The sequence below is a fragment of the Oryx dammah genome, unplaced genomic scaffold (assembly GCF_014754425.2).
Source record: "Oryx dammah isolate SB20612 unplaced genomic scaffold, SCBI_Odam_1.1 HiC_scaffold_21, whole genome shotgun sequence".
In the NCBI taxonomy this organism is placed as follows: domain Eukaryota; kingdom Metazoa; phylum Chordata; class Mammalia; order Artiodactyla; family Bovidae; genus Oryx; species Oryx dammah.
In genome coordinates, this window is record NW_024070205.1 from 7,429,017 (window position 1) to 7,500,690 (window position 71,674).

Consider the following 71,674-nt stretch of genomic DNA (forward strand, 5'->3'; position numbering starts at 1 on the left):
TAGAGGTCATGCCCAGAGTCTGTTCTCTTAATTATTTATTTCTAGAAGTGCACCCTTCTGCTTTCCCCAAGGAGGTGATCTTGCACAGGAAGAACCAGAGCGTTTCATTCTCTAAAGGTGTAGCATGGAGGAGAGACTCAGCATTACAAATTGGGTTGTGCCAAATGAAGGTTTGTGATAAACCAAAGAAGGATGTCTGCCTTGCTCTGAATTCCCAGGGCTCTTAGCAGCTAGCTCTGGGTTTGCTGGCATACCTACCGTATGATTTTTACCTGGCCTGTTATATGACTGTAAAGACTTACAGAAATGTTTTCTGCTGTTACTGTTGACAGTGCAACCCTCTGCCCAAACTGGCTGAGGCTTCAAGAATTCAGATAGTTGACTCTGATGATGGGAAATTAGTGAGAAGTTATAAAATTACCCTATGGCCTCAAACCTGACTTCAGTAGTTTTGTATTTGTCCTACCCCAGACTCTCTTAGGAGATCACAAGAAAGAAAACTAGAGTCCTAGACCTCAGAAGAATAAGGTGTCAGTGCCTGGCCTTTACAGCCTGTTCCTCTCCCATACGTGTACATACAGACAGACACACATGTACACACAGAGACACATGTACACACACAGAGAGACTCACACACACACACACACACACACACACACACATATATATACACTCACCTGGGAGCAGCAGAGTCAACTCCTCCCTAGCCTTCCTATTTCATTCAGTTTAACAGGGACTTGTGCTTAGACAGTACGCAGTGCTCAACAACAGTGGCGGCTCACCCTGAGCTTTGCAGATCTAGTCTCTTTGAGATTCAGCGTCACAGGAGCATGTCAGATGAATAAAGGGAGCCTGGCAGAGGCTCAGTGACAGACAGCTGTGACAAGGCCGCTGCAATGACCTTCACCATAAGACAGTGGCGACCTAGGGCCTGGAGCCCCTCAGAGGGAAGAGCTGGCTCTGGGAATAGCTTGAGGCTGAATCTGAAGCCTCCTTCCAACCCACCCACCTTGGCTTATGGGCATGCCGAGGGAAATGACTATGCTCTTGTCAAGTGAAGAATCTGGACCCTAAAGAGCTCCACTTGGGAGCTAGTTGCATGCCCGAGAATGAGTATAAACAATTGAGGGGAGCCGTGGGGAGGGCACAGGGAAGGCCAAGGAGAATGCCTGCTCTTGTCTCCTGGAGCACAGCCAGGCTTTAGCAGTGACCGCTAATGAGTGTGACTAGGAGTGTCTCTTCGGGCTGGGTCAGCATCATTGAGAGACTTGGCCATAACCAGGGGGAAGACTGGATTTCCTGTTAATCTACTCATGGAGAAGCTTGGTCTCTTAGTCCGTCTGGGCTGCTGTAACAGAATACCACAGACTGGCCAGCTTATAAAAAACAGACATTTATTCCTCATGATTATGGAATCTGGGAAGTCCAGGAAGATTTGGTGTCTCCTGAAGACTCACTTCTAAGCTCTTTAGAAGGCCATCTTCTTGCTGTGTCCTCCCACGGTGGAAGAAGTGAGGTCGCTCTCTGAAGTTCATTTTAAAATGGTGCCAATCCCATTCATGAAGGCTGCACTATAAGGATCAAGTCATTTGCCAGGGGCCCCAGTGCCTGCTAACATCACACTGGGGGTCAGGATTTCAGTGTGTGAAGGTGCTGTTGTGGCTTCCCTGGCGGCTCAGCTGCTAAAGAACCTGCCTGCAATGTGGGAGACCTAGGTTCCATCCCTGGGTTGGGAAGATCCCCTGGAGAAGGGATTGGGTACCCACTCCAGTATTCTGGCCTGGAGAATTCCATGGACTGTATAGTCCCATGGGGTCCCAAAGAGTTGTGTACAACTGAGCAACTTTCACTGTCACTTTAGGTACGGGAGTGGGGGATGGGGGATAGGGACACAAGCATTCAGTCCATTGTACTCACTGACTACGCTAAAGCCCTTGACTATGTGGATCACAACAAACTGTGGGAGATTCTTAAAGAGATGGGAATAACAGACCACCTTATCTGCCTCCTGATGAAATTAAAAGATGCTTGCTCCTTGGAAGAAAGCTATGACCAACCTAGACAGCATGTTAAAAAGCAAAGACATTACTTTGCCGACAAAGGTCCATCTAGTCAAGGCTATGGTTTTTCCATTAGTCATGTATGGATGTGAGAGTTGGACTATAAAGAAAGCTGAGCGCTGAAGAATTGATGCTTTTGAAGTGTGGTGTTGGAGGAGACTCTTGAGAGTCCCTTGGACTGCAAGGAGATCCAACCAGTCCATCCTAAAGGAAATCAGTCCTGAATATCCATTGAAAGGACAAATGTTGAAGCTGAAGCTCCAGTACTTTGGCCACCTTATGAGAACTGACTCATTTAGAAAAGACCCTGATGCTAGGCAAGATTGAAGGTGAGAGAAGAAGGGGATGAAAGAGGATAAGATGGTTGGATGTCATCACTGACTCAAAGGACATGAGTTTGAGTATGCTCTGGGAATTGGTGATGGACAGGGAGGCCTGGCGTGCTGCAGTCTATGGGGTCGCAAAGAGTCAGACACTACTGAGCGACTCTCCTGAAATGACTCAGTGTCATTGGATACCTACTTTAAAAGAGACTCAGTCCCTTTAGTTAAAAGACAGAATCGCAGGGACAACTTTGAAGAACAATTTCTTCAGATTAACATGTACCCTTTGTAGAAAATAAACCTTAGCTATCTTTTCTAAAAGAAAGGCTAGTATTTTCTTCATCTTTGAATAGGGCTACAAAATTCTCTAACTTTCTTTTCTTTTAATGAGCCTTCGTGGTCTTTTTGCTTTCAGAACAAACACCGATTCCTGGGTGTATTCCTGGGAGAATGTCTTCTGTGGATCCTACCTGACAATGCTCAACACTCCCCCATGTTGCCCTCATCTCCTTGCCTTATCCCAAATACAGTCAGGTCATCCACCCCGTCATCAAAGAGGCTGCAGTTACAGTCACTTTAGGATTAGAGGACACAATGGTCCGAGCATGCATCTGACTCAAAAAAACCCCCTGTCCAGGCTGGAGGAGCTCTAAGTTTGCAGAATGGGGGTAGTCCCCAACTGTACTCGGTATTAACTTACAAGCAGCTTTGCAATCTGCCTTTGTGGAATTTTCAATGCAAAAATATATGGTAAACTCACGAAGGACATCTTTAGTTGCAAATCTTACTTCTTAAATTTTTTAGTTCTAGCCAGAATAAATGCACAGAGAGGAAAACAAGGACAAATAGAAAGCACAAGAAGATGCTAGAAAATCTTCTTCATGAGAAATGTATGGTAGTTAAATATGGGAAAGACTGACATTCGTGAGGCTTCACCATGTGAAGAAGAAAAGCCGCCCCTCAAATGAAAGGCAAATCATTGCCCAAGGAAAAAGATTAAGATCACTGAAGCCTCCCACACCAGATGTAATAGACTCCGCCGTTAAGCCTGTGATGGGAGGACCACACGATGTTTTGCTAACAGTCAAAAGTGGGACAACATAACAGCTGCTGTTGGTTTGGGTTAATAGGCAATTATAAGTTCAATTTAATTCAAGATGGTAATTCTTAACTTCGTTTTTTAAATTTTTTTAAAGTAGGACCATAGTCTATATCCCGAGGATTTTTCCCCACTTCTTTCCTTCTAAAGAAAAACATTCTCAAATTGTCCCATAGGTTAATTACCGGTGCTCAGCAGAGTTGTGAATTTCATGGGCAAAATGGCACATAAAAGGTGAGCAAGAAAAAAAAATGCATCACATTTAAGTCAGGCCATTGCCTGCTGGATTAATCACTCCTCCTCTGTTCTCTCAATGCATGGCTCATACTTTCATTCAAGAATTTACCATGTTGTGATGTCACGGAGACTCACTGGCTTCCAAGCCTTCGCCTTCCCTATGGATTCCGAGCGCCCTGAGGCCAGGGCCTTTGTTTCATTCTTTCTCATCAATTTCTTTGGGCCAGTGTGCCCAGTGTGCAGGAGGGCTCAGTCAATGGTTACTCAACAAATAAATACCCTCCAGGTCCGACACTAGCCCGAGTGGCACATATGAAGCGTAACCTCATTTTGTTCTTACTAGGTTACTGAGATCCGAATCCTGACACAGCTGAGTCCAGTATCTTCGTGCTTAACCCCTTTGCAAAGCTACCTTTCCTGAAAGGGATTGATCAGTAAGTGGGAGACAATACCAGCTTTTCTGTTTCCCACATGGCTGCCCCCTCTTCATCACTTGCTGGTTCTTCCTCATCTACCCCCACCCTGAAATTTACAAGGCCCAAGGGCTCAGTTCTCAGGCTGTATTTGCACAATGAGATCTCACTGGGTCTCATTTCCTTGCTGACCACCCCCGTTTGGATATCCCAGCATCCTGGACTACCCCGACCCCGAGCCCCACGTGTGCATGTATCCACCTCCTGGACTCTCCACTTGGACATCTAATAGAAACCTCAAGCTTAATGTGTGACTTGAATGATCTTGACATTTATTTTATTGTCAACTGAGGTCATAGACGTTGTTTATGATTTTAGTTTACATACTGCTCCAGCATTATGTTAACACCCTACGAGCTTCAAAAGACCAAATACGTTTACAGTAGGATTATCGGTCACTAAAATGATGGGAAAGGAAACTTTACAGTTGTGAGAATGCAAAAACAACAACAAAAAAATGTTCTCATCAAGGCAATATTAACCCAGACAGTCATTTAGAATCTGTCAGCATGGACACAGGGATCTCTGAGCCACAGGAACAAGCAGAGGGAAAACAGAAACAGCTAAACAGTGATGGGGAGCAGGGCCCATTAGCTTGCACCGTAAGATTCCTTCATGTTGTATCCACACCCTGCAAGGAACTAGCATGGATAGCATGGATTCATAGACTGAATTCACTACAGTCTCAACTTAGGAGAGACGATCAGGAGAGACTAGAAGTACTAGCTTCGAGAAACATTGACAAGTGCGAGGAAGCATTTTGGAGGTGGGCAGCATGAAGAGTGAACTAACTGGGACTTCCCCGGTGATCCAGTGGTTAAGAATCCATCCTGCCAATGCAGGGGCCCCGGGTTGGATCCCTGGTCCGGGAAGATCCCACATGTTGCAGAGAGACTAAGCCTGTGAGCCACAGCGACTGAAGCGCCCCCACCTAGAGCCCGTGCTGTGCAACAAGAGAAGGCACTACAATGAGAAGCCTGCTCACACAGCAGAGAGCAGCCCCTGCTCACCACAACTAAAGAGAGCCTGCACGCAGCATCAAAGACCCAGTGCAGCCAAAAACAAATTAATAAAATGTTGAAAAAAGAGCACTAACTGCTCCAGGAAGGCGTTGGAAAGGAAGATTTAACATCCTCGCCACCCATACAGACATCATTGCGATTTCTCTAAAGTCCGCATCTGATCACATAACCCCCTTGCTTGAAATCCTTTAACAGCCCCTCACCTCTGCATGGAATTGGGCCTCAACTCCCCAGCAAGCGGTTTAGAAGACTGACTTCTCACCTGCCCATCTCTCCAACCCCTCCCCTCCCACGAACTCACCTCAGCACCGTGAACCACGAGCAGTTCTCCAAACACATCTTTCCCACCTTGTTCATGCTGTCCCCTCTCCCTGGAACGTCCTTTCTCAGGAAATTCTGACTCACTGCATCCTCTGTGCAACTTCCCATCACCTTTCCTCTCTCCTCCACGGCAGGATGAACTTCTTTGTCTTCCGGGTTCCTAAAACCCTTTGCACAAGGGCATGGCAACCCACTCCAGTACTCTTGCTTGGAGAATCCCATGCACAGAGGAGCCTGGCAGGCCACAGTCCATGGGGTCACAAAGAGTCGGACACCACTGAGCGACTAACAAAATCCTTTGTGCATCTTTCTCATCCAGCTTTTAGCCCATGGCTAACTGCTTTCTCTCCCCAACTAGACGGTGAGGTCTTCAAGGGGAAAGTCTGAGATCTGAGTTTTTTAAATCCTCAGTGCCTAATGCTGTAACAGGAACATGGTAACTGCTTAGAAAATGTTTGATTAATGTTTGCCAGAAAATGTGAAAAACAAAAGTGTAGTTATACCAACGTTCCACTAGAGGGAGGGATTAAAATTTTATCCCCTCGAAGGATGCGAGCTCAGTCTGTCCAACTCTTTGCAACCCCCTGGACTATTGCCCTCCAGGCTCCTCTGTCCATGGAATTTTCAAGGCAGGAATACTGGAGTGGGTTGCCATTTTCTACTCAAGGGATCTTCTTGACCCAGGGATTGAACCCACATCTCTTGCGTCTCCTGCATTGGCAGGCAGGTTCTTTACCGCTTAGCCACCTGGGAAGTCCCTCCATTCCCTCAAGAGGAGCATTTTCCCTTGTTCTCAATAAATGAATGTAATCTGATAAAACATTTCCGTTTTAGGCCAGGTCTAATATAAATCAACCTCCAATAAGCTTGAGGAAGCATATTTAAAGGTCATTCCGGGCCAGGCTCTGGGTTTGATAACGGGTAGTTCTTATGGGTACAGATGAATAGAAAGGGTAGACACTATGTACAGTAGTATTTTACATTTTCAAGTTATGTGGAGTGCACCGAAATCCATCACAAAGCTTTCTCTTTTTTCAGACATCGTCTCATTTTCTAAACTATGCTCCACCTAGAGAGCTCATTGCTCTTACACAATAAACGCTGAGGAATCCGATGACTACATAGCTTTCTAATTTCCTGTTGCCCTATATCCCTCATACCCTGTCTTGAATACACACACACATGTTGTTCATGAAGTCAGCAGAAACAACTCCTACAGCCTAAGGTCTAGAATCGAGAGTCCTCTCAAGTTCAATACTGATGTTCGGTGAATGTGACAGACGGAGAAATGCTCAACAGCAGCAAGTGACCCTCCGCCCTTGGCCCCCGACCCCCACGGGCCCCCAAACACCGACCTACCTGCTTCCTTAGCACCTAGCCTCTATCAGTTCAGCATTAATCATGGTGTATCGCGATGGTCTTCCTACTTATCCATGCCTGGCTGAGGCTGAGAACTCCTTGAAGAGGCTGGCACGCACCCTCTTCTTTCTCCCAGCCTCAGCTGCTAGCCCAGCACCTGGCCCATGGTGTTCTGTACACTTTTAAAAGTGAATAAACAAGCTCATTTCATTAGAAGGGTAGCGAGAGACCGATTCCTGCCGGCACTCTCAGGGAGAGGCTAGATTGCTTTAAGCTGTAAATAGACATGTGTGTGGACACGTGGTGGAGAAGCCAGTCTTGTATGTAGAAAACCGTCTGGTTTGAGGCCTCCGGGAGGAGACACACTCCCCTTCTCCAGAATCCTCCCAAATCAGTAGCTGAGGCGTAGGAGCTTTCATCGTTAGAGTCATACCTTTGGTATGGCTCCCTGTCAACACATCTTGAAGCCATGTGCCCTTCTTATCACTGTATTATCACATAAATTTCAAACCCCAGATATCACCAGTATCTGATCTGTGTCCTCAAATTATGCTTCCCCAGCAGCCTCCCCTTCCTGCTCTGCTGGGAATCTCGGGCAGACTCCTGCTCACTTTGTGTGGTTTGCGTTACAACGTAGTTTGCCTTTTCAAACACATCACTATATATCAAACAAGCTCTTGCCAACCGTATACACCACAATCTTTACAAGGGATTGAAACACATCGATTTGTGTAATTCCATGAGTTCACAATGATACGTAAATTAAAAAACAACAACAACGACAACTTGGTCAGCATTAGAAGATCTACTGAATTGATTCCTTGGGTTTAAAATTAGTAAAAGAAGGGAGGGAATCAAGCACTTTCCCTGCCTTTCCTATACTAACAGTTGTTGTTGTTCAGTCGCCCAGTCACGTCCGACTATTTGCGACCCCATGCACTGCAGCGCGCCAGGCTTCCCTCTCCCTCACCATCTCCTGAAGTTTCCCCAAGTTCATGTCCATTCCATTGGTCATGCCATCCAGCCATCTCATTCTCTGATGCCCTCTTCTCCTTCTTCCCTCAATCTTTCCCAGCATCAGGGACCATAAAGAAGGCAGAGTGCCAAAGAATTGATGGCTTGGGACCGGGGTGCTGGAGAAGACTCCCGAGAGTCCCTTGGACAACAAGGAAATCAAACCAGTCAATCTTAAAGAAAATCCACTCTGAATATTCGTTGGTAGTACTGATGCTAAAGCTGAAGCTCCAGTCTGCTGGTCATCTGATGCACATAGTTGGCTCACTGGAGAAGTCCCTGTTACAAGCAGCACCATTGGGTAAACAAAATTTAGAAGGAAAAGCCTGTTTTCAGAGAAATGGTCCAACAAGGAAGTGAAGAAGAAACGATAGAATTAGGATATCACCCCCTATGATAGAATACAACCTCTACTTCCCTTGTGGCTCAGACGGTAAAGTGTCTGCCTACAATGCAGGAAACCTGGGATCAATCCCTGGGTTGGGAAGATCCCCTGGAGAAGGAAATGGCACCCGACCCCAGGACTCTTGCCTGGAGAATCCCACGGATGGAGGTGCCTGGTAGGCTACAGTGCATGTGGTCTCGAAGAGTCAGACACGACTCTTTCACTTTCACTTTTCTAATGAATTAACAAATTTAGACACTGATTACCTATGACTGACACTATCACAAAATGAAAGGCAACCAGACGTTGTATGCCTCCTGACGGAAGTATAAAATACCAACTACAGTGACGTGTGATCCAAGTTCTAGATCCAACAGTGTATTCATGAGTGAGAGAACATCAGAATACATTAAATTAAGTGTGTAAAAAAAAAGACATTTATGAGAAATTTGAACACTGACTGGATATATGATGATACTAAATAATTTATTAGGTAAAATGGTGCCATTGTGGCTGTATTAAAGAAATAACCCTTATCTTTTAGATATTTTAAAATATATGTTTACAGATGAAATAATATGATGTCAGAGACTGACTTCAAAAATAATACGGGGTGGGGGTTGGAGGGGTCAGGGGTAGCAGGTTGGTGATTGTATAAAACAAGATGGCTCTTGAAGCTGAGAGAAGGAAGCACAGGAGTGTCTTATACAGTCTTGACTACTTTAGCATTTGGCCACCTCATGCGAAGAGTTGACTCATTGGAAAAGACTTTGATGCTGGGAGGGATTGGGGACAGGAGGAGAAGGGGATGACAGAGGATGAGATGGCTGGATGGCATCACTGACTCGATGGACACGAGTCTGAGTGAACTCCGGGAGTTGGTGATGGACAGGGAGGCCTGGCGTGCTGCGATTCATGGGGTCGCAAAGAGTCAGACACAACTGAGCGACTGAACTGAAATTTTCCAAAGAAAAGGTTTCAAAGAAAGAAAAATGAACACTTTTCTGAATATTCTAACAATCTTGTCCTTAGGGGCAGGCATCCTTGTCTACCCCCAAGGATCAATATCCCAGGGAGTCTCCTCAGATGGAAAACACCCAGGGAAAAGTAACACTGATTCATCAAGCTCTCTTTACAAACTAGTATAAAAGATTACTTCCTGCACTGTTTTCACCACTGAAAATACTGAGTGCCTGAGGGGAAAGGGGAAAGAAACCCTTGAAGGAGGGGGAAGAAGAGTCAGGTGTGGGAAGATGAAGGGGAAGAACACGCTCTGCCTTCGTTACACTTTTCCCAGGGCCCTCACTAGCTGGCACGTGCATGTTCTTTGTGTGGGTTTTACTAAGAGAACTTTCACAGGGGGCAGGAAGAAAGTGTTTCAGTTCTGAACTCTTGGGTTAAAACTGCACAAAGCACCCACTTTTATGTTATCAAAGGCTAATATAAATAAATATTTTCAGAAGCAGGCTCACTGAGCCAATGATGAGACCGCTTGGGTGGAGCTAGGACACAGTTTTTTTTCTGGACCTGGGAACAGTCTGGACCTGTCCATAGGACTACAATGACGTGGAAACCAGGAGAGAGTAACAAGTCACCTGAAGTGCTCAAGAGTATACCTTTTTATAGCAGATCTCTGGAAGAACACCAAGAAACTGGTTGCCTCTGGGGAGGGAAGTTGGGGCACTTGGCATAGGGTGGGAGGAGAAAAAAACAGTATGACTTTATTGTTATAGCCAGGTTATACTGTGGTTAGTGCCTCAAACTATATGATGACATTTTGCAAACAGCCTTTTGTTGACATAAGTGACTGTACTTTTTATCTTGGAATTAGACAGAAGACAGACGTCTGTTTGTTTATGGCTTCCTTGGCTGGGTCAGCTGCTGGCTCTACCTGCTCTTTGCATATTTTCTTGATTCTCCCTCCTATCCCCACCCCTCTCACCCCAGCCTCCCGGAATTTAATTAGAAGTAGTAGATGGTCCCTAGAACCACAAGACTAGGATTCTAATAGTTCTGGTGCAACTTCGGTAGGTGTGACATGGAACTGTACAAAGTTCAAATGCTCCCACTGAAGCGTTGGTAATAACAGAGCAAGTGAACACTGTTTTTAACGGCTCCTGTTTTATCTTAAATATTCAGGCAAATGCTGTGGTTTATAATTGACATTTTAACTTACTATTAGGAAAAAAGCATCTCTTTGTGTTTATTGAGTGGTTTTTAAGTAGCTCTGCATATATGCTGCATGTCTCTTGAGTTTTAAGTCCAGTTGCATTGTTTTTTCCTCTGTTTATTGAGATTATTACTTACATTAAAATGGGCCCATTTTAAATGTACAGTTTGATAAATTTTGGTAATTGTATACAAGGTGTAACCAACCCCATGATCCAGGTGGAGAAAAGTTACTTCACCTTTAAAAGTGTTCCATCCTGCTTTGCCCCAATTCGGTTTTGAGGCTCTTGATTTTTACTCCTTTCGCTATTATGACTCTCTGGGTGATTTAGGAAAGTCACTTTACCTCTCTGGATGTGTTTCTGCTCTTGGAACATGAAAAAATGTCGGAACAGATTTGTTACCAGGGCCCCTTGCAATACTTTCAGAAAATGAGCGGGTAGGGTAAGGGCAAGGATCTCAGCCTTGTGTCTCTTCTGTCCCCGTGTCAAGACATGCCACAGGCATGTCACAGGTCCCGGTGGGAAAAGCCTGTGGTCGCATCCGACAGACTTGGGCTTCCATCTCCTCGCTTGTCAGTGTGCATGTAACCTTTTGAAAGCGTCAGCTGTCTCATCTCCAATATCAGGTTTATTAACAAGTCGCATTTGTGTACTGTTATGAGGATGAATCGAGACGAGCCAGCACCCTTAAATGTTGGTTAGTACTCTTGCCTGGAAAATCCCATGGACCGAAGAGCCTGGTAGGCTGCAGTCCATGAGGTCGCTAAGAGTCGGACACGACTGAGCGACTTCACTTCCACTTTTCACTTTCATGCATTGGAGAAGGAAATGGCAACCCACTCCCGTATTCTTGCCTGGAGAATCCCAGGGACAGGGGAGCCTAGGTGGGCTGCCCTCTATGGGGTCGCACGGAGTCGGACACGACTGAAGCGACTTAGCAGCAGCAGCAGCAATATAAAGCACTGCATTCACCCATCTCCGCTACTACATGTTCACGCAGGCTGATTCTCACAACCACAAGAGATGCACAAAATACATCCATCCATTGACCTATCTGGGGAAGCCGGAGGCCCGCCTGCCTACTTTTGGCCTGTCTTCCTTTTACAGCCCAGAAGAGACGGGCATGCGAGCACGTGCTTCCAAAGAACGCCGCTAGAGGGCGAAACTGGAAACAGGAAGTTCCAACCCCTGTCGCACAAGCGCGACGTAAAGCGGGTCTGCTTTATGGTACGGCCCTGCCGCCGTAAAGCGCTGCCTGCGGTCGCGCGTGAATGGCTCGACAGGTCTACTTCCAGGCGTGAAGCTAGTGGAGGTGGGCGGACTTGCAGTGCTCGCCATGGGCAAACGTGGGAGCCGGAGCCAGAGCCAGCTGCTCGGCTCCCTGACTAAAAAGCAGAAGAAGCATCTTCGGGATTTCGGCGAGGAGCACCCCTTCTATGACAGGTGTGGAGGGGCGCGGCGGGACCCGCGCTGCCGGCCCCCTCTCCCAGAGGGAGCCCGCGTGTCCCGGCGTTGGGCCCGCGCGCGCCCCGGGGCCGTGACAGGGCGCCCCCGCCGCCCCGGCTGGGCGTCCTGGCGACTTCCCGCCCCAGACGGGGTGTTCTCCCGTCTGCCCGCCTTTCGTTGGGCCGGTCGCTTTCTGCCAGACTCCACACACCTTAAGTGGGGGCGTGTGTCGGGGGTTGGTTTTTGTATGGTCAGAGATTTTTCTGAGATCGTTTTGTTTTTTATGTTTTTAAAGATTTGCTTGGGGGCTACCCTGGTGGCTCAGACGGTAAAGAACCGCCGGCAATGCGCGAGACCCGGGTTCCATCCCTGGATCGGGAAGATTCCCTGGAGTAGGAAATGGCAACCCACTCTAGTACTCTTGCCTCAAAAATCCCGTGGACAGAGGAGCCTGGGGGCCTACAGTCCATGGGGTCGCAGAGTCGGACGCGACTGAGCGACTTCACGTTGGGGCCTTCAGCATCACCGGTCTATTCCGTGACCGTGAGGAAACTGATGTGTGGGTGGATGTGGGTTTCCTCTGTAAGTGTCCAGACTCTCAGTTATGGTCATAGCTCTTACCGGACACTTTGGGCCGCTTTATCAAAAAGTTAGCGGGACGGCCTAATTAAGAAACTTCCTAGAAAAGGGTAAACCCCAAGAGCTTTTATTTGCCAAACTTTCCTATCTTTCGGATAAGAGCTAGTTACTGGGTGGCTCTGGTATTTGTCCTGAGATCTTGTTAAACTTTTACATTTGTCGATTATCATCTGTTTGGCATTTTCTTGCAATCCTTGCCCAAGTGCATATGGAGTTTTTACATGACTATGGTTATAATGTATTTATAATGTATAGTTATACTGTATTTATGTTACAATATATTGCTAGTCTGCCATGCTTATTTAAAGTTGTATCATTAGACTTTTTCCTAATTGTTACATACCAGTAGTTAGAGTTTAACACTACCTGTTTCTTCTCAGGGTTTCCAGAAAGGAAGCAAAACCACAGACTTGTCAACTGGTAATGCTTTATACCTTCCTTATGATAGTTGATTCTGGGCTGTTACTTCTCTGAGATTATATATAATAATAAAGTTTGACTACATTTCCGCTCCTTCATTTTAGATGTAAGCTATTATTTTCATAATATTGCTTAGTTCTGAATGTGGATGTGTGTTTAAATTCCACTGTGATAACTAATACAGTACAGAGTTTGAAACTGTCCTGAGAGATTAGCATTTTAGAACTTGTTAAGGAGGCATCCCAGAGGGCTCTTAGTAAATCCTAAGAGGAAATATCTTGTATACTTAACATAAAATAGAGTGGGAAATCATCAAAGGTCTTAACTCATTAAAACAAACTTAGAAAAATTGCTACATTTTATTTTGTTGTTGTTGTTGCATTGTAGTTTTTTCTGTTGCTCCTTTAAAAGTGCCAAATGTCTGACACAGGTGAGATTGCCTTATAACCTAATGCTCAGTGTCTTTAGTCGGCTTTCTTCCCATATAGAAGATTAGCAGTTCAAAGAAGAGGAAGAGCTTTTAGAGGCATAGCTAGGCTCAGTTCAGTTCAGTTCAGTCGCTCAGTCGTGTCTGACTCTTTGTGACCCCATGAATCGCAGCGCGCCAGGCCTCCCTGTCCATCACCAACTCCCGGAGTTCACTCAGACTCATGTCCATCGAGTCAGTGATGCCATCCAGCCATCTCATCCTCTGTTGTCCCCTTCTCCTCCTGCCCCCGATCCCTGCCAGCGTCAGGGTCTTTTCCAATGAGTCAACTCTTCACATGAGGTGGCCAAAGTACTGGAGTTTCAGGTTTAGCATCATTCCTTCCAAAGAAATCCCAGGGCTGATCTCCTTTAGAATGGACTGGTTGGATCTCCTTGCAGTCCAAGGGACTCTCAAGAGTCTTCTCCAACACCACAGTTCAAAAGCATCAATTCTTTGGCGCTCAGCTTTCTTTACAGTCCAACTCTCACACCCATACATGACCACTGGAAAAATCATAGCCTTGACTAGACGGACCTTTGTTGGCAAAGTAATGTCTCTGCTTTTGAATATGCTATCTAGGTTGGTCATAACTTTTCTTCCAAGGAGTAAGCGTCTTTTAATTTCATGGCTGCAGTCACCATCTGCGGTGATTTTGGAGCCTAAAAAAATAAAGTCTGACACTGTTTCCACTGTTTCCCCATCTATTAAATAAATTTGGTGCAAGGTTTGGTTGAATAGATATTGCATATTTACAGAAAAGCTAATTTTAATTTAGAAAAACCTGATCTTGTTCCCCTGTGGACCTGATGATAGTGATGGGGTAGCCATGAGAACAGTATACTTCTTGTTTTTAAAATCCTTATTTTCCTTCCAGTCAGAGTCAGATACTTCAAGTTCTGAAAGTGAAGCAGAGAGTGAACCAGAACAAGTGTCTGGTTACCATCGATTACTTGCCACATTAAAGAATGTTTCCAAGGAAGAGGAGGAGGAGGAGGAAGAGGAAGAAGAAGACAGTGTTATGGATGAGACAGAAATGAATCTTGAAGATGGTGATAGTGACATCAGCGAGGAGGAAGCGATGGCAGCAGAGTCTACTGACATGCAGAGCAGTAAGTGTCTCTGGTGTGGGTCTAAGATCTTTGCTGGGACAACAGACAGATTGCCCCAGGGGTACGGTGCCTTGTGCTATATGAGCTGGGTGAAAGTACATGGATTCAAAGCAGAGATTCTTAACTTTGCTGGGCTTGGTGATAACTCTGAGGTCTGACAGAAAACACAGGACCCTCTGGCCATAAACATGGAGAAAAGACATTTTTGCTTATGATTTCGAGGACTTCAATCCTAGTCAAAGTTCCCCTGATTGGGAGGAAAGGGAGCATAATTCTGTTTTTGTAACAGTCTCAACTTACTAAAGAGATTACTGTCCCTCCCTTAGAGGAACTGTGTGTAATGGAAGGTAGACATGAAATATACAAAACATTTCAAGCAGCACATCTGGATGGAACAGATAGATATAAGGTGGTGAAGAGATGCAAAGTGGTCACATGCTGCCAGGGTAAGTGAGGGAAGGCTTCAGAGAAGAGCTGGGATTGAAAACCTAAAGGGACTCTGCCTCACTGAGACGTCTAGGTGACTTTTTCATTTAACTTTAAAATCAACTTTATTGAGGCCTGATTTACATACAGAAAAGTATACCCATTTCAAGTATGTAATTCAGTAAGTTTTAACAAATGTGTATGTCTGTATTACCACCACCAAAGTCGAGATACAGAATGTTTCCAATACCTACAAAAAGTTTTCCGGTCCTTCTGCAGTCAGCTTCCCAGGCTGGCATCAGGCAACCACGGACCAGCTTTCTTTCACTATGTATTAGTTTTGTCTTTTTTAGAAATTCTTACGAATGCGAGCATACCAGAAGTAGCCTTTTGTGTCTGGCTTCTTTGGCTTCTCATGTTTTTGTGACCATCCGTGCAGTTCATATTAGTAATTCACTTCTTTTTGTTGCTAGAGTAGTAGTCCATTGTCTGAATATGTCTGTGTAGCCTTTTATACCCTACTATCTTAATACCTATTTGCCTGACTATTGTTTTCTATACTTTAAGGTGTCACACACCAGTCTTAGTGTTTTAATTCATCATTTGTACTGGTATAAATAAATCATTGTCTTAGACTTAGGGATTTCTTCTTTAATTTTGTTGCTTTTTCAGCTTGCTTTCATGTTTTGGGTTTTTACAGATGAAAAGTTTTTCGTTTTTTTTTTTAATTGTAAAAGTAATATATATTTACTGTAAAAGTTTAAGAGGATAATATAATGTAGTTCACCTGTATTTGCACCACCTTGAGATGAACACCTTTACCATTGTATATAACCTTCCAGATTACTTTTTTATGAATATATGAGTGAATACAAGTCTATACATATATTTGTGAGTATGGTCTCATACATTCCTGTAACTTCCTTTTCTTTGTTAATAATATAATGTTTGTAACTGTGGATTCACATTAGCTTAATCACAGAGTATTCCATTGTGAATACTGTGAGATAATTAGTACACCATCAATAGAAATGATGAAATAATTTTTCCAGTTATTTGTTATGATTATTGCTGCTTTGAACATCCTTACGTGTACTGGGTCAACAGTCCAGCGTAATCTTGAAACTTCTGTCTTCAAACCTGAGTTGGCTTAATGATGGCAGTGAGCGTCAGTGTCAATATAGGCTGAGGAATTCGATTTCATTTGTCAACAGAAGTGTAATTGTATTCAAAAGCGTAGTAAATAATTTTATAAAATGTTTCCCAAAATTGCAGGTGTGGCCTCACCTGCTGACCCTGAGGGAAAAGACGGGCATGGGCCACCCGGCACATCAGAGGAGTCCCCCGAGGAGTTTACAGACGCAAAACATGAGTCACTCTTCAGCCTAGAAACCAATTTTCTCGAAGAGGAAAGTGGCGGTGACCCTTCTCCGAAAGCATCACAAGGTCAGAGACTGGTGTACATTGTTTGAATTCACCTGGTGCTAGGTAGGGGCTGCTGCTGCTGCTGCTGCTAAGTCGCTTTAGTCGTGTCCAACTCTGTGCGACCCTGTAGATGGCAGTCCACCAGGCTCCCCTGTCCCTGGGATTCTCTAGGCAAGAACACTGGAGTGAGTTGCCATTTCTCCAGTGCATGAAAGTGAAAAGTGAAAGTGAATTCGCTTAGTTGTGTCTGACTCTTAGTGACCCCTGGACTGCAGCCTACTAGTCTCCTCCGTCCGTGGGGTTTTCCAGGCAAGAGTACTGGAGTGGGGTGCCATCGCCTTCTCCAGGTAGGGGCTAATGCATGTTAAATCTCCTGATACTGGAATGGACAGTGATAAAAACAGATAATTTAGCAGCTAGATGTAGAGCTGGGAGGAAATGTTTCTCCAAGGTATTTTCTGTTTTTTGGGGCTTAGGCCTTGTTGGGAGTGGGAGGGTGTTCAGGAGAACAGACAGTTGAAGAATGATAGCAGGGAAGACCAGTTCCCCAGACCTGACATTCCCACAGCTGGGGTCAGGGGAAGATCTCTGATTTCTTTTCCTCAAGCAGAGAAGGAGGAGAATAGTACTTTGCATTTGTCTCTCTACCCATCACTTCTCAATTCCTGTAAGCAGCAATTTTACAGGTTTGTGAGTCCTGAAAGTGGCTGATCTAGTTGGTCCTTATTACCAGGGAGCACCTGGGAAGCCAGCACGCTCCACCTCATCCGCTTAGTCTCTCTCCGCCTCTTGACTGCCCTATGGTTGTGGCAGTCTCTTGGACAAGGCCTGCCTGTGCAAGGCTGAGGTGGGTCTCTGCCATCTCTCGGGGTCTGTATCTCTGCGTGTGCCTGGATGGGCAAGTCAGCTTGGTCTCAGTCCCGCGTCCTGACTGCCCTTTTTGGTCCCAGTGCCATTCTTCAACCAGGTCTGCCACTGAAGTTGAAATTTTAGTCCTCATTTGGCTGTTAGCTCTTCTGGAGAAGAGGGAGAAATAGCAGGTAGAATTTGGACACGAATCCCATTCTGAACTTAAAAAAACCCTTATGTTTCATAAGGAGGCTTATCGTAAAGTTTCTCTGGTGGTTTTGCCTGTATAGATATATTAGCACCTTGAATTCTTGTTTCCTGTCGTTCACCCTTGTCTTAGGTTTTGTTGTTAGGGGCATTGCATTTGAGGCTTTACTGCCTGGGTCCTGAATAGGTCGTTGAACTTTGCTTCTGAAATGGGTGGGACTGGAGGAGAAGACTGGTGCCAGCATGGAGCACTGAGGACGACCCTGAGTGCAGGTGGGGCTGTTTGAGCCTTTGTTCACCTCGGTTGAGTGTTGGGCATGTATGGATGTCTTCAGTGCAAGTTAAATCAGACATGAAACCTGCCCTCAGGGATCTTGAGGTCTAATTAGATGAGGTAGGACATACACTTCTGTGTTGGGGTGGATGGTGGGGGTCTTGAGAGTGATGACTGTCTGTAGGGGACCAGAGATGGCCTCTTCGTGGAGCCAGCCCTGTGCCTGACACAGGAACCTCTTGGGAAATAGTTGTTTACTATGAGTCAGGGATAACACTGAACTAATCCTGTTTGGATATATGAAAATGAGGTGAAGGAGAGGATAGAATTTTCAGTTAAAGGAAGGAAAAACACAGTGGCAGAAGAATTTGAGAGCCATGTCATTCAAAAATTACATTGGAGAAGTAGGTTAGAGGTGTATGTTGATTTTCAGACTGAGAATTTTCTTCAAAGGTTTTTGAGCTCGGAAATAACGTGATTAAAGAAATGCTTTAGGGAAATGAACGTGTCAGAAACTTTTACGCCCTGGCCTGGGATAAATGATGGGGGAAGTAGATGGGGAAGAAAGTTGAGTTAATGTCATGAAGAACAGCATGTCATTAAAAGGGGAGACTGAGAAATCGCTGTCCTTTGCTCTAACTGTTCTCATCTTTATTTCTGGATTAGATCCATTTGTACAGCATGTGAACACAAAACTGAAAGAAAAAGAAATCCAGGCTGTTGCCACAAACCCCAGAACTACCCACCAGCTAAAAGTAAGCATCGTTCCATCATCACAGTCACAAACGGGGAGAAGCAGCGATCTTGGGTTCTAGTGATCTCCCTAAATGTGTGATCCACACCAGTGGCAGATGACTTGGGGAGCAGGACATAGGAAGGCTGGAAGAGCCTGTGTGTGCGCTCACTCGCTCAGTCACGTCCGACTCTACGACCCTGTGGACTGTAGCCCGCCAGGCTCCGTGTTCGTTGGAATTTTTGTTGAGATCGTTCTTACAGGTGTGGTTGTAGGAAATAATGCAAAGATACCCATGTTCTCTATGCCTGGCTCACCCCCGTGGGACGTCCTGCAGAACTATAGTTCAGTATCACAGTTAGGAAATTTCCATTGATCCAATCTCCTCGTCTTGTTCAGGTTTCCTTGCTTTTGCTCCTGTTTTATGTGTGTTACTTAGTTCTGCACTGATTTATCACATGTGTAGGTTCCCATTTCCACCACTACAGCCAACGGACAGAGCATTTCCAGCTCTGTAAAGATCCCTCCTCTTCTCTGGAGCTGTTTTATGACCGTACCTACCTCCCTTCCCCTTGGTAATAACCACTAATGTGTTCTCCATTTCTGTCATCTTGTTATCTCAAACGTGTTCTAGAAATACAGTGATAAAAATTGGCTTTTTTCACTCAGCACAGTTCCCTGGAAATTCATCCTACTTGTTGGCATATCTTTAGTAGTTAATTCTTTTTTATTGCAGAGGTCATCCTTTATTGCTAAGATCAGCAGTTTCGTTAGAGTGCAAACATCCCTGCCCTCCCCACCCCCCAGAAAAAAAATCTCAAACAAAAACAAAAACTTTGTTCAAAAAAAAAAAACCTTGCTCCATGCCCAGGTAAATTTGGAAAACTCTGGGTTAAACAAAGTGGAAGAGTCCTTGTTACAGGACTCAGCAGAACCTTCATATCTATTCTGCTGTGAGTCTCCCTGAGGGGGATTAGGTTTTGTAGTGTTTTCAAAGTTACTTGACCATTGGGTACCTGTACCTTTTTTTTTGTCTAGAATAAATTTTTACTTCCTACAGTGTGGTCCACAGCACAGTCTGTGACCCACTGATTGAGTGAAGAGCTCACAAGTTTTCTAAAGTCATAAACCTTGGGCTCTAACCCTTAGCTCTGTTCTCTCCTGTTTGTTTGAATCCTGTAACCTCTGAATCTCAGCATTTCCTAAACAGTAAGAAGAGCATTATAGCGTTTACCTTGCACAGTTGTTGTGAGGGTTAAGTGAGAGAATCTGTAAGTCATCAAAGGCCGTTGTAAGTTATGAAGTTCTGTATGAATGTAAGGTACTGTCATTCATTTCTAACTTCTTGATTCTTTCTCCCTCAGTGGCCCATCCTGGGCCAGGTTGTCTTTTCATCCAAGTTTCAGAAGTTGGAAACCTTTAAACCCCCAAAGGACATTGACTTAAAGTCAGTTCATCTTCAAAAGCCCCTGGAATCCACCTGGATCAAGACCAACAGCCAATTCCTCTCTGGTCCCCAGAAATCAAGTAGCCCCTTCACACCCCTCCAGAAAGAGCTCTTCTTAATTATGAATTCTTACCGGGACCTGTTCTACCCAGAAAGGACCGCCCTGAAGAACGGGGAAGAGATCCGCCACGTGTACTGCCTACATGTAATAAATCACGTCCTCAAAGCCAATGCCCAGGTGCTTGCCAACAACAGCAGACGCCGAAGCCAGAAACTTGGGGTGGGTGACGATGACGACTTCAGGGACCAAGGGCTGACAAGGCCCAAGGTGAGTGGCCCCAGAACTTTGCCCTTAAGGAGGCTGTAAGGCACCACCATAGAGGCCCTGGCACTTCGCAGGCTCAGGTCCTTTAATGCTTGGAGCAAAGAACAAGTCCAGGACTGTGCGTATTAGCCGGCTGATACTAGAGTAGTGCTGCAGACAGCTCAGTGGGCTGGCTCTAACAGTGGCTCCCCCTGGAAACTTGAGTAGGAGGCTCCTCCATGATAATTCTCCTGCAAGATAAACCCTGATCCTCTGTGGAAGTAGCTCTCCACTGTAAATCTCTTCTTTGTGACTGTCAGAGCTGAATGCGTCCTTAAAGAACTCTTTATTCGATCCCTACATGTTACATCTGTGGACACAGACCTAGATTCATAAAGTGAAGTGAAGTGAAGCCGCTCAGTCGTGTCCAACCCTTTGCGACCCCATGGACTGCAGCCTACCAGGCTCCTCCGTCCATGGGATTTTCCAGGCAAGAGTACTGGAGTGGGGTGCCATTGCCTTCTCCAGGGGATCTTCCCGACCCAGGGATCAAACCCTGGTCTCCCACATTGTAGGCAGACACTTTACCATCTGAGCCACCAGGGAAGTTACCAAGGGCCTTGCTAAAGAGAACCAGGGAGAGTAGGACGGACAGGACTAAACCAAGGATTCTCTTCACTAAGCCACGTAAATATGTAAACCTTCGAAAACAAAACCCCTATTTTCCCACTGTATCATTATTGCAACTTAGAGTGATGATTACATTTATGGGGGCTCATAGGCTTAAGCACCAGTGGATTGAGGGCTTACACGGAAACTGTCTTCTGACTTGCTACATTTCTCATGATGTCAAGTAGCTAGATACTGTACCTCCCACCCCCACCCCCCTTCACCCATGTCTCTGTATTGAAGAAGCCTCCTCTTCTTAGATACTTCTCATTGAGTTTAGTAGGATTCTCGGCTATTAAGATGACGTGGCTCTTAAGAGATTTCTTAGTGCAGCCCTCTTGTTCGACAGCTGGGGAAAACCACTAGACTCTTACTTAGTGTCCCAGCAGGACAGGAACTTGGCCCTCTTCAAGAGTGACCGGTCATTCCCGTGTTGTACCAGACTGAGTCCCTGTACCCCTCTGGCTGTGCCGGTTGCCCTTCTGGGAAACGACCTCAGGATCTTGAACATCAGGATAAAAAGGTTATCTGTTTAGAACTGCAGAACAGAGTATGAGATAGAGCACCCGAATGAAGCAATTTAGAATTTGGTGAATTGCCAGAGCTGACTGGGGTTATTTCCATTGGTTGTGTGGTTTACACAAGAGTTGAGTTGTTTAGTCAGTAAGCCATGTCTAACTCTTTTGTGTCCCCTTGGACTGTAGTCCGCCAGGCTCCTCTGTCCATGGGATTCCCCAGGCAAGAATATTGTGGTGGGTTGCCATTTCCTCCTCCAAGGGACCTTCCCAAGTCAGGGATTGAACCCATGACCCCTGTATTGCAGGCAGATTCTTTACCATTGAGTCACCAGGGAAGCCTTAGCCAAGTGTAGTTAGGAAAAAAACCCAGGTACACAAGGGTAGTTAGAAATTATTTGTTAAGCATCTTCTGTTTTTGTTTTTGTTTTTTTTTTTCTCAACAATTAATACTAAGCATCTTTGGAAATGTTTGGAAAACTGAACCCTCTATTTCCCATTGAAATATGATCTTACTTTAGAAATACTTTATCATTATTTCTGAAAAGTACCAGGAAATGTACTAGAGAAGTAATGATAGATTATTTGTTCTCTACCAATACATCTAATTCATTTATTCAGCATATTCCTTGGCTCTTATGAATATCAATGCTGAACTAGTTCTGTAGGAGACAGAAATGAGTAACATTTCTTGTCCTCAGAGAGCTTTGTCTGTTTATGTCCTTGGGCTTTTGCTGGTGGATACCTCTGTTAAAGGCATTGAGTTACCCTAAAAGGTATTTCCACATTCTGCTTGAGAATGTCCCCCAGGGCCCATGAGATTGAAGTCCATAGGACACTGCTGTGGGTCTGAAAGATACTCAGCCTGCAGTACTGAGCCAGGCCCTGTATAACGGATGTGACCCCTGGCCCGGGGCTGCGGAACAGGGGACTCGTCAGCTCCAGGTCCCCAGCGGGCTCTCCTGGAGCTGCCCTCCCTCCCGCACGCCCCTCCAAGGCTGCCCACCTCTCCCTTGACAGGTGCTGATTGTGGTGCCATTCCGGGAAGCTGCTTTGCGGGTGGTGCAGCTCTTCATCAGCCTCCTGGAGGGCGACACCAAGAAGAAAATCATTGTCAGCAACAAAAAGAGGTTTAATGGAGAGTACGGTTCCGATCCCGAGGAGAGACCACCCAACCTGAAGAGGCCTGAGGACTATGAAGCTGTGTTTGTCGGAAACATCGATGACCACTTCAGGATCGGTAATTCCTCCTTGTCCAGACTGAGACCCCGAGAGACCTGGGGTGTGAGGTGCACATACCTGGGAGCTAGAAGCCTGGAATTAGACATTCTCTCGGAGGGTCACTGGTAGACTCCTGGCAGAACCAGTGCATTTGAGACATCTCTTCTGCTAGGGGAGAGCCTTGTCTTGGCTAATTGGGTGGACGCTTGGCTAATGAAATGGAGCGTCTCCAAAGGCATATGTGAAGAGCATATGTACATGTATAATAGATGTCCCCGCTCACCCATAGCTCGTCAGTGCTGCAGGAGTCCTGAGGGAGTGGGAGGTGAAGGGGCAGAGTGCGGCAGTCCGGGGAGGATGAGTACCTGAAGGGCCTGTGCCTAGTGGACTCCCTGCCGGCCTGCCTTAGGGAGCTGTCTCTACTCCGGACTTCCTGACCCCCACCCAGCTTTTCACGTGTGTGCTTGTCGCATCCAGCTCCCATGTATTTGGTTGGTTGTACATTGAAAAAGTTCTTGAAGACTATTTACTGTCACATATGCTCATTTATTAATTATTTAGCGTCTACTATGTTAAGCACTGTAAAGTAGCTGGGGATATAGGATTAGAAGGATTAAAAGTTACTGTTAAGGAATTCCAGCCTAAAGGCAAATCGGACAGTATGAGATAGAAGATGTGTTATGGTTAGAGGATGCAGTGGCTGTTTTAAACATTTAAAGCAAACATCCCTACTCAAAGTGGACACAGGACTGTTTGGGAAGATCTGCTGATGGATGTACTGTCTGTACTAAGTTGAAACCCAAATAGGATTTAGCCAGTTACGAAGTAGGGAGATCTGAGTGGAGGAAAAAGTTTCAGACAGGAAACTGCAGAGGCATCAGGATGAATAAGCAGCATGACCTTGGACACAGAGGCTTCAGCACAGCTGGAGCGTGAGGTTGCAGGGGCTGAGAGTTGATGTTAAGTGTTAAACATGTGCAGGTGGCCAGCAAGCAGCTGATGAATCACTTTTTTTAATTGATGTATAACTGACGTGCTAGTTTCAGATGTACAACATAGTGGTTCAGTGTCTATGTACCTTACAAACTGATCACAACAATAAGTATAGTTACCATTTGTTGCCATACAGAGTTAATACAGTATTACTGACTATATTCTCCTTTGGCATACGTTGGATCCTTTTCATATGTTGGATACGTTGGTGGCCGGTTCACTTGATAACTGAATGTGTTGTACCTCTTGATCACCCCCCATGCATGTTGCCCACCCTCCAACCCCCGCCCCCATTTTCTGGCAGCCACTGGTCTGTTCTCTGTATCTGTCAGTCTAGTTTTTTGTTTTGTTTCTTAGATCCACATCTAAGAGATATCATATGGTATTGATACTTGTCTTTATCTGACTTATTTCACTTATGGTGATACCTTCAAGGTCCATCCTTGTTACAGATGGCAAGATTTCATTCATTTATGGCTGAGTAATATTCCTCTGTGTGTGTGTGTGTTTGTGTGTATCTGTATACCACAGCTTTATCTATTCATCTACCTACGGACTCTTAGGCTGCGTCCATACCTTGGCTACTATAAATATTGCAGTGAGCAGAGGAGTGCATGTATCTTTTGGAATCAGTGGTTTTGTTTCCTTTGCATCAGTACCCAGAAGTGGGATTGCTCAGTTGTGCCATGGTTCTGTTTTTTTTCTTTCTTGGTGATGGTCCTATTTTCCATTTTTGAGGAACCTCTGTACTGTCCTCCATAGTGGCTGCACCAGTTTACATTCTCATTAACCATGCAAGGGTTCCCTTTTCTCCACATCCTTGCCAGCACTTGTTATTTCTTGTCTTTTTGATAAAACCTATTCTGACAGGTGTGAGGTAATATTTCATTGTGTTTCTCTGTGCTTTGGTTTATTCAAATGTAAAATGAGGATAATACCAACTTACATGATGGCTATAAGAATTCTGTAACTCCAGTGTCACAGTTTATTAGATTATTTCATTTTGGTCATCGCACTTACTAGCCAGCTGATACATTATTTGTTGTTTTTTTTTTTTTTAATTGAAGTATGGTTGATCTACAGTGTTGTGCTGATTTCTGCTGTACAGGAAAAGTGACTCAGTTATATATACATTCTTTTCAATATTCTTTTCCTTTATGGCTTATCCCAGGAGATTGGATTATAGTTCCTTGGGCTATGCCTGAGGACCTTGTTGTCCATCCACTTTAAATGTAACGGTTGGCATCGGCTAACTGCAGACCTCCAGTCCTTCCCTCCCCCTTCCCCCTCAGCAGCCGCAAGTCCGTTCTCTGTGCCTGTGAGTCTCTTTCTGTTTGGTAAACAGCTTCATTTGTGCCTTATTTTAGTCTGCACATATAAGTGAGACCATATGGTATTTGCCTTTCTCTTTCTGACTTTCTTCATTCTTCACTTAGTGTGATAATCTCCGGTTGTATTCATGTTGCTGCAAATGGCATTCGTTTGTTCTGTTCATGACTGAGTAGTATTCCATCACACACACACACACACACACACTCACACACACACACACACTCACACACACTCACACACACACACTCACACACACACACCCCCCCCCGCATCTTCATTATTTATTCTTCTGTTGATGGATATTTAGCTTGTTTCCATGTCTTGGCTGTTGTGAATATAGGGGTATGTGTGTCTTTTTGAATTATAGTTTTGGCCAGGTATATCCCCAGGAGTAAGATTACTGGATCATGTGGTAATTCTGAGGTTTTCTGAGGAACCTCCATTCTGTTCTTCATGGTGGCTGTACCAGCTTACATTCCCACCAACAGTGTAAGAGAGTTCCCCTTTCTCCACCCCTTTCCAGCACTTGTTGTTTGTAGACTTTTTAATGATGGCCATTCTGACTGGAGTGGAAAAGTACCTCATTGCAGTGTTGATTTTTTTTCCTGGTGGTTTTTGGTTTGCATTTCCCTGACCATTAGTGATGTTGAGCATCTCTATGTATGCCTGTTGGTCATCCCTATGACTTTGAGAAAATGTCTATTCAGATCCTCAGCCCATTTTTATTGTTTTGCTGATAATGAGTTACATGCATTCTTTGTATATTTTGGGGTCACAATAAACTGTGGAAAATTCTGAAAGAGATGGGAATACCAGACCACCTAACCTGCCTCTTGAGAAATCTGTTTGCAGGTCAGGAAGCAACAGTTAGAACTGGACATGGAACAACAGACTGGTTCCAAATAGGGAAAGGAGTATGTCAAGGCTGTATATTGTCACCCTGCTTATTTAACTTCTGTGCAGAGTACATCATGAGAAACGCTGGACTGGAAGAAACACAAGCTGGAATCAAGATTGCCAGGAGAAATATCAATAACCTCAGATATGCAGATGACAGCACCCTTATGGCAGAAAGTGAAGAGGAGCTAAAAAGCCTCATGATGAAAGTAAAAGAGGAGAATGAAAAACTTGGCTTAAAGCTCAACATTCAGAAAACGAAGATCATGGCATCTGGTCCCATCACTTCATGGGAAATAGATGGGGAAACAGTAGAAACAGTGTCAGACTTCATTTTTTTAGGCTCCAAAATCACTGCAGATGGTGACTGCAGCCATGAAATTAAAAGACGCTTACTCCTTGGAAGAAAAGTTATGACCAACCTAGATAGTATATTCAAAAGCAGAGACATTACTTTGCCAACTAAGGTCTGTCTAGTCAAGGCTATAGTTTTTCCTGTGGTCATGTATGGATGTGAGAGTTGGACTGTGAAGAAAGCTGACTGCCGAAGAATTTATGTGTTTGAACTGTGATGTTGGAGAAGACTCTTGAGGGTCCCTTGGACTGCAAGGAGATCCAACCAGTCCATTCTGAAGGAGATCAACCCTGGGATTTCTTTGGAAGGAATGATGCTAAAGCTGAAGCTCTAGTACTTTGGCCACCTCATGCGAAGAGTTGACTCATTGTAAAAGACTCTGATGCTGGGAGAGATTGGGGGCAGGAGGAGAAGGGGATGACCCAGGATGAGATGGCTGGATGGCATCACAGACTCGATGGACATTAGTCTGAGTGAACTCCACGAGATGGTGATGGACAGGGAGGCCTGGCGTGCTGCGATTCATGGGGTCGCGAAGAGTCAGACACAACTGAGCGACTGAACTGAACTGAACTGAACCCCTTACCGCATATGCAAATATCTTCTGTTCAGTAGATCTCCTTTTTGTTTTGTTGTTGGTTTCCATCACTGTGTATAATCTTTTTAGCTTGAAGTAGTCCCAGTACTCTTGCCTGGAAACTCCCATGGACAGAGGAGCCTGGTGGGCTGCAGTCCATGGGCTCACTTAAAGTTGGACACGACTGAGCGACTTCACTTTCATGCATTGGAGAAGGAGATGGTAACCCACTCCGATATTCTTGCCTGGAGAATCCCAGGGACAGAGGAGCCTAATGGGCTGCCGTCTGTGGGATCGCACAGAGTTGGACATGACTGAAGCGACTTAGCAGCAGCAGCCGTCCCATTTAATTTTGCTTTCATTGCCCTTGCTTGTGGAACAGATCCAAAAAAAAAATCACTAAGACTGATGTCAAGAAAGTTGCTGCCTATGTTTTCTTCTAGGGGTTTTGTGGTTTTTCCGGTCTTATGTTCAAGTCTTTAATCCATGTTGAGCTGATTTTTGTAGTTGGTGTAAGCTCGTGGTCCAGTTTCATTCTTTTGCATGCAGCTCTCCAGGTTCCCCAGCACCATCTGTTCATGAGACCGTCTTTTCCACATTGTTTATTCTTGCCTCCTTTTCACAGATTAATTAGCTATACAAATATGGGTTTATTTCTGGGCCCTCTATGTTTGTTCTGTTTGTGCTAGTACCATACCGTTTTGAATACTGTAGACTTGCAGTGTAGTTTAAAATCAGGGAGCAGGATACCTCCAGCTTTGTTCTTCTTTCTTATGATCAGTTTGGATATTCAAGGTGTTTTGTAGCTCTAAACATACTTTACGATTATTCTAGTTCTGTAAAATATGTCATGGGTATTTTGACAGTAATTGCATTGAGTCTGTAGTTTTCTTGGGTACTGTGGACATTTTGACAGTACTAATTTTTCCAGTCTATGAGCATGGTATATTTTTGCATTTGTTTGTGTCTTCAGTTTCTTTTAAGACCTTATAATGTCCAACTACAAGTCTTTTACCTTTTTGGCTAGATTTATTCTTAGGTATTTTATTCTTTTTGATGCAGTTGTAAATGGGATTGTTTTCTTAATTTCTCTTTCTAGTAGTTCATTGTGAATGTGTAGAAATGCACCAGATTCCTGTATGTTAATTTTGTATCTAGTAGCTTTAATAAATTCATTTATTCTGATAGTTTTTTGGTGGAGTCTTGAGGGTTTTCTCCATAAAATACCATGTCTTTGTGCTTCCTGGACCTGAATGTCTGTTTCCTTCACTGAGTTAGGGAAATTTTCAGCCATTGTTTCTTCAAATAAGTTTTCTGCCCCTTTCTCTCTTCTCCTCCCTCTGCTGGGTCCCCTATAATGTGGATGTTAGTGACTCTCTCTTCTCCTTCTGGGACTTGTTAATGCTGATGATAGACCCCTAGATGCTGTCCTGTAAACTGTCCTCATTTAAAGAAGAGTTTTTTATTTTCCCTTTGCCGTTCTCTTGGGGTGATAAGGACCAGGTCAGTGATAAAAAAAAGTAAGTGTTGAAGTCATGGAAACCACCAGTAAGGAAAAAGCATTTCAAGGAAGATGTGCTTATGCATTAATGACAAGAAACACCAAAGAGCCATTGCACTGGTAACCGAGAGCTTTTGGTGACCTTAGCAAGGGTCATGTCACTGGCGTCCTGAGAATCAGAGGCAGGCTGCAGTGCGTTGAGGAGTGAAGAGGAGATTTTAAAGTAGAAACGATTTTCTGGGAAGATTTGCCAGTGAGGAAAAGGAAGAGAGTGGGGGCTAGAAGGGACCATCAAAGCAAGGAGGGGTGATGATGATTTAATAATGAAAGCAGTTTGAGTTCAGTTATATGCTAAGAGGGAAGCTGGAAGGTACAAGGGCAGGCGGCACTTTGAGAAGGTGGAAGCTGGTGGCTTGGTGGTGATTAAAGAACTGACGTGTCCTTGGCTGTTTCGTGTGTAGGGGTGGCGGTTCTGCAGAGGAGCATCCGACTTTACGCCCCCTTCTACTCCTCGGACATCCTCATCGCCTCCCCTCTGGGCTTGAGGACCATCATTGGTGGAGAAGGAGAGAAGAAGAGAGATTTTGACTTCCTGTCTTCTGTCGAACTGCTCATCATTGATCAAGCTGACATTTACTTGATGCAGAACTGGGAGCATGTCCTGGTAATGTTGGTCATTCACATTTAGAGACAAGAAGCTCAGTGGGTTGAGTCTGAAAGGATTATTCAAGTCCAGCTTAAAACTCAGTTAGTTTGGAAATGGAAATGTTCCACATTTTCCAGTTTGCAAACGAGAAGTGTCCCCTCTGCTAGCCGCAGGTTGGTCAGCATCCAGAAAGATAAAAACTCTTGTCGATTTTCTCAGATCACCAGATAAGAGTTCTTCCCCTTATAAAGGTGGCTTCTACTAATAGACTGCCTTAATGTGGTTGGTTGGTTGAAATCCCTCCTCACCGAGGACATCTTTATCTAAAATAATTCCTCCTGCAATTTATGCTCATTTGCTTTTGTTCAGTGTTTGGTAGAGTTTGGGAAAAGATTGCTCATGTTTTACTGATGAGTGTGAGATGTTTTTGTCCTCCTACCATCATTAGTGCTGTGATGTTTTTTCTCCCTCTCCACATATTCCTCAGTGTCTTTGAGTTTAGGACTGTGCTTTTGAACAGTCCTCATCAGGGAGCCATAGGTTTATTTTGACAGTATAAGGCAAGTGAGAACTTACCTTTCCTACAACTCCAGGACTTAAAGTTTGCAGCAAATAAAGGGGAGTACTTATAAAGTAAGGAATAAATTTATAGTATTTGTAACCCTTCAGTATAAAAGGTAAAAATATGATTAACATAGAAAAGGCATGTTGATAGTTGTGGTGGTGGTTTAGTTGCTAAGTTGTGTCCAGTTCTTGCGATCCCATGGACTGTAGCCCACCAGGCTCCTCTGTCCATGGCATTTCTCAGGCAAGGATACTGGAGTGGGTTGCCATTTCCTTCTCCAGGGGATCTTCCTGACCCAGGAACTGAACCCAGGTCTTCTGCATTGCAGGCAGGTTCTTTACCGACTGAGCTATGAGGAAGCTAATGGTTGAGTCATATTTAATTGGTTGACGTGTAGTCACTCAGGGAATCTCCTAAGGTTTTGAGAACCAGGTCATGGAAGGACAGCAATTCTGTTTTCTGTGTCATTTTCCTTCTTGTCCAAGTCTGAAGCCAGGTTGCTTATAGAGTAACCAGGGTGGCATTTCAGAAATACACTGTATAGATACTATCTCGATCCTTTTTGAAAAATCCACGAGGTAGCCAGTTTGAGCTTTATTTTCGTGTTGGGAATGTTTACCTGGCTATGGACAAGCCACTCTCCTGCCTGAGCTGCAGTTTTCTTGCTGTAACTTGGGAGGTGATAGTGTGCATTTCTCAGGGTTAGGTGAGACAAAAGGCTTATGGAACGCTTAGCAGTGCCTTCCAGGTGAGTGCTCGATAAGTATTAATGGAATATTGTTTCTGCTCACAGCATTTGATGAACCACATGAACCTGCTGCCCTTGGACTCACATGGGGTGGACTTTTCTCGAGTGCGGATGTGGAGTCTCAACAATTGGTCCAAGTACTATCGCCAGACCCTGCTGTTCGGGGCCCTACAGGATGCCCAGATCAACTCCGTGTTCAACAAGTACTGCGTCAATGTGCAAGGCCAGGTGGGGTCTCCCCTTTCTCTGACCTTCGGGAAGTGTCGGGTATTGTTTGGGTCACGAGGCAGAAGGGGAGGATTACATCTGGTCAGCAGCGGGGATAGCTCACCTCCTGATGCTCTCCCTGACCCCTGGCAGGTGGCCGTGAGGAACGTCCCGATGACAGGCTCCATCAGTCAGGTCCTGGTGCAGCTCCCGCACGTCTTCCAGAGGATGGAGGTGGAAAGCCTCGCTTCCGTGATTGATGCCAGGTACCGACATCCCCCGCCCTTCCCACTGGACCCTGGGAGTCACAGAGAGGGCTTTTATCTGGCCGTTCAAACTTAGAATCGGACGCCATGTGGACTTTATCAATGACCGTTTGTGAGATGAAATGAGGTGATTCTCTGTCGTGGCATTGACGGAGGACACCGAAGCCCAGAGAGGCGATGCCTCATCCTAGTTCTGATATCTGGTTAGAGGCAGGGCTGGTGAATTGGGTACTTTCCCCTAGACGGTGGCATTTTTAAATTACATTAATTGCTTAATGCTGCATGTCAGCAACTTAATTGTAAGCCCTTCAGGGCAAGAACTCCTTTTCTAATTCTCTATGTTATTTTCTCCTGTTTGCTCATTGCTTTTAGTCGGGGGACCCTTGGCAGCAGAGTGGTGCTTAGTATATGGTAGGTGTTCAGTAATTATTTGCTGACCGACTTGAGAGCTGAGTGAATGCGTGATATGGTTATATACTTCCTGGAACAATTCTCGGGGTATACCAGTGTCACATCCGTACTTTATGATGAGGAGTGCTGGCACTCACTTTATAAGGTGTTGAACAGGTTTAATCTCTTTGCAGTGCGGTAGACCAGATTGGCCTCTTAGGGGAGGTCGAGGGAGACCCTGACTTGCCCAGGGTCATGCAGTTAGCTGTGACCCTACGGGCTCACTTCCAGACCGCTGACTTTGCCCTTTGCCTTTCCAAATCAGGTTCAACTTTTTCGTGAACAAGATTCTGCCTCAATATCGGGATGCAGTCATGTCCCACACGCTTATCTATGTCCCCTCCTACTTTGACTTTGTGCGTCTCCGAAATTACTTCAAGAAGGAGGAACTGAACTTCACTCATATCTGCGAGTACACCCAGAAGTCTGGGGTTTCCAGGGCCAGACACTTCTTCCTTCAAGGGGAGAAGCAGTTCCTGCTGCTCACCGAGCGCTTCTATTTCTACAAAAGGTGAGAAGTAGGGCCGGGCTTCAAGCATCCTCTCCGGAGGGCCTGCTTCTGAGTGTACGGGGGCCTTTGCCCTGCTGTGGTCCTTCCTATTCCACTTCCTGGAGAGACGCCAGAGTTCTAGGGGCTGGACAGGCTTTTCTTGATGGGTTGTTTGGTTTTCTTGTAAAATGGGTGTTGCTGGAAAAGGTTGTAGAAATGAATGAGTGACTGCAGCATGTTATATATAGATGTGGAGTGGATCCATACTTAGGGTACTTCCTACGTAGCTTTCTTGAGGACATGCCCCTCAGGGAAGATGTCACAGAGCTGAGCAGCTCTTGACAGGGACACCTCGAGGGCAGCAAAGGGCGGATGGAGCCTGTCGTAGAAGCGCAGATGAAATACTGGGGGCTGTGTGGAGATGGAAGCTGAGTGCAGCGTCAGTGTTCAGTGTCCAGAGGTGCTGTGCACACACTTCCTCACCAAAGAGAACAGGGGCTAAGGGGCCCCTGGATGTTCAGGAAAGAGCAAAAGGCGAGGGCCTTAAAGGTGAACATTTAAGAGCTTCAGCATTTGCTTAGCTTCCCCACCATGTGACTTTGACAAAAATGTTGGGTTGACCTTTTTTTTAAATTAGAGTGTGAGTAATATTGATCCTTCTGTTATTGTTTGGGATAGCTGCAGCCCTTCGTGCACCCAGAGCTCAGTGATTTTCTTGTTTTGCTAATTCTCTCTACTGCCAAGTGTAAAAGCCTCCTTTAAGCTCTTACCTAGAGAGAGATGGAAATTGCATCCGATAACCTTTTCTTTCCTGATTCACAGTAATGTTCAGTGAATTTAAGTTCTGACTTTACTATTTTATTAATTCTCAATCATATACTACTGAGGGACACATTTCCTCAGAGAATCTCTAACAGCTAAGCCAGAAATCTTCTAGGCTTTGGAGCTTATTAGTTGGTGCACCTTGGCATTGCATTGCCTTTTAGTTTATGTTGGTACTGGGTGGTGTTCCCCAGAAACCCTCTCCTCACCAGGAAGACCCAGCACCCTCCGGGTGAAGCAGGCTGCCACGGCATGACCTCTGGCATGCTGCTGACAACAGTTATCTGCCAGCAGGAGAGGGAGGCATGGCTGCATCTGTGTTGACGGGGCTTCATTCTTGGCTGTTTGGCCCAAGAGTTTTAACAAATGCCTGCTTCCCGGCATCATTATTTGCTTCCTTCCAGTGAGTTGTTTTCATTCGCGTTGGAAAGTGGTATTTTGGGGGGGGATTTGCATTCAGCAGGTCTTAAGAGCCCTTAGTTTTCCAAAAGCTTAACACATCAAAGCAAGGCCTTTGAATGAAGTGGATGGACTGGAAAACTTCCCAGCGTGATTGTCTCTTACAGCTGTGAATTAAGCTGGGATGAGGACCTCTCTCAAAGAGCAGATCTTCAAGGAGAGGGCGTGGTGTTAAGAGGAGCCCCTTCTCTTAAGTGGGACAGTCTCCTGTCTTATAGTGTTCATTTAGTGACCAGATGGTTTTGTTCCCAAAGTCATGGTAAAGACAGACCTGACATGTGCCATTTGCTTTACACCCTGGATCCAGTTATTGGGTGTTAAATGTGAATCTTAAGTAATTTGCAACTGCCAATTGTCTCAAGGTTCCCAGCTATAGAATTTTTTGCTTGAGAGGTCACGAAAGTGATGATAGGTATTTTGATCTGCAGTGTCTTTGTGATTTGATTTTTTTTTTTAATATGACCATGGGGAAAAATACATGTGTTTTCAACTTTAGTAACCAACTCTAAAATTCTGTGTCTGTATTCTCTGAGGAAGTAATGTTAGAAATACTGCAGTTCATTTGTGAGCTAATGAAAAATTTTCAACCTGAAGATTTGTTTTCTTTGGGGAGGTGAAACCAGTAGAATCTTAGGGCTAGATTGGCCTTTGGTCATGATACTCCTGAGGTGAGGACAGTTCACAGCTTCTTCTCTGAGCATTATCAGTGGGTAAGCACAGCATGAAGGATTGGCACTCGGAAGCTCTGGAGGTGGGATTTCTAGAGTTGGGAAAGGCTGCCTGGGGTGTTTCCGGGTGCTCCTTGCCCCAGTGAGAAGCCCAGCTATGGAAGTAGCAGGTCGAGTCTTTATAGACTATGGAGGAACCAGCCTTTCAAGTCAGTTGTGGGTGCCTCATGTCATTGACACTTGGCAGGTAGCATAGATATCTGGAATGTCCTTAATTTTAGGTCCTGTCAGAGTGTTAGGCCATATTTGTTGGGGTCATTGAAGACACAAAACATGTACAGGAGAGGAGGAAGGCAGGGGAAGGGGTGCGGGAGGTTACAGGAGTTGGTACTGACTGCCCCTCTGAAGAGGCCCTGCCCACACTCTCTTATTTCCAGAAGACCCCTAGCCCCTCTTTGTTGTACTGTTTAGTCACTAAGTCGTGTCCAACTTTGAGGCCCCATGGACTGTGGTCTGCCAGGCTCCTTTGTCCATGGGATTTTCCAGGAAAGAATGCTGGAGTGGGTAGCCATTTCCTTCTCCAGGGGATCTTCCCCACCCAGGAATCAAACCTGCATCTCCTGCATTGCAGGAAGATTCTTTACCGTTGAGTCACCTGGGAAGCCCAGTCTCTACTGCATCTCTCCTGTAGACAAATCGGCACCAAGAGATTTTCTTAGTTCTTAAGTATAATACCTATTGGAGTCGGTTTTGTTGTTTTGTTTTAAAAACACTCTCATTATAAGAGTCTTATTGTTAGAGAACCTGGAAAATCTAGGTTAAAAAAAAAATGGAATCACCTGTAATCCCACTGATACAAATACTCATTTTGATATATTTCTTCCCTGACTTTTTAATGTCAAAAACTTGTGTACATGCACACAGACACAGGCAGTTTGAAAAAAAAAATGCCAAAGTTGAGATCCCCATATACACTTAGGGATTTTTTTTCTTTGATCTTACGTGTTTTATGTGCTCATAGAAAAAAAACAAGTTAGCGTTTTGGCGTGTGTGCTTGTGTGTTATGGATATGTATTTCTAAGTCTTTATAAGTTTATATATGGTTCTGTCACATCCTCCCCCCACCAACTTTTTATCTGGGAAGACTTCATTTCAAAAGACATTGTAAAGCTCTCCCAGTGAACATCTCTAACTCCTTCCACGTAGACTTGGCCAGCTGTTAGCATTTTGCCCTGTTCACATGCACTCACATTCTGTCTTTCCTCTCTCTCCTCCCACATCTTATTTTTTTTTCTTCCTGAACCATTTGACAGTTATAGGAGGCTTCATGACACTTAACTTCTAGATCTTTCAGCATGTAAAGTGGCTAAAAACAAAATTCTGTCGTTTATTGACATTCCACTTGACATGATTGCAATAACATCGTCTAATATTGAGTCTGTGTTCAGATTTTCCTAGTTGTTTTCCAGTGACTATCACCACTGTCCCCCACCAGCAATCCAGGAGTTAGGATTTAGTTGAGTATCATACATTGCATTTGGTTAACATGTTTCTTCAGTTTATTTTAGCAGTTCTCAGGCTGGGAATAGTTTTGCTCCCCAAGGGACATTTGGAAATATCTGGAGAGATTTTTGGTAGTTACAGCTGGACGGTTATTCTAGTGGTTCACACAGGTCAAGGCCTGAGTGCTGCTAATCACCCTTCAGTTCACAGGATGGCCCCTACAACAAAGAATTATCTGGCTTAAAATGTCAGTAATACTGCGGTTAAGAAACCCTCATCTGGAATAATTCTCTTCCTTTTGTTCTTTGTCATGATACTGACATTTTTTTGAAAAGTTTAGTCTGGTTTCCCGTAGAATATCCCATAGTCTGGATTTGCCTCTTTCCTTACTATTTAGGTCAGTGTCCCCAAACTTTACTACACATTGGAATCCCCTAGTAGAGCTTTTAAAAAATCTGAATGCCCATGTCATACCCCAGTATCAATTAAATCATAGTGTTGGAGATGGGGACCAATTATATAATAGATATTTTTTAAAAACAAATAGGTGATTCGACAGGCATCTAAATTTGGGAATCACAGATTTAAACATTATTTTGGTAAGAATTCTACATGAAGGCACAGGGTGTCAGTTTATCCCATTTTGGGTGATGCTGAACATAATCACCTGGTCAAGGTAGGTCTGCTGGATCTCTGCCTTGTAACGATGCCTTTTCTGTTTGATTATGAGTAGCCTGTGAGGTGTGCATGGTATCCATTTTAGTGGTTACTGTTATGTACTTTGAATGGGATATAGTTAACCCAGTTTCCTTTTAACAGGCATGCTGTTGTTTTCTGCTGTTATGTACAATAATGCCATGAGCAGCCATCTGCATAGTTGATGGCCTAGTTGCCTAGGTATTTCCTTGGGATAAATTTGGAAAGGAAAACTTGGTTGTTCAAAAACTGTACACAATTTAATGTTTGCTGTACGTTGCAACTCCCATCTTCTCCCTTCTCCCCCAAAATACATACAATAACTTATACTCCATTAACCTATCTCTGTAAAACCCTACCTGTTGCCAGTAGTTTGATAGTCAAAATGATACCTCATGGTTTTAATGTCTTTTTCTTGCTTTTCTGTGTGTTTTGTAATAGTTGAATGGAGTTCCTAAGTGGGTAGTTGGCCTGGACACATCTCTTGCGTCAGGCCGCCAGAGTGGGAGTTGGGAGCCTAGTGAGGATCTGGTTGTTACCATGGTTACCGTCCAGGTACCACAGACTGCAGTTCCTCCAGCAGACAGTGGCCCGGCACGGGGCCCTGCTGGAGGGTCTTGTCTCAGGACCTGCTCCCCTCTCAGCTTTCCCCGAGCCCTGCGCCCCTGTGCCCAGGGAGAGCTTCTCCCCACACTCCAGCCCCGCCTGCTCGTTCCTCCGCACAGGCTTGAAGTGGGGCAGGGGCCCTCCGACCCGTCCAGCTCAGATGCAGGCAGGTTCTCTCCACCCTGGGCTTTCTCAGGGTTCCTACACCACCCTGCGTGGTGGCAGACCCCTCTCTGCCTTGTTCTGTGAGGGTCTTGGAAAGAGTTTTCCTGCTTTTCCCCACTGGCAGCAAGCCTCTGCTTGCATCAGCGCAGGCTCTTGGGCTCCGTAGGCTTCATGCCCTTTGCATAGGGACAGACTGCTCTTGCTTTTTCCTGGGTGTGAGTCTTGTGGTGGGGAGGGAGGGGGTGAGGGGGTTAATGCCCCTCCCTTGAAAGTGAAAGTCTCTCAGTCACGTCCAACTCTTTGCGACCCCATGGACTGTACAGTCCGTAGAATTCTCCAGGCGAGAATACTGAAGTGGATAGCCTTTCCCTTCTTCAGGGGATCTTCCCAACCCAGGGATCGAACCCAGGTCTCCCGCGTTGCAGGCAGATTCTTTACCAGCTGAGCCACCAGGGAAGCCCTGCTTCCTTAGGGCAGCGGATTTTTGCTTCATATGACTCCACCCCAGCAGTTGACCTTTTGTCCCGTCCATTGGCTTTAGGCTTTAGTCTCATACACGGTATGGGTCTGGAGGCTTTAGTCTCATACACGGTATGGGTCTGGGGAAAGAGTGCGTTTTCCTGTCTGCGCCGCCTGCGGAGTCTCTCAGGTCTTCTGCCTTGTCTTCAGGGCCCCCAGTGGAGCCCTGTGGAAAGGACCTCGTGAAAATGAAGTAAAGGTGCGTCTGGAAACCCCAGGGATCCTGAACTCTCGTGCAAACCCATAATTGTCCTTTGAGAATGTGTTGAAAGTGTAGCTGTTTCTTCCTTCCCGTTTTCATGGCAGCCACCCCCTTTCCCATGGTGAAGTGTCCTTTTTTTCTTCAGACAAGCTTGTCGCTCAGGAATTCAGTCAGTGATGGACTGAAGCTGGCTCATGCCTGCTCTTGAGATCTGGTCGCACATCTCTTCCCATTTCCAAGTTCAGGAGCATGACATTGTTCGCTACACCACAAAAATTGGCAAGTGCTTCAAATCAGCACCTTCCCTCCCCCACTGAGAACCAGTTAAACACACACCAGGGCACCGCTGAATCAGTTCACCGGTTGCCTCACGACATCGGCTGTCTAGGCTCAAGAAGAGGAATGTTGTTGTAAATTGTTTTTCTTGTTAGCATGGAAGCAGTATTCTCTTGAATTTTCTACATAGTAAGCAGAAGTAAAACTCCGTGTTTGTGTGTTTTTGTTTTGATAACTGCTGAGGCAGAATTGTGTCTTGTCAACTTCACTCGTTAGTGTTAGAATTCCTTTATAGAACGGGGATGTGGAAAATGAACCAAGTAATGGACTGCAGTTATATCCTGAAAGAGGAGGGTCTCCAGAGAGATAAGGCTGAGCCATGGGATAAAAAGACAAGGAAGACTTATCCTCCATGAATAAAATAAAATTCCTGAGGAAGTCTAACATCAGATGTGTCAGACAGGAAAAATCAGAACCTTGTCAGCCTGTGAAATCTTCTGTTAGGAGGGAATGCTTGACCTCGACCTAACCACAAGGTGAGTCCTTAGGGTGTGCCTTCCCACCACCTCGGTGCAGCCCTGTGGGTCAGGGAAAGAGTGAGGAAGCTCCTGATACTGACTGCCTTCCCAGAATGCCTGAGGGGTCCTTGGGCACAGTGTTCTAAATGGATGAACTTGGAACATCTGCCATGGAGTTAACATGTTGTCAAAGTGATAAGAAAAGACTTAATGGGAGAGCATTTGCAGTTTATTTTATATACTGGATCTGACCTCATCTCCATTACAGAACGTTGTTTTCCCTGATTATAAGGATAGTGTTAAATTGGAAGTTGTCTGCTTTTTAAATTTTTGATGACCGGTTTTTAACCCTTGTCTTCTATTCTTCCCCAGCCTACCTCACTCTGCTCAGAGCAGGCTCAAGAAAGGCAAATTCATTTTATCATTATCTTAAACCAAACATTAGGAATTCAAACACGTTGTCACAAAAAATGAGCCCTTCCAGCTCAAATTAGAGTAACCGTTGGTCTGTCTGTTATTGTTCTTCCTCCTTGAGCACAAAGTGGTATGAGTGACCGTGTCCCTATAAAATTCCGAGGTGACTTCTCCATAAATTTCTCCCATAGACATAGCCTCTCTTTCTCCTTCTGGCAGATACACAATAAAAGGCATCAGGAACCTGATTTTCTATGAACTGCCAACATACCCGCACTTCTACAGTGAAGTCTGTAACATGCTGCGAGCCACTAGCAGCGGCGAGGAAGCCGCCTGGACCTGCACCGTCCTCTACTCCAAGTACGATGCCCAGCGCTTGGCCGCCGTGGTCGGGGTGGAGCGGGCCGCCCAGATGCTGCAGTCCAAGAAGAACGTCCATCTCTTCATTACTGGAGAAAGATGAGAGCTGGCTGGACAGGAAACGGTGTTGGCGTGGCATGGGATGCCTGACACTCTGCGCCACTCGGACCCGATTCTGATCGCCTCTACAAAGAAGGGCTGCCAGCAGGAAGGGGCGCCAGGCAGCGTCTTCTCAGACACTTCTTCCTTTTCAGGTCACGCATCCCTGAAAGGTTCGGCGTGGACCAGATTTTGGTACAACCTATCTTTGAGAGGACAGGAGGAGCTCTTGGGGGCTCTGAGAAGTCGATAGAAGGAATCCTCGACTTGCGAGTCTTTTTGTAAGCTGTAAATTGTTTCACTGTGATTTTACATCAGATTTATCCTGCTTGGTAAAGTCTGTCAGATTTGCCTGTTTCTGTTTGACACCCTCTTACACTGAGGCATACATTTCTATGCTTGTGAGAACTGGTGCTGAGAAACTGGAACCCTTCTTGCTGTCGAACATCATCTTTTGGATCGCACAGGTTTTGCAAAACTGTTACTTTTCCCCAGCCAAACTTTTTTAAACCTTACATATCCTATTTTAATTCAACCTAGAAGAGTATATTCATCCACTGATCTTTCTTTAACTCATAATAATAAGTGGTTTTGTTAAAATATGTACCTAAAAATCACATTATATAAAATAATTTCTGCTCTATTTCAAGAAATAATTTTGTGACACTCTTGATGCTACAAATTCATCTTGTCTTCATCATTGTTGTAGTCACTTGTCTGTTACACTGAGAAGTTGGACTTTTAAAACCAGTTTTAGGGAATTCGTCCAGTGGTTAGGACTCAGCGCTTTCGCTGGCGTGGCCCGGGTTCGGTCCCCTCTCAGGGAACTAAGATCCCGCACGCTGTGTGGTGTGTGATTTCCGCCTGTCTCGTCACTGTGATGCTAACCGACCACTTGTTTAAGGTGGTGCTGGCCAGCCTTTTTCACTATAGGGTCACTCATTCCCCGTTTATTTGTTAGTTTATATTATATTACGAGTATGGAATCATTTTTGTATCCAGTGAGTTACAATTAATTATTACGGTTATTCCCTTAGATGCTTAAATCATCTCAGGTGTGGCCAGCAGGAGCGCCTTCAAGCTGACTGCTGTGTCTTCTTGACATGTCTCCCTTATACTTGGCCTTTTTCTTCATTTTCTGACACTGTAGACAGTCCAGTTTTGTCTTGTACTTTTCATTACTCCGGCCCTACTTTCCTTGAAGTAAAGTCGCTCAGTAGTATCCACCTCTTCGCAACCCCATGGACTGGGGCCTACCAGGCTCCGTCCATGGGATTTTCCAGGCAAGAGTACTGGAGTGGATTGCCATTTCCTTCTCCAGAGGATCTTCCCCACCCAGGGATCAAACCCAGGTCTCCCACATTGTAGACAGATGCTTTACCGCTCCTTTCCTTAAAACTAAGATTTGAGGGCTAAGTGTGCTCAATACTACTGTGGAGCCACTGGTCCCAGGTTACCTCAACAGTCAGAGTTTAGGAATATTTGCATGTGTGTACATGTGTGCACATATCTGAGTGCCCATGACATCTAAATTTATTTCTGTATCCATATTAAAAACCACGAATTTATCCCGTACCTCCATTTCAGACTGACAGCACAGGGTTCCTTTGTTTTCTCCCTTCCCATATTAATAATTTTCTTCTCAGATAGTGAGACTTGTGGCTCCCATTATCCTCAGTGGAACAATCCATAATTGGAACAGATTTTGTTCCTCTTGGACATGCTTGAAATTTCTTATTAAAAAAAAAGTAAAATTACTTCTGGGGTACTCTTACTGCTAAATATTTATATAGGCATTTTTATGTCTCTCTTTCCCCAATATGGAGAGTACAGCTATTCATTCCATATATAGATGGGTTCCTAAAGTCCATGTAATTCTCCAGGCCAGGATACTGGAGTGGGTAGCCTTTCCCTTCTCCAGGAGATCTTCCCAACCCAGGGATCAAACCCAGGTCCCCCCGCATTGCAGGCAGATTCTTTACCAGCTGAGCCACAAGATTGATTTACAGTATTTTGTTAGTTTCAGGTGTATAGCAGAATCAGCTACACATGCACATTTATCTACAAAGAGCTCTTTTATCCATGGAGTGCCCTGTGGTTATTGGCATATTTGTGCCGCTGTTTACCAGGCAGCCTGTGTATTATGAGAAAAAAATTATTTGCCTGATTCAGAGAAACGAGGAAGAAGAGACTCTGATTACCCTTGTCTTCTATTTCCACATTCTTTTCCCTGTGAATTGTAGCCGATCTGTGGCTTTCGTTATCAGTAGTCACGGGACTCCGAAATCTCCGTCTTCTCTGGACCTCCACTCACATGTGAGCCTGGATTTCAAGTCTGTGATGTAGCCCCAGGAATACACATTTTATTAAGCTTTCCTGCTGACTTTAATGCTGGCTTATAGCCAGCTAACTGCTTCTTACCCACAGAGAACACCGAGAGTATCAAGTATGAACAAAGCCGTGTTGCTTCTGTTCTTGGCTCAGCACCTGTGGAAGAAGGTAAGTAAGCCTGCGCAGTGGCCCTGGCTCCTCAGCTGGTTGCAGAGGGCGGAATCTGGAGCGGTTTCACTGTAAGGATACCTTCACATCAGGTCTCCCATAAAAAATGAGAGGAGAGAGTCTGCTGAACTATGGATAAAAACGCCTATGCTGGAATTACACACGATCTTGATATTTCCTCGCAAGGCTCACCTTGAGCAAACGAGTGCCTGTATAGTGATGGTAGAAGACAGAACATAGAATGGTCCCAATCCTGGGAAGAGGTAGAATTTTAAGGAAGGAAAAGGAACTTAACCTGAAAGTAAGAGTCTTAAACTTTTTTTTTTTCTTCCCGTGGTAATAAAACTAGCTTAGCACTTTTCTTTTTGATGGGAAAAGAGCTTTGAATCATGAATGCTCTCTACAGCTGCCTGCACCATAAGCAGTATTCAAAAGACAAGAACTAGCTAATCACAGAGAACCAGCAGCAGCTAAGCAGCCCTCTGCCGGCTTCCAAAGGGCTTGTAATTGAGTGCAGATGGCCCTGGCAGGGTGGGTACGTGTCCCTGCTGACTCCTCTCACCCCAGAGGGCCAAGGGGGGCTCGTGGAGCCTCCGCCCTGAGGGTGCTCTCGTCGGGGCTGCTGAGGACGGAGGGGGGGCGGGTGGGGTGGGAGCCCGCTTGGCCGCCTGCTGCCCAGCCCGCCCTCAGCCACGCAAGCAGCCCTTCAGGCCGCAGGGCGTAGCTTTGATGAGTAGAATCTGGAGATGACAGAAGGCCAGGGGTAAGGGAACAGGGTTGGGAGTTCTTATAACCATCCAAAGAGCCTCACTGTGCAGTCTGCAGGTGGCCGTGGGGTGCCCAGCCTCCCGGAGGAAGAGTGTGGTAGAAATGCACAGCCGGCTTCTTACAGGGAGCCGCCTCTCGGGTGGGGCCCGCCGCTGGTCCTCCCTCTCCTTCCCATCTCTTCCCCAGCTTCTCTCTTCAAAGGCATTCTGCTCGTCATCATACCATTCAAAAAAGCCTTTCTGACTTTTCTAGCTAAATAGAAATCTAAACAAACTTCAGTCTCATGTGAAAAAGCTTTTCCAGCTAAACAGAATTCTAAACAAGTTTCAGTCCGCTTTTAATGTCAGAGCCAGTGAACTGGGAGTAGGTAACACAGATAATCCAACATTGATGTAGTCTGTGGAAGGTGAAAGAACCCCCCGCCGCCCCATACACCTCTTTTCATCCCTAGTCATTCCTTCCACGTGCATCCACCGTGTCCAGCTGACAGCAGGAAGTTCATGTCTTTCTAAAGACTCGTGTGTCTTCCTCTTACACGATACGATCCAGCCAGAGCTGCAATAAAATTCTATGCAATGCATTTTATGTCTTGTCTTTTTCTGAAGCTGGGTGTGTGTTCCTATCCCCTCATGGTTTTCCTTCTTTCCCTGAGGACAAACCTTTCTTTAGATGCGTGCTGCTGGCTTTTCAGACCAATTCCTGCATTCCCCTTTACTGCTCTGGCCACGTGGCCGTCTTTCCTGTGGGACACTAGGACCCGAACAGCTCCAGGCCTCTGCCACACAAGCGGGCTGCCATCTCCGTGGTTGGAGTCCCAGGCCCCAAAGGTTAGGGCCAAGATCGGATCGCCACAGGCTTGCTCGCCCTGCTCAGGGAAATGTGAACGTGCTGGGCCTCTCCGCCCAGGTGCGTCCCCCTCGCTGCCGGAGGAACCCCTGCACTCGCTGGCCCTCGTCCTGGCCTCCACGGTGGGCGGGGAATGGCACAGCCCTGGCCCAGCTGTCAGAGTCTTCAGGCTTGAGCCTCTGCCGCTGGCTGGGACCCAGTGGGAGCCATAACCTCGGCTGACACAGGGAGGGAAGGCAGGTTTGCCGCTTGGCTGCTCTGGAAGCTGTGCTGAATCCCTACCCATCTGTTCTCCCAGCTGAGCCAAGGCCAGAGCCGTCTAGCTCTCGCCAACCAGGGGATGACACGGAGCGTGGAGTCCTGCGGCCCCTGTCCTCGCTGCCCTCTGCAGCCCCTCTCATCTGCCAGTTGGACTCCCCGCAGGGAGGTGGCCCCGGGCTCACACCTGCTGTTGGTCCACAGATGTTCGGGAGTCTCTGCCTTCTGTGTTCGCCATTTTCCAAAAGCGGCCCCGAGCTGGGTGTCAGCACCATCACCACCACCGCCCCGCTGTGGCTCTGCACAGGTCCTCCTGGCCGCCTCTCAGCTGTCTCGTCTTTGTAAAGAGGGGGACAAGCCCTGCCATCCTGACAGGGGCGCGAGAGATGGTGGCAGGCACTGCTTCTATTCATCCTGCACGCACCTCCTCCTCCCCTAGTAATGGGGCCCTGGGTTTTACGGGTGGCCAGAGTGCCCGAGCTCCGTGGAGGTAAGGTGCGGCCAGAGGAGCAGGCACTCAACTTTGGAGCAGATTCTTAGGAGAGCACTTTGAGAGGAGCCCCTCTTTCCCCTCTCGTGCTTCCTGTTTCCTGCCTGGAGCACAGAAGTGACGGTCGAAGCTCCCCGGGAAGATGTCTGTGCCCAGCAGATGGTGGCGCTGAAAGGCAGCAGGAGCCTGGCTCCCCGGCTGCATCCCGAGGCTGCTGTCGCAGCTGTGCGTGTCCTCCCTGCACCCTCCGCTGTGAAAACCTGAACCCTCGTTTGTTTCAGCCGCCGAGGCCAGGCTCTATCGTCCACAACTCCTAACGGCTACAGAGGACAGAAATGGGATCACGAGTCCCGGGAGCCAAAGGCCCTGCCTATTCTTTCCTTCACCTCGTCTCTGCAGTAGCCAGCATAGGCACCGTGCTTCAGGGCTGGTGTCTGGCACTTGGTGGGATGTGGATGCTAAAGTGTCGCTGGTTTTGGCCCATCGCTTCCATCTTCTCCAATCCAACTGGGTCCTTAAGAATGAGGGAAGACACGTGTCTTCTCATAGGGTTTATGGAAACAGGGTAGGACAAAAATACCTGGCAAGAACACAGACTTCAGCTCTCTGCAAGATGGGGATCACCTGTTTTTTCATTTCTTCAGGTGGATTTCAGAGCAAAATTGGGAAATGAAAAATTAAGACTAGAGAGCTCTTATGACCCAGCCTACTGCTTGACCGTGAGTTGCCTGCCTATTCCTTGTCTCTTAGAGGTGTTCTCAGCCTTGGGTGAATGTTTCAAGGATGAGCTGCTCTCTGGCTTTTCAGTCACCTTTGCTCACTAGAGACCAAAACTTCCACCCATCGGTCCTCGCTCTGAAGTGCTGGTCTTTCTCTTCTACTTGTTAACTCTCAGCAACTTGAAGACATTTCAGTTTGAAGTGAAATGACAATTTGAAGACATACGCTGTGTCCTCCATGAGATTTCTTTTTCCCGGTCAATTATCCTTAGTTCCCTCAATGATTTTTTTTTTTTTTCCTGTTAATCTTTAGCTTTGGTCTTCTTTTTAGAAAACAACCCATGCTTATTTGGCAGACAAGTCAAACAGTGAAAAACAATGAAAGTACGCCTACTCGGTGGCAGCGATTACCATCTTGGTATGTTTCCTCTCAGATTCCTTTCTGCATTAATGATTTTAACAGCCAACAGTCTATACAGAGAGACCCTCGCATTAAAAGGTGGTTTTGTCACCTGTCTGCTTAGCATGGCGCCTGGCACATTACACGACAAGGTAACATTTTCAGAAGAACTTACTACGTGCTGGAAACTCTTCTGAACTCTTTACAAGAATTAAATCAGTTCATCCTCACACACTCTTCTGGAGCAGGCACCATCATTTTCCCTATTCTATAGGGGAAATTAAGGCCTAGCTATGTGAAGGAACTTGTGCAGTCAATAGCAGCTAAGATTTGAGCCCAGATAGTACGATTCCTTCAAATCCACATTATTTTTCACTAGATCATTGCTTCTCTCAAGCAAAAACCAAGAAAAAGCACTCAATACACTATATCTATTGTTATTGTTATTATTGCCCTTTTAAAGGAGAGATTTGAAATTGTTGAACTCTTAAAAAGACTGAGGAGAATATAATACTTTCCTGACTGGGGTGCGAGGAGGTATTATAAACAAACACTAATGAACTTGTTCTGTATACCATCCTTCCGGACTACATGACATTCTAAAGGGCAATCTATGCTTCTGAGACGCTTACTATCTCATATAGCAGAGGATTATTGAAGGCATTATTTTTTACCTTGTTTGTTGCCCTGTTTATCCTTGGTCCATCAAACTTTACCCAGAGAAATTAAATTTTTAATATCAGGCCAAATAAAAATTAAGAAGATGCCTTTTCTTGAAACATGCACTTGCATGGAAAAGTGGTTAAAATCATGGGCAGTGGAACAAGGCTGCCTGGCCTGAAATCTTTGCTGATTTCTAGTTGTGCGATTTTTGGCAAATTCCTTAAACACTCTGTGTCTCAGTTGCTCCATCTGTAAAATGGGCATGTTAATAATACTACCTGTCTCTAGAATTGTTATAATAGTGAAGTTACTTAATCCATGCAGCACACTTGGAACACTCCCTGGCACATAGTCACTGCTCAGTCTTAACTTGTATTACACACAGACCTGCCCTCCCACATTTATACGAAGCTAGAAGGAAACAAAAGTCCTTGTGCATCAGCTGTTGTTTTGGTTTACAACCCTTACTCTTTTTAAGTAAATGAAAACTTTTGAGAGAGGGAGTGCTTCGAAAAGTCTCTGTGGGGATTTTACTCAGCAAATTTCAGGGCTTAAGGACGAGGAGGCGTTAGAGTTTAATGAGTTATAAACACCAGGTGGCGCTGCAAACAAACTCAGTAACAGGCTCTTGGCCTCCCCTCTGACGGCCTCTGAGAGGCTGCTGTCCTGTGAGACGGAAAAACCCAGGCCTCTTTTTTTTTTTTTTTTAAATGGAAAACATTTCCAACACAGAGGAAATATGGAAATTCAAAAACTATTTGACAAAATCTTGTGCTATAATTTAATTGTTTATGAGTTAACACCTTTTAAAAATGATGCCACAAATAGCATATTTATGTCAGGAACTAGGTTTATAGAGCAGCGCACATTATGTTTTAAGAAATGGAAAATCACTGCCAGGTGCAATCCATAATTAAACTCACAAATAACTGTTACAAATTAACGTTTTAAACACAAACCCCAAACTATAACTCGGCGAATAACTTCCTTTGGAAATACAACCAAATGTGTATTATGAGGCCCAAGTCACATGGTCCCCTGCTTCTCCCTGTTCTCCAGCAGGCTCTGGAGGATTGAGCCCAAGATTTAGGATTCTGGTGGCTTGTCGGAATCTTCCTTCTAGAGGGTCAGAGTTTTCCTTGGAGAGAAAACCGCGGGGTATTTTCCTGGTCTCTTATCCACCTACCTCCCTGCCTTCCTTCTTGAGACTGTCCACTTCCCTACCCGCCCCGGAACAGATGTCTCCTTTACGCTTCCTCCCTCTTTGGTCCTCTTCTCAGGAACCGTACTTCCCAGATGAAAAGACGGCAGGAGGCCATGGGGAAAAGAGAAGGGAGTTAATATTTCTTGAACACCTCCTATGGGCCAGGAACTGGCCTGGGTGCTTTACCCACATCATCTCACAACTGTAAAGCTGGTATCTGTCCCCGTATTGTGGGGGAACATTCATTGAGAAGGTAGATATCTAAGTCTTCCGAAGTGAACCGGCTCCTTAGTGGCCGATGCGCGGGTTTTCTCTGTCATCCCCATGCGATTGGGAAGGCCAGGGCCAGCGGCTCAGGTGGAGATGAAACTGCAGAGGATTCTCTCTTCCAGCCTGTGGCCATGTCTGGCCCACTCTGTCAGCACAACACCTCGCAGGCGTGAATGCAACTCCCTTCCCACAGTTTTACTTAGTTCAGGCCTCTGTTAGCCCCTTCCTGGTATAGCCCAGACTTTGGAACCTGCTAGCTTAGGCTTCAATCCCAGATTTAGCTTCTACTGGGTGTGTAACCCTTGGCAAGTTGCCTGCCATTGTCTCACCTCCATTTCCTTATTTGTAGTATGGAGATAATGCTGTCTCTTCGGGAGTGGAATTACGCAGATGACATGAAATGACATAAGTACTTGTAGGTCTCATCAAAGTCCTCTTCCCGCCCTTTTGCTTGGACTGCCTGCTGATTCATCCACGCTACACACGTGCACCATGCACCCACCGTGTGCCAGGAATTCTTTGGGGCACATAGGACAGACCTGCTTCCTACATTCAGGGAATTAGAGGGCATGAGGGAGACAGAAAATAAACAACTAGAAGCTAGACAAAAATATAATTTCAGGTGGTGCTAAATGCTGGAAGAAAATAGAGCAAGGTCAAAGAACTGAGATCTTTTTGGCCATCCTGTTTCCTTTGCACAGAATGCACGGTCACCACTGTTGAACTCGTACTTGTCTTTGAAGGCCCCCTTCAAATGATCATCTCAATGAAATCATCACAATTCACTATCAAATTCAATCATGGCCTCTCTATGAGGCTGAGGACAACCACTGTCTTACTCCTAGTTGCATTTTCCAAACCACCACTCACCTCCAAGAAAAGCTCCTTGGATATTCCACAGAGGAAAGTTGATCCTGTCACTCCGAGTAACTACCGTACATGCCAGTCTGAGAGTGGCAGATCCTCGGGTGGGCTTGGAGAGAGGGAAGAGAAGGGGAGCAGATATACAGGGGCCAAAGGAACAAGCTTCCAAAGAGATGACACAACGAGGCATCCACACTGTGCTTGTGTTAGAGGCAGGGATGAAGGCCAACAGGAGGGGCCGACAGTGGTTAGGAATCTGCCTTCTGCCGGGGAAGCAGGTTCCATCCCTGGTCAGGGAACTAAGATTCCACACGCCATGGGGCAACTAAGCCTATATGATGTGACTACTGAGTCCGTGTGCCACAGCTAGAGAGCCTGCACGCTGCAGTGAAGACCCACAGCCAAAAAACCAAACCCAGCAAAAAAACCCAGACATTTATTTTCAATTCTGGAAGCTGAGCATCCAAAATCAAGGTGTTTGCAGCGTTGGTTTCTTCTGAGGCCTCTGTGTTTGGCTTGTGGGTGACTTTATCCTCTGTGACTTCATATGGCGCATCTGTGCCTATGTCCTAATCTCTTCTTCCTGCTGCTGCTACTGCTAAGTCGCTTCAGTCGTGTCCGGCTCTGTGCGACCCCATAGACAGCAGCCCACCAGGCTCCCCCGTCCCTGGGATTCTCCAGGCAAGAACACTGGAGTGGGTTGCCATTTCCTTCTCCAATGTGTGAAAGTGAAAAGTGAAACGGAAGCCGCTCAGTTGTGTCCGACTCTTAGCGACCCCATGGACTGCAGCCTACCAGGCTCTTCCATCCATGGGATTTTCCAAGCGAGAGTACTGGAGTGGGGTGCCATTGCCTTCTCCTATAAGGACGTAAATCATAATAGATTAGGGCCCACCCTGATAAAACCTATTTTACCTTCACCAGCTTTTTAAAGTCTCTGTCTCCAAGTTAGTTACATTTTAAAGGACAGGGGGTTAGGATTTCAACATATAGATTAGAGGGGAAACACAATTCAGCCCATAGCAATAGCAGGTAGTCATACCAACTTTCTGCCCAGACCTTAATCCACATATAGATTCACCAGACTATCTGGAAGGGGCCACACCTTCGGGAGAAAATAGCCCCTGGGAAGCATAAATACAGGCCTCGGTAGGTATCCTTACTAGAAGGGGAAGTTGAGAACCTGTCTCGTTTCAACAGGTACTCTTGCTACTTCCTGCACTGGGCCGTGGGCTTCCCAGGTGGCGCTAGTGGTAAAGAATGCATCTGCCAGTGCTAGAGATGTAGGAGATGCAGGTTCGATCCCTGGTTTGGGAAGATCCCCTGGAGGAGGGCATGGCAACCCACTCCCGCATTCTTGCCTGGAGAATCCCACGGATGGAGGAGCCTGGCGGGCCACAGTCCACGGGGTCGCAGAGAGTCGGACACAACCAAGGCAACTTAGCACGTCTCAGGTGAGGGCGCGCAGCCAGCCCTGTTGTTCTCCGTCCGCCCACCTCCAGCCCGCTCTTCATGATAAGCCTGGGAGAAGCATTCTCATGTCTTCCTTTCCTTTCTCTAACTCTTCTAAGAGCAAGTTTGTGGTTGCAAAAGGCAGCAAGTATTTTGCTGCAGAAAAGTAACCAAGTAAGAAAACAATCATTAAAAAACTACCTTATTAAGCTAATAGTGGGAAAAGCTGGTTCCTAAAAGATGGGTCCTAGGGTGGGGTTGTTACCAGGGCACCAGGAAAGGGGGAAAGGCTGAATTGGTCCACATGGTTGAGTCTGAATGGACAGCATCTGTGGTCTCCTCATGGGCATCTCAGGCTTTCCTGTGGGTGCCGATGACAGGGAGTCCCAGCAGATGGGAAGTGACCGTGAGAAAGCATCCCCTCTCCCGGCTCCTCCCTGGTGGGCTGCTGCGAGGCAGGGGCTGCTTTGGCTCTGAAAACCACAGCTCCTGTTGGCCACCCTCTGCTGCTACAGCTCACTCTCTGGATTCCCTCCTCTTGCCCATGAGACACTCCACCTTGTTAGTTTCCCCTTTCCACATCTTTGGGAATAGACCTTTCATTATCTCTCCTTCAGGACTCATCTAGGGCTTCCCAGCTGGTGCAGTGGTAAAGACTGTGCCTGCGAGTGCAGGAGAAGCAAGAGACACGGGTTCGATCCCTGAGTCAGAAAGATCCACGGGAGAAGGAAAGGGCAGCCGCCTCCAGTATTCTTAGCTGGAAAATGCCAAGTGCGCGCGTGTGCGCACGCGCACACACACACACACACACACACACACACGACTCATCTAAATATTGCACGGTTTCCTCTCAGGACTCAGAACTCACCTACGTGCTGTGCTTAGTCGCTCAGTCGTGTCTGACTCTTTGCAACCGTTTGGACTGTAGCCCACCAGGCTCCTCTGCCCATGGGATTCTCCTGGCAAGAATACTGGTGTGGGTTGCCATGCTCTCCTCCAGGGGATCTTCCAAACCCAGGGATCGAACCCAGGTCTCCCACATTGCAGGCAGATTCTTTACCATCTGAGCCACCAGGGAAGCCCCTCCTATGTGCTAGGTACTGCTGTAAATATAAATGTACATCCTCTCTCTTTTCTTTTTAAAAACTTTATTGAGATATAGGTCACATACCATACAATTCACACACTTCAAGTATACAATTCAGTTGTTTTTTAGAATATTCACGGTTATATGGAAACATCACCGCGGTAATCTTAGCACATTTCATCAACTTAAAAAAAAAAAACCCATATCCTTTAGCTATAAACTCCTTTAGCAACCACCACTTCTCAGCCATAAGCAACTCCTAATCTACTCTCTGTAGATTTCCCTATTCTGGACATTTCATATGCAATGGTTATCCAGCATGTGGGCTTTTGTGATTGACTTCTTTTGTGCAGCATAATGTTTTCAAGATTCTTCCACATTACAGCATGTGTCAAAACTCCATTCCTTTTTGCGGCCGAATAACACCTCATTATGTGGTTAGACCATGTTTTGTCCAGCCACTCATCAGCTGATAGACATTTGCATAGTTTACACGTTTTGCTGTTATGAATAGCTTCTGTAAATCCTCCGGAGAGGAAAATGGCAGCCCGCTGGAGTATTCTTGCCTGGAAATCCCACAGACAAAGGGAGCCTGGAGGGCTGCAGTCCATGTGGTTGCAAAGAGTTAGCAACTAAACAATAAACACTCAGGTACAAGTTATTGTGTTTTCATTTCTCTTAGAGTAGGATTTCTGAGACGCGTGGTAAATCTACGTTTAACCATTTGAAGAACTGCCAGACTGGTTTCCAAAACAGCTAACCCATCTCACATTACATTCGGATGTAACGTGATCAGATTCCTCTGCATCCTCACCAACAGTTGTTATTATCTGAACTTTCTATTCTAGCCATCCAGATATGAAGGAGTAGCTCCCTGTGGTTTGGATTTGCATTTATCTTGTACCCAGTGATGCCATACACTCTTCAGTGTGCTTATTTGCATATATATCTTCCTTCATGCTCCCACTACTTTATGAAGTAAGTAGATTATTATCTCCATTTTACAGATGATAAGACTGAGGCACAGTGAGGGGAAGGGACTTACCTAACGTATACAGCTGGTGAGGGTTAGACTAGGATATGAACTCCAGCAGGCAGCCTTCATGTCCCTAAAACCACTATACCACACTGCCTTTGCAAAAAGGAGCAAGAGGATTTAGGAGATAGCAGGGCAATAGGGCAGAGTTGCCAAGAGACTTCTAAGAAGAGGAATATCCACTATTCAATTTTAAATAGTTTCTATTGCTGCCTGTAAATCTCTTTCATCTCTTTGTGTAAATGGTTATTTTATGGAGAGGGGGCCAAGTTCTTCTTCCATGTTTGGGTTAAAGCTGGGTGAAAATGAAGGAACAGTTATAAGACGTAGGGCAGACAACACGAACTCAGCAGGGGCAGAAAGTGAGAGCCAGAGGTGGACAAGATCACATACAGCCCCTAATAGTTCACAGAAACCTGGGAGGGGGCTCCCACTTTGGAATAATGCAGACATTTCAAACAGACCTTATCTGGATCTGAAGGGACTGGGAGACCCCAGCTAGGTTTCATTGATAAAGTTGTTTAATGGAAGTATGGCCAAAAGTGTCTGTGGTATCTCTGCCTCCTCCCCCACTTAACCCCACCCAGTTCTTAGCCTCTCATCCCAATGGACATGTGGGTGCCGGAGCCCACTCTCCGCCCCTTCTCTGTTTGATTCAACAGTGAACACATTGGCCTTTGTTTCTGACCTTGAAGAGACTGTACTGCCAGCTTCATTCTCTAAAACCTTTCTAAAAGAGGGACTTATAAAAATTCAGAGAGGTTAGAGGACACCCCATTTAGAAGCTTTCTTCCTTCAAATTCATACCAGGAATCTTCTCTCTTTTAGTCCAGGTGCTCCGATCCCTATCTTTCACACACACACACACACACACACACACGCACACAGACGCACACACACGCACACACGCGCGCACACGCACACACACTCCTCCTGAGTCACTGCCAGACTGCCTGATGATTCTCTCTGATGTCAGAAGCCAGGCAAGGTAACAAGAAGGAAGGAATGAGTCTGTGAACCAGGTGATATTTTCTGAATTTCCATCTGTATCCCCAGCATCTGTCTGCTGATCTATCAAGAGGACCAGTGACGGTTTAGGGATGATGGACAGTCCGCTGAGGAAGCAGTGCCAGGGGCATGATGAGCAGAAATGCTGAACAAGATGCTGGCTGGAGGGGAATTCAATCTCCCAGGCTGATGAGTTGGGCAAGAGCCAAGAGAGGCAGAAACTTGTCACAGCCACACTCATCTTTCTTGCTACCTTTTTTCTGGATCCTTGAGTAAAATTAGATTAGCCTCAGAGCTCAAGGTAGCTAGCTGGTCTGAGCTTATCACAGGCACGTCTCAACGCTGATGACTAAAGATGCATAAGATTCATCTCTTCAACTGATCTGTGAGATATCTAAGGAGAGGGCTCTGACCTTCCTTCTGTAATTCATGGAGTAACCAGTACAGTTCTGGGCCCAAAAGGTCACTAAGGAGCCTGCTGAGGTGAATTAGCTTCATAGCAGAAATAAAAGGAAATTTCATTAAAAAAAAAAAATTTGACTAAACTGCCAGCTGAGAAATGAAAGCCAGATGAGTCCAATTAATGATACACCGAGTAAGATGGATAATTACAAACAGGGAAGCCCACAGTGAGTTTTTTTTTTGGGGGGGGGAGGTTCTATAAAATGTATGGCAAAAACCACTACAATATTGTAAATAGTTAGCCTGCAATTAAAGTAAATAAATTAAAAACCAAGATTCTCTTACAGACATATAGTCAAAGATTTATCTAATTCATTAGAGAATCAGCAGGATGACAAAGCCCAATCACAGGGGAATACAAGGGACTGTTTCATATGACCCTTAAAAGAAAGGATGTGGAAGTAAGTTTGCACAGTAGATAAAGCTAGTTAATGTCACAGGTGGCAAGAAGATCAGACCTTTTGGGGTTACATGTTCTACCTGACAGAATTCATTTGCATTTCTACTGAAGACAAGCCATTTGTAGCCTAGCAATATTCTGAAGTTAAGGTCTCCCAGAGAATCTGGGCCTGGATCATTAATAATTCGTAAGTCTGACTAGGTTACCTCACTTGGAGCATCAGAAGACCCTTAAGTCGGCTTGTTAGACAGTGTGATGGCATGACACGAAAGGGCACATATAATATTTTTTGTCTTATTTCCAACTTTTAGGTAATTTTTCTTCATATCATTTGCATACAAATAAACTCACCACATATGATCATGGGTGAGCCTAGAAAATCGTTCCCAGAAGTTATCCAACCCAAGGAACTTCCCTGGCGGTCCAATGGCTAAGACCCCATGCTCCCAGTGGAGGAGGTCCACTTTCAACCCTTGGCCAGGAAACTAGATCATCTGGACATGCCACAGCTAAAGATCCCGCGTGCAACTAAGGCCAGGCGCAGCCAAATACATAGTCTATATTTTATTTTATTTTTATTTATTTTTTTTTGTGTGTGTAATCAAGTTTTATTAAAGTATAAAGGAGATAGAGAAAACTTCTGACATAGGCATCAGAAGAAGGTAGAAAAAGTACCCGCTTGTTAGTGTTAGCAATGGAGTTATATACTCTCCAGTAAATCCAAAGAATGTCTGGAGGTTGTAAAGACCTCACCAGACCTACTCCCATAATTTACATTTTAAGATAACAGAATTAGCCAGAAGGTTTAATCCAGAGACTGTCCTCAAGCATAATACATTGTTATATAATCCTAAGGAATGTAGAGAAGGAAAAAAGTTTGTCCTTTCTTCCTATTTGAGAATTCCAGACCCCTCTCTCCTTGGGGACCCCTAGACTTATCAACCTGCCTAGGAAATGACTCTCTCATTCCCCCCCTTTCTTTTAGGAGAATTATGTTGCCTAGGGAAAAGGGGCATCGTTCTGGTTCCATAACTGCTTCCGAGCTGAGAAGGGGGGTTGTCCCTAAATTGGCGAGGCAATATATTCTCCTAATCCTCATATTGAGGATATCTGATCCAGGGGCCCCAAACAGTAGTTGGAGGAAGATGCAGCAGTAGCAGGAGTTTGAGCAACGATTTGTAACTTAAAAGCTTTGATGCGGCTAGAAATAAATCCAGTTATACCATTACAGATGTAAGGCAACATAGTCATTAAAACAAGTTAAAATCAAAATTAAAAGACACATTAAGTCCATAGTTAAAGTGCAACGTATTGCACCAGTCCATTTTAGGGTTGGTAGATGTCATCAGATGAAGAAGAGGCATCACATGTGATTGTTGTCGAAGGTATCCACAGACTTGGAGAAAGTCCTTTCCTTGAAGTGGAGATGTCCACCACGGGAAGCCTTCCACTGATGAAGAGAATCTTTATAACCTCCTTAGCCTGTTCACTACGACAGAGAAAAGCCTCAATCCATCCAGTAAAAGTATCTACCCAAACTTGTAAGCAAGAATATCCATTAGCTTTTGGCATATGAGTAAAATCAATTTCCCAGTCCTCTCCAGGATACTTCCCACTTCATTGTAACCCAGATTTTGCTTCCTAATCCTGTTCAGCAGTCACCATGGCATAACCTGATTTACGCTTTCCATCCTTGTCCTGAAGGATCCCAGATGAGCCCCCAAGATGAAAGGTTGTTGTTGAATTACGACGCCGGGATTCTTGGCTCCGGGAGGAGAAGAAATCAATCTGGGGCCAGAGAGGAGGCTTGATCGCTCAGAGCTTTTGTGTAATAAAGTTTTATTAAAGTATAAAGGAGATAGAGAAAGCTTCTGACATAGGCATCAGAAGGGGGTAGAAAGAGTACCCCCATAGTCTATATTTTAAATAAATATTTTATTTAATATAAAATATATGTATAAAGAATATATATGTATATATAAGTGAGCTCTCAGTCGTGTCTGACTCTTTATGACCCCATGGACTATAAAGTCCATGGAATTCTCCAGGCCAGAATATTGGAGTGGGTAGCCTTTCCCTTCTCCAGAGGATGTTCCCAACCCAAGGATTGAACCCAGGTCTCCCGCATTGCAGGCGGAATCTCTACCAGCTGAGCCACCAGGGAAACCCATATGTATATATATATCAAGGCATTATATAAAGAAATTATATCTAACCCAAACTGCAGACACTGCCTGCTTTCCCTGCCCTCAGTCTTTTGCCATTTTTATACGTCCCTCCATGGTCTTTAGTTTGTGGCAGTAAAAACTCAAGTGGAGTGAATAACTTATTTTAAGCCCTACTTAGGAGCCAATATGTCCTACTATAAATGGGAATCACGGCTGTTGAGCAAGTGTCTGTTCTCTCTGGCTTTTCCCCTCACAGGCCAAAAGCATTTCCTTTGGATCCCACTCAAGTTTAGGTTGGCTGCGCCAATACCATCAACTACATTGACTATATTTATAGGTAGCAGCAACTGACAGTGAGGGAATTGCTTGTTAGATGACTTGGAGTTTATCCCTGCCCTATTGAACCAGGGTTAATGAACTCAACAGCGGAGCTTGGGAGGCTTAACTGTCCACATCCAAAGATATGACTTGGGGAGAGTCCAGACTCACCCTCTAAGGCGCTCTCACACCAGCTGAGGCAGGTGGGGGTTGGCAGTGGTCACGCTCAGTTCTACCTGCTCTCCTGACCAGGGATAGAAACAATAGCATTTCACCCTTTTAGCCCCATTTGCTACTATGAACCCTCCAGCCTCATCAGAGTCCCCCTGCTCCGTGGTTCTAGGGGTCCCCAAGGGGCGTTTCACGTGCACAGATAGAAGAGTCCGCTGGGTGATCATTAACATCCATCGTTTTTCTCCAGCCCTGCCCCAGCCTGCTGGGCTGGGTTCTGTGAGAGAGCTGCCCATGAAGCTGCCTGGAGGCAACCACACCACCATTCGTTGTGCCAAAGCCTCCTCAGTGGGGTCACAAAGCCCGTCTGTCTTACACCCTTGCTGCCCTGCCAGGTGCTGTGGAACCACTCACTTAGGTTTTTTTTTGTTGTTGTTCTTTTGACTGCACCAGGTGGCATATGGGATCTTAGTTCCCAGACCAGGGATCGAACTTGTGCCCCTGCAATAGAAGCATGGAGTCTTAAGCACTGGACCACCAAGGAAATCTTGCTCACTTAGTTTTAATTCTTTCCTTATTGCAGCCTTTCTCCCTGGAGCTCGGGCAGGTGTTCTGAGTACCTGGAGGGAAGAATACCTGTGTTTTTTATTCCTCCCATGTGGACCCAGATTTGTGCAATTCTACCCTTTGCAACAGTTAGAACTGGACATGGAACAACAGACTGGTTCCAAATAGGAAAAGGAGTACGTCAAGGCTGTATATTGTCACCCTGCTTATTTAACTTTTAGGCAGAGTACATCATGAGAAACCCTGGACGGGATGAAACACAAGCTGGAATCAAGATTGCCAGGAGAAATATCAATAACCTCAGATATGCAGATGATACCACCCTTATGGCAGAAAGTGACAAGGAACTAAAAAGCCTCTTGATGAAAGTAAAAGAGGAGAGTGAAAAAGTTGGCTTAAAGCTCAACATTCAGAAAACGAAGATCATGGCATCCGGTCCCATCACTTCATGGGAAATAGATGGGGAAACAGTGGAAACAGTGTCAGACTTTATTTGGGGGGGCTCCCAAATCACTGCAGATGGTGATTGCAGCCATGAAATTAAAAGACGCTTACTCCTTGGAAGAAAAGTTATGACCAACCTAGATAGCATATTCAAAAGCAGAGACATTACTTTGCCGACTAAGGTCCATCTAGTCAAGGCTATGGTTTTTCCAGTAGTCATGTATGGATGTGAGAGTTGGACTGTGAAGAAGGCTGAGCACCGAAGAATTGATGCTTTTGAACTGTGGTGTTGGAGAAGACTCTTGAGAGTCCCTTGGGCTGCAAGGAGATCCAACCAGTCCTTTCTGAAGGAGATCAGCCCTGGGATTTCTTTGGAAAGAATGATGCTAAAGCTGAAACTCCAGTACTTTGGCCACCTCATGTGAAGAGTTGACTCATTGGAAAAGACTCTAATGCTGGGAGGGATTGGGGGCAGGAGGAAAAGGGGACAACAGAGGATGAGATTGCTGGATGGCATCACTGACTCAATGGACATGAGTCTGAGTGAACTCCGGGAGTTGGTGATGGACAGGGAGGCCTGGCGTGCTGCAATTCATGGGGTCGCAAAGAGTCAGACACTACTGAGCGACTGAACTGAAGTGAACCCTTTGCTCCTTATGCATGCATGCTAAGTCGCTTCAGTCGTGTTCGACTCTGTGCAACCCTATGGTCTGTAGCCTAGCAGGCTCCTCTGTCCGTGCGATTCTCCAGGCAAGAATACTGGAGAGGGTTGCCATGCCCTCCTCCAGGGGGTCTCCCCGACCCAGGGATGGAATCCACGATTCTTACATCTCCTGCACTGGCAGGCGGGTTCTTTACCACCAGCGCCACCTGGGAAGCCCATAAGATGAACTCTTTTCTGGGAGGCCATGCTATGATTCTCCAAATTCTAAGCCCTCTTAGGAGGCCCGGTGCTGTGATTCTCCAAACATGCTCACATTGTCTGAATCCAGGGTGGACAGAGTTCAGGTTAAGGTGGAAACCCTGCCACTGCTTCAGATGGACACGTGTGGGAAAAGAGGACATCACGTGACAGCTCTGAGAGGCTCAGGGATGTTTCCTGGCAAAGCAGAGGAGCTCGTGACAGTTTTCTGGCTCTTCTGAATCAAATCTCCAAAGTGAGTCCTTGTTATTCCGGTGAAGGAAGAGTGAGATAATGACGAAGATGACACAGGGGTGTGGAGACACAGAGCGTGCTGTTAATGAGTCACTTCCTCTCCCTGACCTCAGTGCCCTTGCATATAAAATTAGAGTGGCGCCCTGTCTAGATCAGGGGCCAGCAAACCTTTCCTGTAAAGGGCCAGATGAGTGTTTCAGGGTTGGTGGGTCATACGGTCTCTGTTGTAATGATTCAGCTCTGCAGTTGTAGGACAAAACAGCTGTGGACAATGCATGGCTGTGTTCCAACAAAACCTGATTCATAGAAACAAGTGGTAGACTGAATTTGACGCCAAGGCCATAGTCAATGCAGGTCTAGGTGATCTCCAAAGTCTCTTTAAGTTTCAACAGTTCCTTTAGGTTAGAAGTGAATTACTTGGATACCAGATATGCAATGCATTTAAACGTAAGATCCCAGATGTAGGAACGCCAGTAGTCTACTTGTTCTTTCAGATCACATTTTTTCTCTTCCCCAGTGATGAGCTGAGTTTCAGTTGCATTTATTGAGAGCCTGGAATGTGCCCAGAGCTGCTTTTGCTGGAGGGGAATCTCACCATAGGGTGACAAAATTGTACACCTCAAGTTATTCACCGTGTAATGAAAGAGAGAAACAATTACATGATTACAAAGCATTCCAGTTATTGTGCTATAATCAACTATGAGGACTTAAATCAAGTTCCATTACATTTCAGTTTCAGAGGTTAGAGGGGAACAGGTTCAAGGACATTGCAATGCTCTATGTGTAGGATATACAGGAAATTGGCTGGGCCATCTGAAATGTGTGCCTGTGAGAACTGATGGTCGTGATTTCTCAGCAAAATCCTGACTCAGGCTAGGACTGATCCACACAGCAATGCCGTGGCGGTGCATTTGAGGCCTGATGGACAGCCAAAGAAAAAGGCGATCTAAAAAACAGGTAAACTGCTGGCGTTCTTACATCTGGGATCTTACATTTAATGTATTGTGTATCTGGTATCCAAGCAATTCACTTCTAACCTAAAGGAACTGTTGAAACTTAAAGAGACTTTGGGGGTCACCTAGACTTAGGGTTGACAAACTGTGGCCTGGGGGTCGCCAGTGAAGGTGGAAGTCAGACTCTTGGTCAATTGCAGAGAAGTGAGGAGGAGTCCAGGGTGCAGAACATGTAAAGGGAAGCTCTCATTCCGGAATGCATCCGTGACATTGCATGTGAAAGGGGACCGACAGGGAGCCCTCACGTGGCATGGTCTCCAGCTCCACAAAGCTTCGTAGTTCTTGTTATACTTCTTTTTTCAGGGAGATGAAGTTTTGGTAGAGGAGAGGCTTAGATCACAAGCAATCCTGTACCAGGATTTCTGTCTTTGACATATTTATTTTTAATATGTTATCATAATTTGATATCTTTCCATAAAACCTGCAGTAAGCTTAGCGTTCCTTGGACAGTGTGGCTAGATGGATCCGAAAGCTTATCTTAGCCAAGTCTTGAGTGGCCACGTAGATGTCATTGGAGGAACCACTGTGCAGATAATTAAAAACACTCGCTACTGAAAAGGGAGCCCTCCTACAGAGCTGGTGGGAATGTAAGTTGGTACAGTTCCTATGGGTTACAGGAGGGCGCTTCCTTAAAAACCTGTACAGAGAACTGCCATATGACCGAGTAATCCTGCTCCTGGGTATGCACCCAGAGAAAATCATAATTCAAAAAGATATATGCTCCCCAGTGTTCATTACAGCACTATTTACAATAGCCAGGACATGGAAGCAACCTAAATGTCCGTCAAAAGATGAATGGATAAAAGAGATGTGGTACATATATACAATGGACTATTGCTCAGCTATAAAAAGAAATGAAATTGTGCCATTTGCAGCCATGGATGGACCTAGAGATTGGCATATAGAGTGAAGTAAGTCAGAAAAAAAAAACAAATATTGTATATTAACGCGTATATGTGAAACATAGAAAAAATGGTACAGATGAACCGATTTGCAAAGAAGAAATAGAGACACAGATAAAGAGAACAAACATATGGATACCAAGGGGGAAAGGGAAGTGGGGTGAACTGGGAGAACTGAGATCGACATATATACACTATTGCTGCTACGTATGAAATAGATAACTGATGAGAACCTACTGCGCAGCACAGGGAATTCTACTCGGTGCTGTGTGGCGACTTAAATGGGAAGGAAATCCAAGAAAGAGGGGATATATATACATATAGCTGATTCACTTTGCCGTATAGTAGAAACGAACACAACATTGTAAAGCAACTATACTCCAAAAAAAAAAAAAAAACCCTCAACCCATTTCTACTTGACTTTGGGCTGTAGTACATTTGTGCAGGAATAAATTTCTATTCTTCCTATTTTATGGAATTACTGAAGCATAGAATTTTACCAGAGCCCTTCATTTTACAGATCCTGAAAGTCAAGTTTAGGGAAGGGATGTTAGGTACTTGCTTCTGGTTGCATAGTTAATGCTGTGCTTAGTCACTCAGTCATGTCCAACTCTTTGCAACCCTCTGGACTGTAGCCTGCAAGGCTCCTCTATCTGTGGGATTCTCCAGGCAAGAATACTGGAGTGGGTTGCCATGCCCTTTTCCAGGGGAGCTTCTTGACCCAGGAATTGAACCAGGATCTCCTGCACTGCAGGCAGATTTTTTACCAGCTGAGCCACCAAGAAAGCTCAGTAAATAGAAGAACCAAAATTAGAACCTAGGTCTTCTGATGCCAAATTTAGGCTGTAAGAAGTGCATTTTATAGTGTGACTCAGTATGTGTGCAAAAGCACACCTACAGTCCTAAACTATTTGCTATTCTTTTCTCCTCCATTCGATTATCTCCTTTTAAAAAGTGCTGATCACGACCCACTCAGTTGACCTTCAGTTCAGTTCAGTCGTGTCCGACTCTTTGCGACCCCATGAATTGCAGCACGCCAGGCCTCCCTGTCCATCACCAACTCCCGGAGTTCACTCAGACTCACGTCCATTGAGTCAGTGATGTCATCCAGTCATCTCATCCTCTGTTGTCCCCTTCTCCTCCTGCCCCCAATCCCTCCCAGCATCAGAGTCTTTTCCAATGAGTCAACTCGTCACATGAGGTGGCCAAAGTACTGGAGTTTCAGCTTTAGCATCATTCCTTCCAAAGAAATCCCAGGGTTGATCTCCTTCAGAATGGACTGGTTGGATCTCCTTGCAGTCCAAGGGACTCTCAAGAGTCTTCTCCAACACCACAGATCAAAAGCATCAATTCTTCGGCGCTCAGCCTTCTTCACAGTCCAACTCTCACATCTATACATGACCACAGGAAAAACCATAGCCTTGACTAGACGGACCTTAGTCGGCAAAGTAATGTCTCTGCTTTTGAATATGCTATCTAGGTTGCTCATAACTTTTCTTCCAAGGAGTAAACATCTTTTAATTTCATGGCTGCAATCACCATCTGCAGTGATTTTGGAGCCCCCCAAAATAAAGTCTGACACTGTTTCCACTGTTTCCCCATCTATTTCCCATGAAGTGATGGGACCGGATGCCATGATCTTCGTTTTCTGAATGTTGAACTTTAAGCCAACTTTTTCACTCTCCTCTTTTACTTTCATCAAGAGGCTTTTTAGTTCCTTGTCACTTTCTGCCATAAGAGTGGTGTCATCTGCATATCTGAGGTTATTGATATTTCTCCTGGCAATCTTGATTCCAGCTTGTGTTTCATCCCGTCCAGGGTTTCTCATGATGTACTCTGCCTAAAAGTTAAATAAGCAGGGTGACAATATACAGCCTTGACGTACTCCTTTTCCTATTTGGAACCAGTCTGTTGTTCCATGTCCAGTTCAAACTGTTGCTTCCTGACCTGCATACAGATTTCTCAAGAGGCAGGTCAGGTGGTCTGGTATTCCCATCTTTTTCAGAATTTTCCACAGTTTATTGTGATCCACACAGTCAAAGGCTTTGGCATAGTCAATAAAGCAGAAATAAATGTTTTTCTGGAACTTTCTTGCTTTTTCCATGAGTTGACCTTACAACCCACTAAAAGATCTCAGCTCAGCTCAGTTTTTGATAAACACTGCTCTAGGTGACAGCATTACTCATAAGCCATCACAGCTGCACATCAACAAAAAGGAATACTTTCTTCCAACAGTGTGAGCAAATATTCCCCTTTGAAAGATTACATGTGTATGCCACAATCCATAAGTGAGCAGAAAAGAATTGGGACTATTGGGTTTTCTTGGGTTAAAAAAGCAAAAGTTTAAATATGCATAAAGGGAGCCACAGATCTGTCAAAGATTTTCAAACCACGTTCAAAGCTCTCTTTCTCCATGAGTTCTTTCCAGACTAAACTCACGGAGCTCTGATCCTCTCAGCACTGTTACACATTTTTGCAGTCGCTAATCCTAAACCTCATCTTTATCCCCTTCCTTCTAGGAATTTGCAAAGAAAACAAAATTCCCACTGGGGTTTGGGAGATTCTCACCCTGCTTATTCCCAGCTCTGTGAGAGAGGGCTGGAGGCTCTGATGGATGGTGCAGAATGACATAGTCTCTCTAAAGATACACATTCTACATATTTGAGTGCTGAAAATACAATGGCAGCGCACCAAAAATGTGCAAATCAAGCTTGTCCAGAATGGAACACGGGCTTTCTTTGGGGCTGGGGGTGAGGGGCCTCACAAGGCACGTAGGATCTGAGCTCCCCAACCAGGCATCAAACCTGTGACCCCTGCAGTGGGAGCATGGATCCCTGCCCACTGGACTGCCAGGGAAGCCCCGGGACATGGGCTTTTATATGTATTTATAATTAGATTGCCAGTGCCGTTAGAGATTTTCCAGGCTCTGGACAGCACAGACCAAACTGGGTTCAACCTCCCACAGTTCTCCACCCAGAACATCCTTCAGAGTCAAACGCTTTCAGCATAGATCCCTTTACGAATTGTTTTGCTTTCTCAGCCACCAGAGCTGCAGGAGGTCATGACTAGGGGCAAGGAGCAGAATGCAGAAACACAAGAAGCAAAAAAGCTTGAAAAATCCTTGTGCTGGAGAAAGGTGCTACAGATGGGAGAGTACAGCCTGAGACAATCAACTCTCTCGAAGATCGTACAACATGGCCCTCAGGCCTGATCTGCCTCCTTTCCCAGCTTGAACTATGCTTTCCTAAAGTGATTTCAATTTCCTCCTTTTCCAAGAGGCGGCAGCAGAAAGGAGGGAGCCAGCAAGGCAGAGGCCTGGTGCTTTTCTCAGTGGCTGCCCGAGCTGTGCTCTGACACCCCAGCTGATGGGAAATGGCTCCTAATTAAATCACTTCATTAAAAAGAAGACACCATTTTCCATCTGAATGCACTGCAGTTCTCATCCTGGGTAATTTGTTGTCCTAATAAGCTGGAGAGGTTGAATTCCAAGGTTGTAGCTGCCGATGGTCCATAGAAACGGGGTCCATGCTTTAGCAGTGCCCTTGCCCTGTGGAGGGTAACGAGGAAGCCAGACAAATGGCAATTCCTTGTAATAATTCTGTTCACTGGAGACCTTGGGGCTGAGATTCCTGTTTCCCAGCCCATAAGTTTAGAACGATTCTATGCCACTAAGCCAAAACAAAGCTAAGCTAGAAGAAAAGCCTCCATGCCATCTGTTAACTGAGAAGGAAGCAGGAGAGGACCGCTGTTTTCCATAGATCTTGCTGGGATGGGGGAAGGGGGTACTCCATCAGCTGTGTTTGAACAGAAATGTGGATAACCTCCCTCTTCATTCCACGGTCTTGGGACAACTGGACGGGCCATGCCACCCAGCGGGAGGCTGCGGACCCTGAAGTTAGACCGAGTATTGGTTCCAACACTTCCCAGCTCTGTGACCTTGGACAAGTTGCTGCAATCTCTTTAAACCTCGTTTTCCTCACCTGTCAACAGACGATAATAATACCTACCTCTTGGGGTGGTAGTGAAGAGTAAAGAAGATTATTAGACTGTGTGGTATCTGGCAATAGGAAACTCATTAAATGGTAGACAGAGAGGCCATTTTCTCCATTTTACAGATGAGGAAATGGAAGAGCAGAGAAATTAAGGAATAGAGAAATTTTATGAAATTTTTAGTCATAAAACTAGTGAGTGCTCAGATCAGGATTCTACTTGACTCTAAATCTAGGCATCATGGTTTCATTCTTGGTGCCTATCGAAGTGAACATTTAAAGGCATATACTTTCACTGGCTGTGAGCTGAGCAGACCTATTCTTATATACCTGTCTAGAGAAGACCCATCACAGACCATACAGGTTATACTTTGAGAGGTGTATCTTAGCAAAGACAATGGCAACTCCCTTTGGTTCTTAGGCCCATCTTGCTCCAGGATTCCTTTGTGCAGAGTGCCTGAGCCCGTTTCTCTCTGTGCTGGAGCATTTGCTCTCTTGGGTGCCCTGTATCCAGAGTTTGCCGCTTCACTTCTTTCTCTAGTGTCTGAAATGATTCCTCTTCTTATTTCCTAAGATCCAAAAGGAAGTTGGTGGTCCTGGCTCCCTGCCTCCTTACCTCCATTTCTCTCTCAAGTTTCCCTTTTAGTTCAGGTTCAGTGGAAAATTCCACTGCGGCCTTCTATGGATGAATGCAGACTCTTTAATTATATTGAATTTACAGAGATCAATTTTTATAACCCTAACAGGGTTAGTTCCTGAGTCCCTGTGCTTGTTAGGTAATAATGGATCCAGTCCTCTGGGTCCAGGGGCCCCTCAGGGAGGCTAATTGACAGTGGCCCATCATCTGTCATGAATCCTGTCTATCGTGCTGGAAAAGAGAAATTTATGGCTTTGATCAATATCTATCCTTAGGGCTCGACATTTCCTGGCTCCATTCTCTTGCTGGCACTCTGAAGCAACAGCAGTTTTTTTCCTTTTCTATTGGAATAGACTCCTCCTTGCTACAGTTTCTCTGAGGGCCTTGACCACAGAAGAAATAATTTGGGCTCTGTTAATTCTCTTTCTCCCTCCTTCTGGGTTTCTTGCCTTCCTCTCTTTCTTTCCTTCTTTTTCTCCTTCTCTTCACTTTTCTTGCTCTCCTACCCTCTGCCTTTCTCTTCCTATCATCTTTCTCTGTGTTTCTCCATTCTTTTCAATTCAATAAATGTTGATTAATTCCCAATCATTTGGGCTAGATAACTGAGCACCTCAAAATGAGATGGCTTCTGTCCTCAAGAAAACCCACAGCTTACAATCTAGTAGAAACTTTTCCTATATTGCCTTCCTTTTTCCAATTTATAATAAGGACTGAAAAAGTCTAGATATTATTTAGGGTCAGCAAAGATTATCACAAAATGTCAGAAACACTTTGAGAGCTATGTGTGAATTAGTCATTCACACATTAGTATGAATTAATTCAATAAAATTGCTTTCTTTCTCATACTTAGTTAAGCAGCTGCCCTATAAGAATAAAGATTCTGGTTGGAGAAGGAGAAGTGGGGAATTTGGGATTATAAAATAATTTTGGAGATTGGCAGCTTCAGGAAAGCACTTCAAACAGTGTAAAGACACCGTTTATTAAGATAGACATTTGTTTCAAACCAAGGCTTGTCAAACATTGCTGTGAACTGTTGTTATGATTTGAACCAGGACTGAATCAGAGAATCTGGAGGGTTTATAATTTTTATTTCTTTGGCTGTAAAAATGGTTGACTCTCAGCAACAATCAGTGGAACTTGTTTACTGAAGATCTCCCCCACTAGACTGTAAGCTCCATGAGATAAGGATGTCGTCTGTCTTAGTCATACGTCATGTCTTAGTCATGTCCCCTTGGCCTAGAACAATGCCTGGTCTACGAATAGTAAGTGTCCGATAGGTACTAGTTAGATGAATGAATGAGTGGAGTAACAGTGGTGCACTCATGCTCAGTCTTGTCCGACTCTTTGCAATCTCGTAGACTATAGCCCACCAGGCTCCTCTGTCCATGGGATTTGAGTGGAGTAGCAGTAGCTTACAAACTGCTACAGGAATATAAGGTGGAGGAAACTACATCGGGTTGAAGGCTTGTTTTGGAAAGAGCTTCATGGAGAAGATTTTTCAGTGAAGAGGTAGGGGACTAGAGGCCTGACATTCAAGGACAACCCAAGAAGAAAATAACTTTGCTGAGAGCCAACAAGGGACACAGTCATTTGGGACACTAACACTTAGAAGAATGAACATGCCAGTAATTAACTTCTTCTTGAATACAATGGGAAGTACAATCAGATGTGCTGGTGTGGACTGGTGGTATGCTTTTACCTTCCCCGGACCAGTCTGGGAATCGTCTGGAAAATAGAGGTAGCTTCGGGCCAAGAAAGGGTTGCTGAGAAGACTGCCTGGTAGCCTGCAGGTTTGTTCATGCTCCACAAGGCAAGGCTCAGTTGACCACTGGAATTCTCCCAGGACATGAAGGGTGCTTTCTGTCTCAAGGGTTGTCATGCTTGAATCCAGCAGTCCTTCTCAAATTTGTTCTATGGGATGTGCTACCAGAATGAGTGATGGGGTGACCCTGCAGTCTCCTTTCAGTGAAGTCTTCCCAACCCAGGCAGGTGTGGGTGTGGGGATGATTCAGCCCCAAGGCAGAGAGAAGGCCAGATGTCCTTCAGGGAGCCCATTCAGCCTGAAAAATCCAGGATTACCTTGTGCAACTAGCTGCATACTGAAGGCCTGTTTTTCAGCTCCCTGAGTGATGGCATGTATAGTTAACTCAACTCTTTCATCTTCTGCTGATCATCAGTCCCCACCCCCCAGCCCAAACCTGGAGATTATTCATTCCTTCCTGGTGTCCTTTCCCCCGCCCCTTGGTCTCAGAAATAATGAGATGTCATGAGTCTGCCATCCATCACTGTATCAGCAGCAAGTGGTGACTTCTTATTAGTGGGATACCTCAGGAGCAGCAGGAGGGACCATGGCAACACCGACTGCTCCACCTGGCAGCCTTGTCATCCCTCAGCGACGGGCCTTCTGTCTGTGTCAACAAGAATCTGTCTGGGGATTATTCATGTGGCTGGACATAATGAATTCAGCTGTTTGCTAGTGCAGCAAATGGGTTTTTGCCAGTGATATTAGGATCAAGCTGAGTAACAGGATGTGTCCATACCAGAGGAATGTCCATTTATCAGCTTCTGTGAGAACACACACATTAAGACAGATCACATTGTGCATGGCTCTGGAGCTGAGGGAATGGCTTGTTAAAAATTTCCACTCAAGCAACCTCGAGCTAAGGACTTGTATTCCAAAGAGCTGGACCTATTTCACCAAAAGTATTTACTTGAGAAGTAGAAAAATCCCACAAGCTCAATGAGCAAAAATGACTTTGCCTTATATAAAAATCTCTGTGGGAAAGTTAGCCTTAGTGGAGGAGAAACGCTGGAGGTCTACAGAGAAGGCAAATGGCTGACACACACTGTCTTTTAACATAATGTCAATTGGGTTTTTTTTATTGGCAACAGGAGATTGGCTTAATGGCCTCTGAGGTTATGCTGGGAGCAAGAACTTCTTCTGTCCCTGGAAGAAGTAGCTACTTACTTGATTTCAGGGACTGGGGGAGGTGACCCTGGTCCTCCTCAGAAGTTCCTCTTCTGCTCAAGTGATGACTAAGATCCCACATTTCAGATTTGTTCCTTGGCTGGAGATTTGCCTTTGCCCAGAGCAAGGCATCATCAGGAAGTGTCACCCACCAAGCCTCTTAGAATTGCACGGCGCCAGTCCACAAGGTTGTATGTGGCAGCTCTGTGGAGCGCTTATCAGCATGAGAGATTTGAGACTTTCCCACAAATGAGTTTGGATGGAGGCCCTGGGACCCAGTGAAAACAGAATATAGATGTGGTAGAGTTAGGATGAGTGTGGTTTCAGAAAGTCAAGAAAAAGTGGGTTTGAAGACAGTATTGCCTAGCTCACAGTCTGACAACAGAAAATTTAGTTAAGTAAAAGTTCCAATCCTGTCATTAAGGAGCTTATGAACCTGGGACACTTTGAATAGTACATCTCACGCAGCCCAGACAGTTGGTCTCCACAAAACCAAGTTAACAGGCTTCAGAGAGTCTTCATGGTATATTTTCTTCTATTTGGGAAGGAAAAAGAAAAAGCATACACAAAGGTGAAGATTCTGAGGTGAGACAAACCCACCTCTTCTTTCTCAACACAGAGGACCCGAAGTGATCTTGCTGAATGACTGCCCATTCCTCTGTGGGCCTTTCAAGCCATGTCTACCAGAGAAGAAAGTCCCTTTGGCACCAACTTGGCATGTATAGCGGTCAGCTTCCTGTGATCTGGCGACATTATCCATGTTCCCTGGAAGACAATAAGGCCGTTCAGCTCAGACCACCAGCTCAGAAAACACGGAGGTCTCCTGCCAGGCAAGCACTCTCTCAGCCCAGCTCCAGGGGCCTTGCATCCCCTTCCTTCCTCTCCCAGCAGCCCCTCCACGCGTCACCAGCTGTCCTTCATACCTAGTCTCCTCAGGCCTCTTTTCTCCTCAGGACTAATTTCGGAGGAGGTTATTTCCTCATTAACGACACCCTTCCTTGCTATCCTCAAAGGCAAACAGAAGGGCTCTTTTGTTTGTTTTTATCCGGTTGCCGCCAAGAAGAAACAGCCAGGGCACCACGACGTTCCCAACATGGCGTGAGCAGAGAGGTTCCAGGGTTGTATGAGCTCTTCCACACACTGCCCCACACACTGTCCTCCCTAAGCGCTCAGTCCTTGGCCCCTTTTCACCTCTGATCTGGATAATCACACAATCTCACTTCTGCCGTCTTTAGGCTGAAACCTTCCAAGTTTTTGCCTCTGGTCTCAGCTCTTGCTCTGAGCAAGAAATCCTCACCTCCAATGGCAGGTTCAACAGTCTTAGTTCAGAGTTCTCCACTCAAGACCCACTCAGCACGTGCAAATCAAAATGCAGTAAGACTCTTCTGTTCTTCCACCCAAATTAGTTATACTGGCTCCAGCATCCACCCAATCACTTTAAACACCAAACCTGGACACCTTTTCAGACAGTTTCTTCTGCTTCATCCCCATGCCCCTCCACTTCCGCGCGCGCGCGCTTGTGTGTGTGTGTGGTGTGTCCTGTCTGACTCTTTGCAACCCCATGGACTGTAGCCTGCCAGGCTCCCCTGTCCGTGGAATTTTCCAGCCAAGAAAACTGGAGCGAATTGCCATTTCCTACTCCAGGGGATCTTCCTGAACCAGGGATTGAACCCTCATCTCCTGTGTCTCCTGCATCGGCAGGCGGATTCTTTTACCACTAGTACTACCTGGGAAGCCCGAGTAAAGGAATAAATACAAGTAAAGATATCTGATCTTAGAACAGTGCCTGGTGGAGAGGAAGTGTTCAGTAAATGTTAGCTATTGATGTTGTTAGTAGTAGCAGTGGAATTCCATGCTGCTGCTGCTGCTAAGTCGCTTCCGTCGTGTCCAACTCTGTGCAGCCCCCTAGACAGCAGCCCACCAGGCTCCACCGTCCCTGGGATTCTCCAGGCAAGAACCCTGGAGTGGGTTGCCATTTCCTTCTCCAATGCATGCATGCATGCTAAGTCGCTTCAGTCGTTTCCAACTCCGTGTGACCCTATGGACAGCAGCCCAGCAGGCTCCTCCATCCATTGGATTCTCTAGGCAAGAATACTGGAGTGGGTCACCATTTCCTTCCAGTTGGAATTCCATATTTCCTATCAAATCATCAGAAGAATTTTTACCCTTATAACTACTGGAGAGATTAGGGGAATGGCTATGTGACTCACCCATCATGTTTATGTTCTCATTCATGGCAGGAACTGATCAACAGATACAGTAGTACAAATGAAAACACCAACCCATCCCTCCTCACTCACCCTGCTTTATAAAATACAAAGGAATTCTTAGCACAGTAGATCTAGTGTTGGGTATAAGTACCTCGTGCCTCTATTTAAACTTACTGCACCAGAGCCTCCCACAATTCAGCCAGAGGCCAGGTACTCCAAATCATTTCATGGCCCTCCATCTCCAGGGGCTAGATTTTATAAAGCATATCCACCTCTACAACCCTCTGTGACTTCTACCGTGCCCCCCTGAGGTTTTAACCTCCCTACCCAGAGACAGGATCTGTCACACGCCTCTGGAAATGCATTCGTCACTGCCATTTGCAGGCACACTTTTTAAAAAGCACATTTTTCAAGAAAGCACCTTTTTAAAAAATCTAAACTACTGCCATGTGATGGTTTTATGAAGACACAACCCAAGGGAGAGACCCTCAGTGGGTAAGCTTAACTCACACCACTGAACAAGGGAAATATCTAGGCATCTGGCCTGGCTTTATGAGAAGACTCACATTTTTCAACTGGAGAGGAAGGCTCTTAAAAAGGGAAAAAGAGGAGCGAAGGAAACTAATGAGACATCCCTTTCCTCGCAGATAATGTGGGCTCCCCGACTGGTCTGCAGCGGCTGTAGCATCGTTTACACTTCAGTGACAACCAAATGCCTTGGAGATAAGGCAACAGTTATGAGACCTGAGAAGAAATGAAAGGAAACCCGATAGCAGCCAAGTAGCACTGCCATCTATTAACAAATTATTACAGGCCGAGGCAGGCTTTAATGAGATTTTAACAAAAGAAATCTGGTCACGTTCCTCTGGGGCAAAGAGATTTTATTATGATGTGAATGATGAAGTGGGGAAGAAGCCCTCCCTGGGAGCTTCAATAAAGAGGAAAATGTGAGCCCTGTGGCCTGCTTCTCCAAGGGCTCTGACTCCCACTCCAGCGGAAAAACTCTTGGAGAAAAGGGCTCATATAACACTCTTCTGTAGGAGTTTCATTTTGGCACCTGGCCTGGTGAGCCGCGAGAGTCTTCAGGAAAATTGTTTTAGACCTTTGTGTTGATATCCAATAAGTCATCCCACTTTTGGTTATCCTAATGGGCATCACCAAATTCTCATGAGATTCTTGAATCAGAGGGTATCAGGCAGCATTAATTTGGAAGAACAATGAGGCTGGAGAGAGTCAGGACCTGCCTGTCTGTGACCTTGTAAAACCACTGGGGCTTTCAGAGGAGCAGGCGATACACTTGTAATGGTTTAAGAGAGGACAGAGAAAATAGGCTGCACGGAGTAGGTCACAGGGAAGGAAGCAAACATTAATTCGAAGAAGTCAGTGTACACTCTGCTCAGATGAGCTGGACCACTTGCATGCAATGGATTTTCCTCTTTTTGCTTCTCACACCCCTTTCGTTTATCCTCTGAATGAAAATAGGTTAGGCAATCAATAGTATCAGGGAGAGGTATAACTACTCCACAGTAGTATTTCTATAACTCAGGAATTTGAAATGTGCCTCTGACGCCGTATGGAAGGAAACTGAGGAACACTGATCTAATAGAGCCTGGGCTGATGAGAGTGTAGCTCCTCAACGAGGGGATACTAGACCATGCAAGGATGGTGAAGGAAGGGTGAGTCAGTGGTCTCCCTCTGACCAAGACTTTTTGCTCCACCAAACTGTAGTCAGGATCCTGGACCTTCTCCCTACG

The 71,674-nt window shown here is 45.5% G+C and overlaps 1 protein-coding gene across 2 annotated transcripts; it reads left to right on the forward strand.

Annotated features, from left to right (window-relative positions):
* Positions 1-11,701: 11,701 nt before the first annotated feature.
* On the forward strand, positions 11,702-40,708 carry UTP25 (UTP25 small subunit processor component). 2 transcript variants are annotated; one of them, XM_040263094.1, is made up of 12 exons: positions 11,713-11,907; positions 12,930-12,969; positions 14,313-14,547; positions 16,249-16,419; positions 18,395-18,483; positions 19,826-20,236; positions 22,417-22,636; positions 28,734-28,936; positions 30,277-30,459; positions 30,592-30,704; positions 31,420-31,665; positions 38,712-40,708. In XM_040263094.1, the coding sequence occupies exons 1-12, from the start codon at positions 11,801-11,803 to the stop codon at positions 38,953-38,955; spliced, it is 2,262 nt and encodes a 753-aa protein (XP_040119028.1). In that variant the 5' UTR covers positions 11,713-11,800; the 3' UTR covers positions 38,956-40,708. The 2 variants fall into 2 exon arrangements, with proteins under 2 accessions (XP_040119029.1, XP_040119028.1); XM_040263095.1 differs by lacking the exon at positions 12,930-12,969 and having other exon boundaries at positions 11,702-11,907.
* Positions 40,709-71,674: the final 30,966 nt, after the last annotated feature.

Coding starts and splice junctions, on each gene's coding strand:
- UTP25 (XM_040263094.1), top strand. CDS start 11,801: ATGGGCAAACGTGGGAGCCGGAGCCAGAGCCAGCTGCTCGGCTCCCTG. Junction 30,460..30,591: donor GCGTCAATGTGCAAGGCCAG/GTGGGGTCTCCC, acceptor GACCCCTGGCAG/GTGGCCGTGAGGAACGTCCC. Junction 31,666..38,711: donor CGCTTCTATTTCTACAAAAG/GTGAGAAGTAGG, acceptor TCCTTCTGGCAG/ATACACAATAAAAGGCATCA.